The 72,089-nt window shown below is 38.6% G+C and overlaps 5 protein-coding genes and 2 pseudogenes across 5 annotated transcripts; 4 read left to right on the plus strand and 3 right to left on the minus strand.

The window, feature by feature from the left end:
* Window positions 1-2,022: 2,022 nt before the first annotated feature.
* Window positions 2,023-2,961, minus strand: LOC124225330 (olfactory receptor 51F2-like). The gene has a single exon (XM_046637946.1). It carries the CDS (start codon window positions 2,959-2,961, stop codon window positions 2,023-2,025), a length of 939 nt encoding a protein of 312 aa, XP_046493902.1.
* Window positions 2,962-12,843: 9,882 nt separating this feature from the next.
* On the minus strand, window positions 12,844-13,794 carry LOC124225359 (olfactory receptor 51F2-like). Its single transcript, XM_046637981.1, has one exon. The coding sequence runs from the start codon at window positions 13,792-13,794 to the stop codon at window positions 12,844-12,846; it is 951 nt and encodes a 316-aa protein (XP_046493937.1).
* Window positions 13,795-23,898: 10,104 nt separating this feature from the next.
* On the minus strand, window positions 23,899-24,843 carry LOC124225378 (olfactory receptor 51F2-like). Its single transcript, XM_046638018.1, has one exon. It carries the CDS (start codon window positions 24,841-24,843, stop codon window positions 23,899-23,901), a length of 945 nt encoding a protein of 314 aa, XP_046493974.1.
* A 15,373-nt stretch (window positions 24,844-40,216) lies between these two features.
* On the plus strand, window positions 40,217-47,047 carry LOC124225374 (olfactory receptor 51F2-like; annotated as a pseudogene).
* Window positions 47,048-53,867: 6,820 nt separating this feature from the next.
* On the plus strand, window positions 53,868-54,872 carry LOC124251790 (olfactory receptor 51E2). The gene has a single exon (XM_046684667.1). The coding sequence runs from the start codon at window positions 53,910-53,912 to the stop codon at window positions 54,870-54,872; it is 963 nt and encodes a 320-aa protein (XP_046540623.1). The 5' UTR covers window positions 53,868-53,909.
* An 11,778-nt stretch (window positions 54,873-66,650) lies between these two features.
* On the plus strand, window positions 66,651-67,607 carry LOC124252468 (olfactory receptor 51I2-like). Its single transcript, XM_046686005.1, has one exon. It carries the CDS (start codon window positions 66,651-66,653, stop codon window positions 67,605-67,607), a length of 957 nt encoding a protein of 318 aa, XP_046541961.1.
* Window positions 67,608-67,952: 345 nt separating this feature from the next.
* The window catches only part of LOC124225537 (olfactory receptor 51I2-like), a 12,027-nt pseudogene continuing 7,890 nt past the window's right edge, over window positions 67,953-72,089 (plus strand).

A 72,089-nucleotide genomic window follows, 5' to 3' on the forward strand; every position in this document is an offset into this window, starting at 1 on the left:
CACATTAAAAAATTTGGTTGCCCCATCTTCAAAATTCTCCACTTTCAAAATTTTTCCTGAGCATCGACAAAATTTGAATCTCCACTGTTTATTCTTTTATTCCTTAGATTTGAATATGTATTATATCTCCTCTGTTAAATAACAGGTTTCTTGAAGCCATATTTTTTCTCATCAGGCTAAGAATTTCCTAGGCTGATGATTTTCCTCTTAGTTCAGGCTCTTCCTGGGAAAAAGAGAGACTACCCTTTATGACTTATCTTAGCATCTGGTACAATGTTTTATGCACAGTCTCATTCAAAAGAAACCACTAGTTAAAATATTATTTCAGTTTAGGTATGTTTAATCTGATTGTTACTCCTTAAGAATGGAGACTGTGTCTTCACTGTTCACTGTTTCACCTCCAGTACTTCCCACAGTGTTTACCAAAATTTGAAGAAAAATCGTGAAGACACATGGGAATAACAATTGTATGGAAGATGGAGAACAAAAAGTTATTGTGTGTGAAAGATGACAAGAGTGGAGCCATACTAAAACAGAGTCAAAGCAGCCATTTCAGAGGAATTGCCTTAGATGTCTTATTTTCGTTATCTTCAAAACTGGACCAAAGTACCAACATTCCAACAAGTCAGTGAGGACAAGGCTATCCTGTTTGTAAGGACTGAGGAAACCGAACTTTGCTGATGACCAAATCGCTAACCAATCAATGAAGTACAAGTCTAGCCTTTTGCCTGATGACTGAATCTCAAGCCAATCTATGAAGCACAAGCCTAACCTTACCTCATCTAACACCAATGAACTCTCCCTTAATACAACTTACCTATCTCATCTTCCTCCTTTTTCTCCATAAAAACCCCAAGCCTGTCTCCTGTAATCAGAGCACATTTGAGATTCTACTCAAATCTGTGTCTCCCGAATGGCAATTCCTGAGACCCCAAATAAACTTTTTGCTTCTCTTGCAGTATATGCCTCTTATTTGTTGACATGTTTTTAGGCGGGTGTTAAATAGAAATCGATTATTTCATTATCTGAAAAAATTTAAAAACTCATTATTGAGCATTTTTAAACTGCAGGGAAGTACAAGGAAGCATAAGCAAAAAAATATCCAATTATCAAAAGATAATCACTTTTCACATTTGGAACATGTTTATCCATACCTTTATAATGTATATGTGTGAGTGGTCATGTGTGTGTACATGTGTGTGCATATTCACATGAAACACACACACAAACTGTGATAAGTACCCTGTATACAAATCTATCTATTCTCGTAACAATATATCATTTATATCTATATCAGTGTTTAGCTTGTTGCATGATAGTTCATATTTTATTTATTCAATATCCAAAAGTAATTATTTAAGCAGTTTCCAAATTTTCATTGCAATGCATAATGATGTGTTGAACATCACAATACATCTTTGGCCATTTACCCCATTAGACACATATTTAGAAGGTGAATCACTAGGTATTGCATAATTAAAATGTTATTACATTTACCGAAGGGACTTGAAGAGCTCTTTTTAGAAAATAGGAAAATATGCATTTAATTTGATTTTTTCTCATTTTCTGCACTTATTCATGTTCCTCAGCCATGAATAATCTATTTGGGGGAATAAAGAGCATTACCAATAAATGGTTAGAATTATGGCAACTTAGACTTTCATATTGACCTAAATTATATCAAACATCCCTTGGATAGCTTCATGCCCTAGAGTTGGTGAGACTGTTTGGACCCCAATGTATGGCTTCATTTGTCTATTTTGCAGACATTTTTTAAGTGGGGCAATATTCTGTGCAAGGTAGAGCATTTATGATAGTTAGAGGTACACAAAAGATAGTCTCTTTTCTCAAAGAATTCACACTCCAGAAATCTGTTAATAGTCAGTAAATGGATCATCAGAAAAGAATGAAAGTATGTATAAACAGGCTTCTTCAATATATAGTCATAATACACACTAGTAAATGACCAAACATGAGTCAGAGATACTATGTAAAGAAAAGACACACTGAAAATGTCCTAAATTAGCTTAGAAAGGAATATTTTGAGATTGCCTTGCGAATTTGCTTGGTCTTCACACTGTAGATAATGGGATTCATTACAGGAGGGATGAGTAGATAAACATTGGCAATGATAGTGTGTACAACAGGAGGGGCATGCTTCCCAAATCTATGCACCAGTGATAAGCTGATCATGGGAATGTAGAAGATGGCAACGGCACTTACATGTGAGACACAGGTACCAAAGGCCTTCTTACGCTCCTCGGGGGAGGCAATGCTGAGCACAGAGTGGATGATCAGAACATAGGAGAGGAGGATCAAGATAGCATCCAAGCCAGTAGTAGAGATGACAATGGTCAGTCCAAATGCACTGTTGATCTTGGTGTCTGTGCATGAAAGCTTCATCACATCAGGATGGAAACAGTATGAATGGTGCAGAATACGACTATGGCAGAAGGACAGGCGCTTAAGAAGCAGGAGTAAAGGCACAACAGCTATTGTCACCCTAATAACAATTGCAAAGACCACTTTGATGATCCTTGAATTGGTTAAGATTGTGGCATATCTCAGTGGGTTACAGATGGCAATGAAGCAGTCAAAGGCCATCACCAGAAGTACTGAGGACTCCATCAGTGTTAATCCATGGATAAAGAACATTTGGCCAATGCAGGCATCAAAGCTGATTTCTCGAGCATTGAACCAGAAAATGCCCAGCATGGTAACTAACGTGGAAAGGCACAGCCCTAGGTCCGTGAAGGATAGCATGGAGAGGAAATAGTACATGGGTTCATGGAGGCTGGACTCAGTGATGATGACAAGCAGGATCATGCCATTCCCAGAGATGGCAATGGCATAGAGACAACAGAACGGGATGGAGATCCAGGCATGGTAGATTTCCAAACCAGGGATGCCAGTAAGAAAAAAGACTGTAGGATAGAAAATGCTCTGATTGAAGAATGGCATGATGAGTAAAGGAACAGATTTCCCTGGGGGAAAGGATCATATCCTGTAAAAATAGGCAAGAAAAATGTTTTCACCCTCTTCTACATATCATACAATTTAGGATCTCTAATGAACCCTGTTCTGCTCTTCAATGGAAGTTCATACACCGTTATTCTTTTCTTCAATTTCCAGTTGATGCTGGGTAAACTAGAGAAAGAGACAGACCACTAAATTGTATGATGGCACCTGGGTTTTAGCAAGAGGCCCACTTGTTACATCGAGGCTTCAGTATATTTCCACATACATGTATAAAAGAGGAGATCAGATTAGATAATGGTGACATATTTTCTAGTTCTGTGATTCTATGTTCATGGGCGGATAGGATATTTCTGCTCACCATAGGACAACACAAAAGGCAATTCATCCTGCTTTTCTTCACTTAGTCTCCAGAGCAAAAACATTTGAGAGATCCATTAAGATTTATGAGTACTTATATATGGAATGAAAATAAGATAAAAAATAGAATATTAAATATTTTCTAGAAAAATGCTTCTGATTGAACAAATACAAAACTGCTGTTGATAAAAACTAAATACTAGTAAAGAACCAATCAATCTGTGAAAATAGACCATGGTGGGTGATAGCTGTTAAAATGTTTACATAGGTGGTAGCTGTGAACCTGACATTGTTTAAGGGAAATTCTGCCTGGAGATAGACAGCCTCAGGTAACCCCTACAAGAACAATTAAACTCATTGGACACTCTCAGATATCAACTGGAGAAGAATTACCCAAAAGTGTCTTGATATTCCATTTTTGCAAAAGGGCATTGAAAATATAATGGGGCAGGGAGTCCCCTCAGAAATCCTCACTGAGTCTGGACTCATGTCCACTCAGATGGAGGATGACGACTATGAACCATCTCCTCTGTTTGAGGATATGAGCACGCACTCACCCAGATTAAGAAATCTGTAGGATCAAAGGAGTTCCTCTATATTGGGTCTTCCTCTAAGTTTCCTGACAACCTATTTTTTTATACAGGAAGAATGCTTGGTTTTCAACATTTGCTCCTCTTTCACTCATTCATGCTTGCATTCTCTCAACAAATATGCAAATACCTACAAAGTGTTAGTGTATGCAATGTCCAGAATTAGAAGTAGACCTGGTACTCCAAGAAGGTCTGTCCATGACTCTGGGAAAGAAAATATCTGAGTGTAAATTAATTTGGTGACTTCCAGTCTCACCCCTGAATGATCAGGCAGTGGCTTCAATTTGAGTGAGAATAATTGGTTATAGGAGGTGTAGCTAAGAAGATGTTTCTCCAACTATTTGTAGAAAGGAGAAGAGGAAAATGTTCAATATAGGAAGCTTCTTGAGGACTTACTAAAATAGTCAATGGCTTGGAAATTTGAATTGAGGCAATGCAAAGCAAAATAAAATCCAGGAGTGTGGAGTGAGCACTTGGACATCAGTTGGAAGACAAGCCTCAGTTTTTCACTTGTGACATACATGCAAGAATCTCTGTGTGTCCCACTCTGATAGTAAGTCTTGAGAGTTGTCAAACTAGTGTTTGGGTTGAAGTCACAGGAATGATGAAAAACGTCTCGGAGTAATAAAATCTAAGGGAAAAGTTATCTGAGGAAAGAGCCCTAGGGAATAGCAGTTATTTAAGGAAAAGACAGAAAAAGCACCTCCGAATGAGACTGCAGAGGCATGGCCTCTAAGATGAAAATGACCTACGGGAAAATGCAAGGTCATGAGTTTTTCTCAGATCTGTGATCTCAGAGGCAGGAAAAATGCCTGGCACAACAGTATCTAAGAGGATCTGTTGAATAAATGAATTCATTGCCACTGATAATAGTGATAGACCCTAGACACTTAACATCAGGCATGTACTGTGATACCTGATATATGGCCGCCTCAAATTAGAAATAAATTTCATGTAATCATATTGACAGATTTTAAAATAGGAGGAAAACTAACAGCTTTCTTATTAATCTGGCATTCATCCTTGAGACTCGGACTTTGCTTTAATTTGGATCTGATGATAAAAACAATTTTTCAAAATAAAGTAGTAAGGAACTTAAAATCATATGCTTTTCACTGTAAAAAAAAGACCCTCAATTTAATGCTATTTCTATAATAGCAAATAAATTGAGATCCCAGTGGATTATCTAAGTGTTCAAGCCAGCTTTTCTCTCTAATAACAATAATGAAAATGTGTTAAATGACTCCTATGGACCTGAGAATTTACCTCATTATATCTCTTTGTCTGAATCCCTCTTTCCGCTACTCTGCATGCTTCTCATGGTATCTTTTTCAACTCCCATAATCAAGGGAAACATACTAGGACTATTCTAATGCAGCAAACTTTATTAGCAAAGCTAGGAGGTAGAAATAGCTTTCTTTTTCTTTCCCTTTTCATAGCATCTCATTCTCTTCCCTTTGCTCTTTCTCTGTGTTTGTTGGGGGAGGTGCTGGGGGGGGGTATCTTCTCATATTGCCTGAGAATGTTACTTAAGATTTTTTTCTGATTGGTGAATAATTTTCATGTAGAGTATTACAAAAGACAATTGAATTGAATTGAAAATTTAAATTAATAGACCAGTATCAATTTTAGATATAGGAATAATCAGAATGAAAAATGTTAAATATTACCCTATTTAACTGTTGTTGTTTTTATGATTTTTAGGACTTTATTTTTTAGAGTAGTTTTAAATTCACAGCAAAATTAAGAGGTAGGTACAGAGATTTCCTATATACTCCCTACCCCCACACGTGTGTAGCCTTCCCCATTAGCAACATCCCCCACCAGATGGTACCTTTGTTACAACCGGTGAACCTACCTTGACACATCATAAGAACTGAAAGTCCTTAGGTCACCTTAGAGTTCCCTTTTTTTAATTCTATGATTCCTTAACCACAACTGAGTTTTCTTGCACTGAAGCTAATGAGGAAATATTAAATAACTATTTTTGAAAAGATATATTTGAATGTCTCTTTCCTCCATCTATAGGAAGAATTCTTTCCTATAACCAGACTGCTAGGAACAGATAAATAGACAGATCCCACTACAAAGTTTCATATCCATTGCTATCACAACAACATGCATTGGACCTTATTAGCTTATTTTTAATATGGAAGAACTGAGGCTAAAATTAGAAAGCTGAGGCTCAGAGAACTCATGTTACTTTCTACATTCACCCAACAAACCATTGGCAGATTCAGGAATTGAACCCTTTTCCTGCTGACTCCCAATGCCATGCTTTGGCCAATCCCTGTTTTAAAATAACATTTCTTTAATTGTGAAATGAATGGACACATGCTTATGACTGACGTCTATATTTGTAATAACTATTTGGAACATTGCAGCAATTATTTTTAAACTGACATAATAAATGAATCTGTTGAATATATACTACTGAGTTCCCCAATTACCTCTGAACTGTTGGTTTTATAAACTATCTGAAGACTATATAATCCCTGATGTTTTCAGAAAAGACTTCAATGCACCAAAACACTGACCTCCTGCAAAGAAAAACTCTTGGCTCTGGAAAGTGACTCATTTGATCCTGCCCTCTGCTCTTTGAAGAGTCATCCCAGGCAGCAGTCAAGAGTCTTTTAAAGCCAGAGAGAGAGACAGAGATAGATAATCTCACAAACTTACAGGCAGAAAAGTCCTTCTGTCCTGAGGCTGGGGGAACAGTCCCTGATCAGTCTGGCACCCTTAAACCATCTACAAAGAGGTCCTCTTTTGCCAGGAAAGCTCATGGGGAGAGGTCTCTGGAATAGGATGGTTATCAGATTTGAGAAAGACAGCCTTTATTAGGAGCCCAGAAGCTTCCTGGTGAGGGCCATTTACCCTGCAGAAAAACAAATTCCTAGGAGACAACTCTATACACTTGTGTCCTGCTAACACTCTGCCCCAAATGACAGGCTCTAAGGGGCAATTTCTTTTCAGTCTAGATTCACTCTTACTTTCCCAAAGGTGAATCTTGGTTATGAATTGCAATTCCAGTTCTCATTCAAGACCTTCTTGCTCCCTTGAACAGCTGTAAGTCAAAACTTGCAACTTGCATAGGGCGAAGAAAGGGAGAAGTGGTCACCCATGATTTTGCTCACCAGTCATTTACCAGTATCACAGTTATTTTGTGATTATGAAAATGTCCTAAAAATTTTTGCGGTGATAATTGCACAACTCTGTGAATATCATAAAAACCATTAAATTTTACACATTAAATGGATGAATTGTATTGCATGTGAATTGTATCACAATGAGACACATTTTTTAAAAGGAGAATTGAAAATTATAAAGAAAGTGGAGAGATCACACATGCTCTCACCCTAGAATAAAGAGAAGATTGTTCTGGATAAAAATGAAATCAATAGTGTCACTAGAATATAAGAGTATAATTACTGACCTATGAATTTAGGAAAATTATGAAAGATAGAACAAATGATGAAATAACATTGATGGATGAAACAGCCTACATTTTGTACAGGAGAATATTGAAAGGGAAGGGCAGTGGAAGCTATTCTAAGGGATGTTCCAATCCTAAAGTGTTGGACTGGAGAATTCCATTGAAAATATGATTATTTTACTTCTGCCCTCTAACCCCAACTTGGCCCTCACTGTGCTGTATCTTAGGCCACAGAGAAATTTGCCTAAAGGTGGAAAAAATGAATATGAATGATTCTGCCACTGAGGCAGGTCTGCACTTTAACTCTAGCAACATCCAGGAGACATAGAGAACCCCTGGACCCAGATGAAGCGCTAACAGTGGATTCTTCCTCCCCATGACAGGATAACTCCTCCCTTCCTCATGGTGCAGAAGACAGTCTATGGTAAATAGAAACAATATCCAGGAAAACATGAACAGAAAATGTTAAATATATAGAAGACCACACAGTGAAGAATTCCTAAATACGTCATTTCACGTAGACAATGAATTCAGGTGGACAGGAAATAGCCCCATGTATGTACACACACACACAAACACACACACATGCACACACACTTTAGCGTTAGATTAAGTAATAAGAATTTTAAATCTAGAATATTTTTGGAAGTGTCCCCGCATCATGTTATACATGTAGCATATCTTAGAGTACCTTCTCTCATGCTACAGAACTATAAATGTGCAGGGAGGGGCAGAGGCAGAGCAAAGCTGCAGACAACTGACTTCACATGTTAGGGGATGGCCAGATCAGAGCCTGATTTCTTAACAAGCCATAGTCCTTAAGCCCATGAATACTTAGAGCTTTCATCTTCATTCAGAAAGAACGTACACAAATACGTTAATTCTTTAATAGGAAATGCATAGAAATGTCTGAGGAGCCTATTGGTATTTGAGAAAAAGCTCAGTGTCAACTAGACCACACCTAATTATGTGTGGAAAGAGATAGGGAGAGAAGCACAGTCAATGCACGTGCCTCCAGAACCCAAAGTGGCCTACTAAGCATTGTGCATCCTTCTTGTGGTGGGAAATGCAAGACACAATATTTTTCCTTTACTATGGAAGAGATGTCCTAGCATGCCCCAGACAACTGGGTCACTAAAAGTTGCCAGCCACCTTCTGGAATGCATGTGTTACTAGCTACTTGTCCATTCCACATGATTAGCATGGTTTCATCATTTCATCAACGTAGTGGTCCAGTGTGATATTCTGTGGGGTGTTCTATTGTTCCAGGTCGCTTCAGACTATACTATAACCACATAGCCCTGGGTTATCTATGAATATAAAAGTACACTGTTGTACATTTTGAGTGAATGAAAACTATTCCTATTCTTCTTTTTTTCTTACAAGTGAATGATCCGTCTTGTCTTGCTGTCATACCTCATCTCTTGACTCTGATCTCCATACCCCTCCTAACATTAAACCTAAAAAATTGCTTTCTACCCCCCACATATCTATGCTAAAATGTTTACCTGGGGCTCCTCTTGCCACTGTGCTAACAGGCAAAGAAGCATGGTTACAAAGCTGATTCCAAAAACTAAGGAGGAACTGGGTTGCTGCTATACCATGGAGACAGTGAGGACCATATCCAGAGCCTAGAGGTTTCACTAGGGCTCCTCTTATGTTCCATACCCTGCTGTAAAGGCAGATGAAACACCACAGTAACTCAATAAGCGCAAGATCACAGAGGACCCAATGCCGTCAGGAATAAAATTTGGGTCAACCCACCAGCCAGAATGATGGCTATGGTAAAGATGATGTATAGTGGAGAGTCCGATAAGAAAATGATAAATTTCTATCTCATGACCAGCTATAAAAGTGAGGACTGAACCTTCTATGTGTATTTTAATGCATATGTAATAATCAATCAATTATTTTGTATGAGGAGCGCTGGTAGTGCTTAATTTGACAGTTTATCACAAAATTCACCAGGCAGTGAAGATCCATGTCCTGAGCAGATTGGGAGAATAGTTTATCACTTGAAAGTACTGGACTCTATGCCTGATGGGCTTTCACATCTGTAATTTTTAAGGAGAGGAGGAAGTTTTGTTCATTTACATGAAAAATTGCTGTCTCCTGCTATGTTAAATCAACTATTATATGTATATATTTGACAAACAGCAGAAAAGGTGGACTGGACTTATTCTTCCTCAAATTCATTTCTTTCTATTACTCTGCTTAATATCTCAGGAGAGCTGACTCTTACAGGCTGTACCTATCAGCCAGATTCCAGCTGAGTTTGAATCAAGGGAGACACTTGTAGAAGACTGGATTTTTTCCTACAGGAAGGATCTCCTTTCGCTTCAAACCTCTTTCTGGGAATTTTGCATAGGCCAAACAACAACCTTATTTTTAGCTCATATTCTGCAAAACATTTGGGTACGACTCTTCCTTCCAAACAAGACCATTAGCCCCTGGAGGCATGAAAAGGCCAATTTTTTTTTTCCCCAGTTTTATTGAGATATAATTGACATATAGCCCTGTATAAGTTTAGGGAGTACAGCATAACGATTTGACCAAAAACTTTCATATATATCATCCAGCACTATTAACTATAGTCATCAGGTAGTACATTACATCCCTAGGACTTATTTATCTTATAAACTGTAGATTCTACAGGTTGAGCCCAAAGTAAACAGTGAATGGATTCTTTACATTTTCAGTGAATGCAAAGGTCAAATGAAGAATCCCAGGGGAGAACCAAAGCCTCCCTCCCCCTTCTCAGACTGGAGTTCTGGCTGTCTGTTCTATTTGCACCAGAAAAAAATGTACCAGGCTTCCCACAGACCAGCCAACCAAGAGGTCAGAAGTCCACTCCACCCAACTTTGGTCTCAAGCAGTGATAGGATGTAGAGGAAAATCCTGCACAGCCGCTCTATGCCTAGAAACTACCCTGGTGGGGCTTGCCCTGGAGTCTTATATGTGGCTGAGGCAAGGCTCATGGGACTAAGAACAGGAGTGAAAGGCTCAGGAAAGGCATTTTACCTTACGCCTCAGATGACAAAAAGATCAAATGGCACCTATTTTATGCATCTCATACCCAAAAAGTACTTACAAATATAGGCATTAATGCCAGTAGGATCAAGGAGTCATTTTGTTTGTCCATTGAAGATATATACACATATCAGTCAGAGACCAATAAGAAATAAAAATCACTCAGATAACTTAAATGGAGACACTTTAGTGAAAGAACTAATTACAGAACAGTGGACAGGGTTAAGGAAACAAACAAGGGATGCTGAGATACCTGGATACCACGCAGAGTGAGAAACCAGTACTGGCCCAGGAGCCAAGGTGGTAAGAGAATTCTTATCAAAGCAGGATCTCTGCTGCCACCCTTCCTTCTCCTCTCAGTGCCTTCCATTTTATAACCCAGCTGGAAGTCAGTCCACAAGGGCATCTGACAATACAGTCCATTTGAGTCAACACCCTAGATCATCAAGCAAAGAAGGGAAGGATGAACAGTAGATCTGTTTCACTGGGAAGGGCAATGAAAGTAATGAGCAAAAGTTTCCAGTCAAAAATATGGTATATGCTCAGTCTTTGGAAATGATGCATGATTAAGAGAGGCGAAAGCAACTGGGAAAGTAAGAGATGCCCTAAAAACAAAGAGCAAGTATAGTTTTGCAGAAAAGTTTATGAGCAATCAGCAAACTCCAAACCAGAAGCTGACACAGACACAGCCTGGAACTTTATTGCTAGCCGTTGAGGAGGGAACTGGGTGGTCCTGGGAGAACTAAAAATTTGATAGAAAGGAGGGGAGGTGCCACCATGAAAGACCTGAAAATTGTCATCTAGCAGCCTTCCAAACGATAGTACATAGAAATACTCGGTGAACTGTGGAAACACTTGTATAGCTTCTAGTCAGTAGTTACTGATGTTCTTACCAACAATCCATTTGGGGCACATAAGATCTCCTTGTCATGGCTATATCAAACTTAATTGTGATACATACATATTACCTCACTGTGCTGGCTATGAAGATATTGTATCCCAGCTTCAAACCACCATTCTATAAACTCTGTTGATGAGAAGACAAGGAATCGTGAACCACACTCATGGTTTGCCAGCTGGTTCCTGTCATATTCTGTTAATTGGAGGATGCTAGAAGGAGACTGGAAGCTACTGGAAGGACGAGTATCTCATGTTTGCTTGTTGATCCTGTCAATGCCACAACAGCTATAGTTCTCTGCCTAGTAGCATTGGATCCAGATTCTAGTTTTAATTGTTCCCACAATCCCAGCAACAGTCTCATCATAGTCCGTTGGAAGAAACAGAAACAGACAGGGTGTGCCCCTTTGCAGGAGTCTGACTCCCAGTTCCATGAGGGTTCCTCCTCTGTGCTCCTGAGGCATGAGCTCCAGCTACAAAGTACCCTTTCACAGAGGTTTGAGTCTTGGCTCTATCTAGTCCATCCTCTGAACTCCTGGGGTACTAGAACCAGCAGGATAGCACCCTTTCATTATAGGTCTGAGTCTCAGCTCTGGGGTGATCTTCTACCAAGCTTCTAGGTTTTCATAACCCCAAACTTTCTCTTTGTTCCCACAGACATACAGGTAGAAGTGAAATCCTGCAGTTATTAGCTCTCTATTATTTCTGTGTTCTCTGTGCCTTCTCAGCCCTCCAATAACTGTTTACCTAGCTCCTTGGATTAAATACTTCCAGTGTTAACTACTGGAATGATTTCTGTTTTCCTATCTAGAGCCTGACTAACATACCCACTTCACCATTCCTTGAGGAGAGAGTCCAAATATGGCAACATAAATCCAACCAGATTAAACTATGTCTGCATTTGGTTCCTGGTAATCTTGAGACTTCAGAGAAATTTACTGTATTTCTAAATGATAGTTGCCAAAACCAAAAACAGACTTATTGAGCCTTAAGCATGACATTTGTACTCCCAAAGGAACTATATAGATTGGAGTTGAATTAAGCAGAGTTAGTTTTCACAGAATGCTTGTGATAAAAAATCTTCCCTGAAGAGCTGGGGTAAGTAAGAATGTTTGACCAAAAAACATTAGGTTACTGATTAAGCAGTGAAACATGTATGATGATGACACTAGCAGTTGTATTTGGAACAATTCCATAACCATGCATAATGCCAATTATATGTGCTTGATTTAGACGATAATATTCAGCAAAATTGCTATTTCTAATACACTTTTTATTGCTATTTTCCTTTTTAAAACAATAATAATATCTCCACATTTGAAACTAGGTCATTTGTGTCTAGGTCACTGAAAATATTTTCTCTTAAATGAAGAAATGTTAATATTATTGTGGTTTTCTGAGAAAAATAGCAATAGAGAGTTTCAGCTCATACTTAACACTAAAGTGATCTTTCGGAATGCTTTCACTGGAAGCATGAGTCTCAACATTTTAACTTATATAAATAGCATTTTACTCATCCATGCAATGACCAGGACTAGCAAAATCTGAAAAGCCCGTCTAGTTCTTTGTTGCACCGGGATGGAGAACTTTCAGCACAGCCCTGCGTATCTGTTTGGTCTTCACGCTGTAGATGATGGGGTTCATCACAGGGGGGAGGAGCAGGTAGGCATTGGCAATCAGGGTATGTACATAAGGTGGGGCCCGTTGCCCAAATCTGTGAACAAACGACAGACTGATCAATGGAATATAGAAAATAGCAACAGCCCCAATATGGGAGATACATGTGCTGAAGGCTTTCTTCCTCTCTTCTGGGGATGCAATGCTGAGGACAGTCTTAATAATCAAACAGTAAGAAAGGAGAATGAAGATGGAGTCCACCCCAGCAGTGGTAATCAGGGCTGTCAACCCAAATGCACTATTGATCCTGGTGTCTGTGCATGACAGCTTCATCACATCGGGGTGGAAACAATAGGAGTGATGAAGCACATGGCTGTGGCAGAATGATAGACGCTTTAGAAGCACTTGTATAGGTATTTGTACTAATGTCCCTCTGGTGATGATTGCTACTCCAATCTGTGCTATTTTAAGATCAGTTAAGATAGAGGCATATCTAAGAGGGTTAGAAATGGCCACAAAACGGTCAAAGGCCATAGCCAACAGCACTGAGGATTCCATGACAATGAAAAGTTGAATGAAAAACATCTGTGACAAGCAGGCGTTAAAGCTGATCTCCCTGGCGTTGAACCAGAGTATACCCAACACGGTGACCAGAGTGGATATGGACAGGCCAAGGTCAGTGGTAGACAGCATGGAGAGGAAATAATACACGGGTTCGTGGAGGCTGGGCTGAGTGACAATGGCAAAGAGAATCAGGCTGTTTCCTGAGAGGGCAGTTATGTAGAGACAGCAGAAGAGAATGGAGATCCAGGTGTGGAAGGCTTCCAGTCCAGGAACACCAGTTAGCAGGAAAATGATGGAAGAGGATGTGGTATTCTGGAAAGTTGACATGTTGAACTCAAACTGCAGAATCTTAAGCGGGGTGTCCTTCCATGATAAAATGGCTTTATTTATTTTGAGTTCAACATGAAAATAATCATTTCACCCAGGTAAAAATTTGTAAAGTTTGATATTTATATCAATATAGATTGGTTAAAAAAATAAAACTAAGACCACCCCAAACAAAGGAGCTGAAAATAGGAAATGAACAATTACAGGAATACAAAATTAGTATACAAGCTAATGGAACAGTCAATCTATTTAACTTCACATGGCTGTTGAGTGATATGGCTGGGGTTTCAGTCCTGGTGGACTTCCTATGGTAGACAGTTAATAAATATTTATTGAAATGTGTTCAAAAAGTGGTATGAATTGTTAGACAAATAGGAAATGGTATATGTAGTGATTCTAAAACAGAAAATAAATTAAATTAGCTTCTGGAGGCCCAAAAAGCAATCATCTCTTCAAATATGAGAAATTAACAAATTACAAATGAAACTATTTGAGTATGTAGGACCTACAATGTGAGTATTATGGACAGTTTGATATTATGAATTTTTATCCTTCATGCCAAGTCAATGTTTTAGGATCAAATATTCTAAACCTTGATTGGGTTCAAGCATAGGCTAATGCATTTACCAACTAAGTTACCATATGACAACTTACTAAACTGAGTGTGCCTGGATTTTCCTAGGTCTAAAGAAATAATAATATATACACCCCATGGGATTACTATGAGGATTAATTTAGTTATTATCTGTGAAAAGCTCTGCAGAGTACCTCACTGTGGTAAAAGTTCACTAAATAATAGCTATTATCACTTCAAACAGTTAAAGTTAAATATTATACAATCATTTTTCTCCTTTCCTTTCCCACTTCTATTTGCACAGCCATCCCTACTTATCCACATGACTTGTTATCTCAGAGCTAAAAGAAAAGATGAAAATATTATCTAAATGCATCTTGGGCAATGTCCACTGGTTAATAACTTTTCATGTGGTCACTTCTTCCTCCCTCCACAGCTATAATTTTCTCAACATTTCTTCATTCTTTCCTGATTGATAAAAAGAAGAACTTTTGCATCTTTCCAAAGACAACCTCAGCCTCTCCTTCAATTTTGGATATTACTTTAGTTTAACGTTAAATTATTGAGTGCACTCTGTAATCCAGACTATAGGGATACAGAATCAAATTAGCTATGACGCAGACCTTTGAGGATATTTAGGAAAGCATAGGATAGTTAGGAAAGCAATCCTGTAAACAAACAAAAAATGCAGTGTGATGTATACAATAACGGGTTTGTTTTTAAAATACAGAGGCTGTATTTATTAGAAAGTAGAGTGGGGAAAGTGTCAAGAAAGGCCTCCATGAGAACATGAAGATGACTTGTGCAGGGGATGGTAGATAAAAATCACTAAGAAGATATTCTAGGCACGTCCAAGGCATGTCATTTCAGGTATTTTAGAAATGCCACTAAAGTGTGAGCTATGAAGTGCTAACAGTAGTGTTTAAAGGTGACAGGGATGCAACATGGAATTATCACTCCACCTTTAAAAGGATAAGGAATGTGGATGTTTTCTAAACACTGAGCAAAGAATGAATACATAGATTTCTTTCTGCTTTAAGAAATAAACCCCCAAATTTTTCCTTCTTTCTTTCTTTTTTTTAAGTTTCTATTTCCTTTCATAACTAAAGTATATAAACATTCCAACTTCCTTCTTATTAACCCTGCCTCCATTTTGTATGTGTCTCCTTCCCTTAACCAACAACTTATTGAATATTTGTCTATCCTCATTTTCCTTGTTAATGGTTCACATCCATAGTTGAAATTTGCCTTATTTTTGGACAGATACATCATCTGTTGCATTATTTGTCTATTTCTGCATAAAAACTACCACAAGTTTATTCTTTAAAACAAGACACATCCATTATTTCACATTTCAGTAAGTCAGATGTCTGAGCACAGCATAAGTAGGATGTCTGTTCAGGAGCTCACAAGTATAAAATTGAGGTTTCAGCCAGGATTGTGTTCCCATCTGGAGCTCAGGATCCTCTTCCAGACTCAGGTTGTTGGCAGAATTGAGTTCCTTGTGGTGTAGGATTGAGGTCTCCATTTTCTTGCTGGTTGTGTTGCCAGGGGTTGCTCTTAGCTCCTAGAGATTATCCTCAGTCCCAGCCATGTGGACCTCTTACAACATGAATTGTCTCTTCTAATCCAGCAGGAGAAACTCTGCTGCATCTTGTCTCTTTTAAAGACTCCCATGATTAGGTCTGGCCCGCCCCGCATAATCTCCCTTTTGATTAACTCAAAGTCAAGGAATCAGCGATCTTTGTTACATCTGCAAACTCCCTTTGCCATATAATGCAACTTAATAACAGGAGTGATATTCCTCACATTCATAGGTTCACTCACACTTGAGAGCTGGGTTTTAGAGTAGACAAGTACACAGAAGGCAGGAGTCTTGAGGGACTTTTTAGAATTCTGCCTACCACAACTCTCTAGGCCATCCAATATCCAAACTTATACAGGTTCAGCTTCTGAAATGGCCTTTGTTTGACCATCCTCATCCTCCATTTCCATTACTTCTATTTTACATAACACTCTCATTAGTTTTTAAAGGAGCTACAGCAATATTCTCATAAGTAGTTTCCCTGCCCTGTGTTTCAAGTTTTGCCGAATTATCATCATATTGATACCAGCCTGATGTCCCAAAAATACATCTCCACATCACTCTTCACACAGAGCTCTTCATTACCTTCTGCATGAAGTCAAACTCTTTTTCTCTATTACAGCCGTCAAGGATCTTCCCAATCTGACCAACATCTGCCTTTACTGCTGTCTATCCTCTTCCCTGCCCCAGGAACCTTTTCATGCCGTCAACTTGTGCTTTTCCTACTTCACCAAACCACCAAATACAACACCTTCTTTCACATCATTGTACTTTCCTTAATTCATGTACTTCCCACTCTTCTTGAATGAGCCTACATTGTTTAGACTCATCATTTCCCCCGTAATCTATTTATAAATTCAACATTAACTTATTTACTTTAGGAAACATTTTGTGACATTACCTTCTCCACATGAAGTCCAAAGAAATCATTTCTTCTTCTGGAGTCACATCTTTTTTTTACTTTAACATTAGAATAGTGATCATTTTATTGTGTAATCATAAATTATTTGAAAATATTCCTCTCTAACCAAAATAAGCTAGTGGAAGGGGGATCATTACTTTTCATCATTATATTCCAAATAACTTGCATTCTTTCTGTACAGTGTGGGACAATGATATAGACTTGATATACATTAAATCCAAGAGTTGTAAACCAAGGATTCTGGAAATATATCAGAACCTCAGTGCATTCCTGTTTTGCCTACTTAAGTCAAACTGTGTTTTCTGAAATTATACATGTGACTATTGGAATTATCTTACTGAGCTCTCCCTCATTCCCACAAACTGAGTTATGTCTGTATGTGTTTGTGCCTGTGTATGTGTGTGGTGTGCATGTTATAGTCTGGGGGTTTTTTGTTGTTGTTTTCTGAGGGCAGACTCTGTCCTTGTATTGTAGACTAAACATTATGTGCCCCCTGCCCCGTATGTTCACAATAGTTGTCTTCTTCTTATAAGATAATACTCCAACCTTACTCTAAGAGCTTGCTTCAGGTTCTGTGCAGGGCTATCTTGAGTTATCTCCTCTGATTATAGAAAGTGAGCAATATCATTGTAGGGTCAGGCAAACCTAGCTTCAAATCTTGGATCTGTCACCAACTAGCTGGTGCTCTCCGGATAATAACTTTACATCAGATATCACTTCTGTGAAATTGGAGCTCACCAATAGAATTAATTTGTACAGATTAAATGATATACCATTTGTAAAGCATCTAATATGCTGACTAGAACATGGGAAGCATTTAATAATGGTAAATGAGGAGGAGAATGAGGATGATGTTGGTGGCGGGTGATGGCAGTATGCCAGCTGATCTTGGCCAAGAGTTTTGAAATGTAGCACAACCCAAAACCTGTATCTAACCAATTGCATGGGCATACTAACAGCCTGCTCCAAGCAGCAAGACATATGGCCCATAGATCAACTGAACCCCATAAGTTATAATAAAATGTCCCTAGAGATACAGATTTCAGGAAAAATATTTTCTTTGTTTTCCTTAGGCACCCACGAGAGCACTTTGCAGTTAATAAAATCTTCCTCATTCTTGAAGGAAACTATGTGTAAAGCTGGTGTGTTCCCTGAATGTAGTAGTTTTACTTACAAAGGATAGAGATGTACTCTTTCCTGCCCTGTTTGCCAGGAAGGGACTGAAGAACTGGGGAGGTTTTCTACTCAGGCGTAGGTAGCATATATAAGGAGCCATGACTCAGGCTACCTGAAATCTCTTATCAGAAAACTCCTGGTGGACTTTTTTTGTGGCCCCCAGAGTGTGAAGCTCCCCAAGGGTTCATTCCACCTCATGGCTTCCTTCCCCTTCTACCTCATTACACTTACTTGTACGGGGACTAGTGTTATGGTTCTTTGATTTTATGTCTTGATTAAGTTTTGTTAAAGTAAATTTGTGAATATAAAATTCCAGACAAAAACATCTGCTTTATGCACGAGCTCACTCACTACCCCCACATCTAGCTGATAAATATATCTTCCTCCAACATCATTTGGATGAATTTTTTGTTTTTTTTAGAAACCTCTTGGCTTCTGTCAAAAAAAAAAACGCTTCATTAATTCTTTCATAAAACACTTTAAGACTATCACATTCCAGAGATTTGCACTGGTAATATGGAGAATAGAACAGAGTCACTTTCCTTCAAATGCTCAAAACTCAGCAAATAAATAGACGTAAAACTCAGTGATTGCAACAGGACGCATTTACGATGAGAGCATAGAAGAGCACATATTTAAGCTGCAGGAACGTCAGCACCAGGTCAGTCAGAAGACAAGGGAGCATAGAGCGTAGAAAGAACAGAGGTGACTAATGACATACTCAGCACACCTGGAGTCCTGAGTGCACTTGGGAGGGTAAGTGGCAAGTCATGAAGCCAAACAGGGAGGCGGGATCCATCTCATGGAAGTACTGTGATTCTAAGGCGTTTGAATCTAAATAACAGAATAGAAATTGCTCAGCATGGAATTTAATCTTTCTCTTTGGCTAGAAAAACACATTCTGCAGCTTCTCATGAAGCAACTGAGGAAGTTGGGCGCCTTATTCAAGGCTCCATAGTATATTGCTGTTCTCTATTCAGTGTCAATATCAACCTGAGTGGTAAAAATATCAAATTTTCCCTCTAAGCCACAATATATCAGTTCTACAGAAATATCAGTTTCAGAAACATTCTCAAACAGAATCTCAATGTGCTATAAGGTCTTGGCAGAAAACCCATTACTTACTCTTCCAAATTCTACATCTGATTAACCAGACTTGTTTTCAGCCTTGTCTGAGACAGTCTTGAACAAGCATTGTTTTTCAAGGTCTAATTAAAAAAAGCAACATTTGCGAAAATGTATAGACCTCTGTAGTATAATCCCTGACAGTTATTTTTCCTTTTCTGTAATGCAAATAACTGATGTAAGCTATGATTGCCAAGGCATCTACTTCAAAGAGACATCCAATTCAGAAGATGTAAGTTATCTCAGAAAAAAAAAACCCACATCACCAGCCAAAAGACTAGATAAAGAGCCAGGCTGCTCCCTACCTCATGTTTCCTTTATTTTAGGGATCTGGTTGATTTAGATAACTGACTATTTAGCCACTTTTTTGGTTGTTTTCTTCCTGTGCTTTAATCCCTGCTCCTATGTTTAAATTCACCAATAAAGAGTGAACCCATGAAAACCCAGGCCCCCACCCTTAACCCCAATAAAAGCGGAACCCCAGGCCTATGATTTTTCTCTACCCTTGACCTCCCTGTGTGACCCCAGGTGTGCCATGTTCTTTCCAGGACTTGTAAGTAATAAACCCTGTCTCTTTCTAAGTTCTTGATGGTTATTGCTGAAGAGCACCTTGCAGTTGTAGTAAGAACCACAAGGGCCAGTCCATCCACAATTTGGGTTATTGATAAGTTGAGACTGGCACAAAACAACCTCCATTTTGGATGGTGTAGAATTCACAGTGCAACACAGCTAGTAAAAAGCAGCAAAAAGTATAGCTTGTAAGATTAAAAAAAATTTCTTACTTATGTAATTTTCTGTGAATGGTATCAATTTACAAACAAGAAAAAAGAATAGACTTTAAAATGGATCTTATTGGTGTACATATGACTGTAGTATGCAAAATTATATGTAATTGACACTTCATGAGTCATTTCTTATTGCAGTATGTCAGAGTTGTACCTTTCATAAGAACATTCTGTAATATATTTATTTTAAAACACACCCCAAAAATATGGTTGCCCCATTCTCAAAATTCTCCTCTTTCAAAACTATTCCTGGGGTCAGTCTGGTGGCGTACTGGTTAAGTTTGCACACTCTACCTCAGTGGCATGAAGTTCGCAGGTTCAGATCCCAGGCGCAGACCTAGCACTACTCATCAAGCCATGCCATGGCAAGATCCCACATCCTTGCTCCCCAGGGATCAAATCCCATGATAGTTTTAAAGGGCTGTTGAAATTGGTTTGCTACTATTTTTTTGAGGATTGTTGCATCTATATTCATTAGAGATATCTGCCCATAGTTTTCTTTTCCTGTGGTTCTCTCTGGCTTTAGTATCAGGGTAATGCTGACCTCATAAAATGAGCTTAGAAGTAGTCGCTTCTCTTTAATCTTTTTGAAGAGTTTGAGATCGACTGGCATTAATTCTTCTTTAAATGTCTGGTAAAATTCACCAGTGCAGCCGTCTGGTCCTGAAAGTTTCTTTGTTGGAAGGTTTTTGATTACTGTTTTAATCTCCATGCTAGTTATATGTCTGTACAGGCTTCCTATTTCTTCAGATTTACTTTCAGTAGGTTGTATGTTTCTTGGAATTTATCATTTCTTTTAGGTCATGCAGTTTGTTGGCATACAATTGTTCACAGTATTCTCTTATGATGCTTTTTATTTCTGCAACATTAGTTGTGATGTCTCTTCTTCCATTTCTGATATATTAGACTTTTGTTTTTATTTGTCTCAAGGTATTTTCTAATTTCTTTTATTTCATCTTTGACCCAATGGTTGCTCAAGACTGTGTTGTTTAATTTCCACATTTTTGTGAAGTTTTCAGCTTCCCTTCTGCTATTAATTTCTAGTTTATTCCATTGTGGTCAGAAAAGATATTCAGTCTAACTTCAATATTCTCAAATTTGTTAAGACTTATTTTGAGACCTAATGTGTGATCTATCCTGTAGAAAGATATAGGTGCACTTGAAAAGAATGTGTATTTAGCTGTTGTTGGTTGGAATGCTCTGTATGTGTCTGTTAGGTCCATTTGGTCTATACTGTTGTTCAAGCTCTCTGTTGTCTTGTTGATCCTCTGGTAGTTGAATCCAGTATTGAAAGTGGAGTATTGAAGCGTCCTATTTTTATTGTATTACTATCTATTTCTCCCTTCAGTTTCTCAATGTTTGCTTTATATATTTAGGTGCTCTGATGTTGGCTACATATACATTTATAATTATTATATCTTTTTGGTGGATTGATCCTTTTATCATTTTGTAATGTCCTTCTTTGTTTCTTAGGGACATTTTTGACTTGAAGTCTGTTTTGTCTGATATAAGGATAACACCCACAGTTCTCTTTTGGTTACCGTTTGCATAGAATAACTTTTTACATCTTTTCACTTTTAGCATATGTGTGTCCTTAAGTCTAAAGTGAGTTTCTTATAGGCAGCATATAGATGGATCATATTTTTTTATCCATTCAGCCACTCTTTCCTTTTGTTTGGGAAATATAATCCATTTACAGTTAAAGTGATTATTCATACGGAAGAATTACTATTGCCATTTTGTTAGTTATTTTCTGTTCATCTTCTAATTCCTTTGCTGTCTCCTCACTGTCTTCTTTGTATTTTGTTGATTTTTGTACTGATATGCTTTGATTTCTTTCTGTTTTTCTTTGTGTAAGTTCTATAGGTATTTTTGAATAGGGCTTACATAAACCATCTTATAACAGTCTAATTTGATAATAACTTAAGTTCAATTGCATACAAAAACGTTACATTTTAAATCCTCCCCCTCCATATACTTTATGTCGTTGCCATAATTTACATCTGTACGTATTGTGTATGTTTAAGCATATTTGTGGTTATAGTTATTTTTAATGCTTTTCTCCCTTAACTTATATGTTTGAATTAAAAATGATTTACCCACTACCATTACACTAATACGGTATTCTTTATTTGTCTATATATCTGTTTGGTGTTTTTATATTTTCTATCTCTTTGTTGAAATACTCATTGTATGCATGCATTGTTCTCTTGAGCTCGATGAGCATCTGTATGACAGGCATTTTTAATTCTCTGTCGGGTAAAGCATATAGCTCCATTTCATTAAGGTCCGTTTCCAAAGACTTATCTCGCTCCTTTGTTTGGAAGATCTTTGGCTGATTTTTCTTTCTCCTTGACTGTCTGTGTGAATGTTTGCACATTAGATAAAGCAGACCCCTCTCTCAGACTTTACATACGGGCTTGTAGAGAAGACAACCTCTACCAATGAGCCCAGGGAGAGATTCTGGGGGCCTCTATCAACTCTTTCCTTCCCCAGGGAAAAGCAGGTAGCTGGAGTTTCTTTCAGGTCACTCTGTGGTGAACCAGCAGGGTGAGCTAAGGAATCTGCTAGCCCAACCTGCTGACTTCTTTCTCTTCCAAGCTAGTAGACTGTAGTGAACCCATCCAAGCTCTAAGACTGACAGGAAAGAGGTCTGTCCTCCAGGAGTCCCCCTCAGAACAGTTGGGTAATTGTAAATATAGCTTTACTCTTTCCCAACCCAGAAGGAAGCTGAGAGGTGGGCCTTTTTATCCACTAATTTTGTGTTGAGCAGGATGGGGAACTATGGTGTTTGCAAGCCCAAGCTGCTGTCTTCATTCTCTCTCAGGCTGCCAGGCTGTGGACAACACATCCAAGCTCCAAGACTGGCAAGAGAGAGAGATCAGTCCTCTTGGAGCCCTCTTGAAGAAGTTGGTGTGCTGTCTGCAAAGCTGCACAATTTCACTCCCCAGAGGGGAGATGATAGCTGAATTTTTCCATCCACTTGTTCTGTACTGAGTAGCGTACAGAGTTATGGTACCTGTGAGCTCAAACTGCAGTCTCCATTTTCCCCTAGACTGCTAGACTGTGGTGGGCCATACTCTTTTAATGTTTGTTTGCACATGTATGTATATATTCACATGAAATATATGCACAAACAATGATAAGTACCCAGTATGCTAATTAATCTGTTCTCTTAACAATGTATCACTTATATCTATATCAGTTTTAGCTTGTTGCATGATAGTTCATATTTTATTTAACCAATGTCCTAAACTAATTGTTTAAGCAGTGTCCAGATTTTCATTGCAATGTATAATGATGTTTTGAACATCGCAATACAACTTTGCAATTTTGCCCATTATCCCCCTTTAGACACATATATAGAAGATGAATCACTATATATTGCATAATTAAAATATTAATGCATTTACCAAACTGACCTGAAAGACTCATTTAGATTTAGAAAAGTACCCTTTTGATTCACATTTCTTCTTGTTTACTGTGCTCATTCATGTTCCTCAGCCATGAATAATCTATTTTGGATAATAATAATCATTATCAATAAACTGTAAGAATTACAGAAACCTACACTTTCCTACTGATCTAAATTATATCAGACATACTTTGGGCAGCTACATACTCTAGAGGTGGTGAGGCATACTCTAGACCCCAAAATATGACTTTGTTGGCCCATGCCTGTAGACGCATTTTAACCATGGTCCTGTTATGTGCCAGGCGCAGTATTTGTGGAAGCTCCAGAAGCACACAAGTCACAATTCCTGCTCTCAGAGAATAACAGTCTAGAAGTGTGTAAATTGTAAGTTACTGGATGACCAGAATAGGGTCAAAGCGTGCATAAAGATGCTTTTTCCAGGAATAGATATAACTCACACTGATGATTGATCAAATATGAGTCAGAGAAGTCTTGGTAAAGAAATGGTACCCTGAAAATTTCCTAAGTTAGCTTGGAAAGAAATACTTTGAGCATAGCCTTGCGAATTTGCTTGGTCTTCACACTGTAGATAATGGGATTCATTACAGGAGGGATGAGCAGATAAACGTTGGCAATGAGAGTGTGTACAAGGGGAGGGGCATGCTTCCCAAATCTATGCACCAGTGACAAGCTGATCATGGGAATGTAGAAGATGGCAACGGCACTTACATGTGAGACACAGGTACCAAAGGCCTTCTTACGCTCCTCGGGGGAGGCAATGCTGAGCACAGAGTGGATGATCAGAACATAGGAGAGGAGGATCAAGATAGAGTCCAAGCCAGCAGTAGAGATGACAATGGTCAGGCCAAATGCACTGTTGATCTTGGTGTCTGTGCATGAAAGCTTCATCACATCAGGATGGAAACAATATGAATGGTGCAGAACATGACTATGGCAGAAGGACAGGTGCTTAAGGAGCAGGAGTAAAGGCACAACAGCTATTGTCACCCTAATAATAATTGCAAAGCCCACTTTGATGATCCTTGAATTGGTTAATATTGTGGCATATCTCAGTGGGTTACAGATGGCAATGAAGCGGTCAAAGGCCATTGCCAGGAGTACTGAGGACTCCATGAGTGTGAATCCATGGATAAAGAACATTTGGCCAATGCAGGCATCAAAGCTGATTTCTCGAGCATTGAACCAGAAAATGCCCAGCATGGTGGCCAATGTGGAAAGGCACAGCCCTAGGTCCGTGAAGGATAGCATGGAGAGGAAATAGTACATGGGTTCATGGAGGCTGGACTCAGTGATGATGACAAGCAGGATCATGCCATTCCCAGAGATGGCAATGGCATAGAGACAACAGAACGGGATGGAGATCCAGGCATGGTAGATTTCCAAACCAGGGATGCCAGTAAGAAAGAAGACTGCAGGGTGGAAAATGCTCTGATTGAAGGATGGCATGATGAGTGAAGGGACAGATTTCCTTGGGAGACATGACAAGATTCTGTAAAAACAGGGAAGAAAAAATGTTTTCGCTCTCTTCTATATATCATACAATTTAGGATCACTCTTAAACCTTGTCCTATTCTTCAATGGAAGTATGCACCCAGTTATTCTTTTCTTTGATTTGGAGTTTACCTTTGGTGAAATAGGGAAAGAGATCACTAAATTGTGTGAGGACACCAGAGTTTTAGCAACAGTGCCACATGTTACATCTAGGCTTCAGTATATTTCCATAGAAATGTAAAAGAGGTCAGATTAGATAATGGTAACATATTTTCCAGTTCTATCATTCTATGTTCATGGGAAGACAGGATATTTCTGATTACCACAGGACAACACAAAAGGGAATTCGTCCTGCTTTTCTTCATTTCTCAGTTTCCAAGGCAAATACCCTTAAGAAGTCCAGCAAGATTTATAAGTCCTTGTGTACCCAATGAAAGGAAGCTAATAGAGATAATATTAAATACTTTGTAGTAAAATACTTTGGATTAAATAAATACACAACAGCTATTGATAAAAACTAAATGCTAGGAAAGAACCAATTCAATCTGTAAAAATATAGTGGGTGATAGTTGGTAAAGTGTTTGATTACATAGGTAGTAGTTGTGAATCTGTTATTGTTTAAGGGAAATTTTCCCTAAAGAAATATGGCCTAAAGTTAACCTTAACAAGAACAAAAGAACTCATTGCAAGCTAACAGATAATAATTGGACCAGAATTAACCTGAGTAAGATTCTTAATGTTCCATTTTGCAAAAGGGCACTGAAAATAAAGGGAAGGGTTTGGGGTTGGGAGTGTGGTCCCTCGGAAACCCTCATTGCGTCTGGTTCATCTCCACCCAGATGAAGGAGGACAGCTTTGCACCATCTCCTGTGTTTGAGGATATACCTATGTGTTGACCCAGATGAAGAAATCTGTAGGATCAAAGGAGTTACTCCATATTTATTGTTATCCTAAGTTTTCTGACATCCTATTTTTACATACAGAAAGAATGCTTGGTTTTTAAAATATGTTTTCCTCTTTAATTCACTCATGCATGCATTCTCTCAACACATATTTAAATACCAACAAAATCCCAGTGTGTGCAATGGACAGAATTAGAAGTAGACCTGGTACTCCAAGAAGGTCTGTCCATGAGGCTAGAAAATAACATATCTGAGTGTAAGTTCATTTGGTGAATTTCATTCCAACCCCTGAATGAACAGGCAGTGGCTTCAACTTGAGTGTGTATAATTGGTTACATGAAGAGTGATGATGAGGGCATTTGAGGAGAACAAAAGACAAAAATTTTCAATACAGGAAGCCTCTTGAAGGCTCACTAAAAAAATAATAATAATGGCTGGAAATTTTGAATTGAGAGGCAACATATAACAAAATAGTATACATGGGTTTTGGTTCTGCCCTTGGAAGTCAGTTGGAAGACAAACCTTACTTTTTCACTTGTGACTTATATGTAAGAATTAGAAGGTATGGGTGACCTCAGCAACATGGCAGAGTGAGCTGTTCCCTTTGTCCTTCCCTTTTGAACTACAACTAAATGGACATTCACTGACCAACAGAGGAAGCCCATACAGCACAAGAGGATGCCTGAGAGACACACGCAGCTATACATCTGAGGATGGATGGACTGGCTCCCCAGGAAGTGGTAGAGATAGGTGAGCATGCCCTGCTCTCCTCTAGTAGCCCTGTGCACGCACACAAATGCTTTCCAGCCTGGTGCAAGTGCCCTGAAAGTGGGAACATTCACCAGGGCAACTGTAGGAGGAGGCTATGGTAATCCTTAGCATACACTCATGATTGCCCTCCCGGTGAGGAAGGGAAGCTCATCATGCCCCTGTGCCACCAAGGAGTGGCCTTAGCTTGCTCCAGCACGGAAGCCTCACCCACCAAGCACAGCAGCCCTGTGGACTATAAACAGAGACTGCAGTAGATCTACAGATTGGGGCAAGCACACCTCTGGCCTGTGTGAGTACTCATAGTGCTGCCGAGCCCCCAAAGAGGGAACATGTCCTGGGCGGGTGTGAGGAGAGGTGTCAGCAGCTTTCAGCCTACTCAGTATCACCTTCCTGGTGGGACGGGGGAACCCATACTGCCCCTGCAGCGCCAAGGAATGGCTCTAGCTCAGATCCCAGCAAGGAAGACCCACCTGCCAAGCACAGAAGTCCTGCAGACCTCAAGCAGAGACCACAGCACATCTCCACACTGGGATAAACACACCCCAAGCCCACGCGTGTGAGCACTCATAGTGCTGCTGAGCCCCCAAAGAGGGAACATGTCATGGACAGCTGTGGAAAGAAGCACTGGCAGCATTTAGCCCACTGGTGATCACTTTCCTGGCAGGGAGGGGGAGCCCATAGTGCCCCTGCAGCACCAAGGAGTGCCCCTAGCTTGGTCCAGCAAGGAAGCCCTGCCAGCCAAACACAGTCCACTAAAGCACCTGAACACACCCCAGGCTGGGGCAAGCACCCATAATACCCCCACAGCTTCCAGCAGATGGGGTAGGGGCAGAAACTCTGCTCCTATTACCCCTAGTGGTCACAGGTGGAATCTATGACCTAAGAATACCAGAAATGCCCAAGGAAAGATTAGTTCATCAAACACCATGGGAAACTGCAGCAACAATTGAGGAAAAAACTTTCCTTCAGATATGATGGAGAAATAAAAGCTTTCCCAGATAAACAAAATCTGAGGGAATTCATTGCCTCTAGACCTCTCCTAGAATGAAATAATTAAAGATGCCCTCACACTGGCAACAAAAAGGCAAAGGTCTACAAAGTTCTGAGCTAGGAGATAAATAGACATAATCAGAAACCTTCAGCTCTCTACTGGAATAAGGAGGCAAAGACTCAATTACAACTTAAAAGAGAAAGGGAAAGAAAGTATCAAAAGTAATGATAAACAGTTCAACTTAGTCACAAACTCACAACTTTAAAAACAGAACAATTTATAACAGTAATTACTCAGAAGGGGCAAGGAAAGAGAAGGAACCTGCTTAGGTTAATGGAGATAAGAGGCTATGAGAAAATGAACTATCTCATCTCCAACATCTTTCACCCAATCCTCACAGTAACCACTAAACAAAATATCAGAGCAAAGCTACAGTTCGCAAAAAGAGAGAAAACTGAGGAAAAACCCCTGAGAAAGCCACCAAAATGAAATGGCAGTCAGAAATACAAAGGAAGAGAAACAATGGAAACATAGAACAACCAGAAAACAAGAGGTAAAATGGCAGTATTAAGCCCTCATATATATCAATAATCACTCTAAATGTAAATAGATTGAATTCTCCAATCAAAAGACAGAGTGGCTGGATGAGTAAAAAATAAGACACAACAGTATTCTGCCTCCAGGAAACACATCTCAGTTTTAAAGACAAACAGGCTTAGAGTGAAGGGATGGAAGACAATACTCCAAGCTAATGGCAAACAAAAGAATGAAGGTGTTGCCATACTTTTATCAGACAAAGCAGACTTCAAGTCAAAAAAGACAATGAGAGACAAAGAGGGGTAGTATTTAATGATAAAAGGGACATTCCACCAAGAGGACATAACACTTATTAATATATATGCACCTAACACAGGGGCAGCAAAGTACATAAAGCAATTATTAACAGACCTAAAGGGAGAAGTTAACAGCAACATAATAACAGTAGGTGACTTCAACACCCTGCTTATATCAATGGACAGATCATCTGGACAAAAAGTCAACAAGGAAATAATAGATTTAAATGAAACACTTGATCAGATGGACTTAACAGATACATACAGAACATTTCATCCCAAAACAGAAGAATATATTTTCTTCTCAAGTGCACATGTATCATTCTCAAAGATAGACCATATGTTGGAAAACAAGGCAAGTGTCAGTAAATTTAAGAAGATTTAAATTATCCCAACAATCTTTTCTGTCCACAATGCTATGAAGCTAGAAATCAACCACAAGAAAAAACTGGGAAATTCAGAAATATGTGGACATTAAACAACATGCTATTGAACAACCATTAGATCAATGAAGAAATCAAAGGGGAAATTAAAAAATACCTAGAGACAAATGAAAGTAAAAATACAACATACCAAATCTTATGGCATGTAGCAAAAGTGAGCATAAGAGGGAAATTCATAGCAATACAGGCCCACATCAACAAGCAAGAAAAATCTCAAATAAGTAATCTTAAAATGCACCTAATAGAGCTGGAAAAAGAAGAACAAACAAAGCCCAAAGTCAGCAGAAGGAGGGAAATAATAAAAATCAGAGCAGAAATAAATGAAATAGACACTAAAAAAACACTAGAAAGGATTAATGAAACTAAGACCTGTTTCTTTAAGATGATAAATAAAATTGACAAACCTTTAGCCAGATTCACCAAGAAAAAAAGAGAGAAGGCTCAAATAAATAAAATTAGAAATGAAAGAGGAGAAATTACAACAGATACTGCCGAAATACAAAGGATTATAAGAGAATACTATGAAAAACCTTCTGCCCACAAATTCAATAACCTAGAAGAAATTGATGAATTCTTAGACTCATACAGCCTCCCAAAACTGAATCAAGAAGAAATAGAGAATCTGAACAGACCAATCACAAGTACAGAGATTGAAACAGTAATCAAAAACCTCCCCCCAAAACAAATAAAAGTCCAGGACCAGATGACCAGATAACCAGAATTTTACCAAACTTTCAAAGATTTAATACCCATCCTTCTCAAACTATCCCACAAAATTTAAGATGATGGAATGCTCCCTAAGACTTTCTATGAGGCCAATATTACCCTGATACCAAAACCAGACAAGGACTACACAAAGAAGGAAAACTACAGGCCAATATCGCTGATAAACTTGGATGCAAAAATCCTCAATGAAATATTGGCAAACCAAATACAGCAATACATTAAAAGGATCATGCACCATGATCAAGTGGGATTTATTCCAGGGATGCAGGGATGGTTCAACATCTGCAAATCAATCAATGTGACTCACCCCAGTAAAAAAATGAGGACTAAGAATCACATGATCATCTCAACAGATGTAGAGAAAGCATTTGACAAGATCCAAATCCATTTATGATAAAAAGTCTCAATAAAATGGGTATAAAAGGAAAGTACCTTAACATAATAAAGGCCATATATGACAAAGCCAATGCCAACATCATACTTAATGGTGAAAAACTGAAAGCCATCTCTCTGAGAACAGGAACAAGACAACGGTGCCCACTCTTGCCATTCCAATTCAACATAGTACTAGAGGTATTGGCCAGAGCAATTAGGTAAGAAAAAGAAATAAAAGGAATCCAAATTGGAAAGGAAGAAGTGAAACTTTCTCTATTTCCAAATGTCATGATTCTATATGTAGAAAACCCTAAAGAATCCACCAGAAACCTATTAGAAATAATCAACAACTACAGAAAAGTTGCAGAGTGCAAAATCAATTTTAAAGATCAGTTGCATTTCTATGCACCAGCAACGAACTGACAGAAAGAGAAATCAAGAATACAATCCCACTTACAATCACAACAAAAAGAATAAAATACTTAGGAATAAACTTAACCAAAAAGGTGAAAGACTTATACACTGAAAACTGTAAGACATTATTTAAAGAAATTGAAGAAGATATAAAGAAATGGAAAGATAGTCCATGTTCATGGGACGGAAGAATAAACATAGTTAGAATGTCCATCCTACCTAAAGCAATCAACAGATTCAATGCAATTTCAATCAGAATCCCAATGACATTCTTCACAAAAATAGGACAAAGAATCCAAAAATTTATATGGAACAACAAAAGACCCCAAATAGCTAAAGCAATCCTGAGAAAAAAGAACAAAGCTGGAGGCATCACAATCCCTGACTTAAAAACATACTACAAAGCTATAGTAATCAAAACAGCATGGCACTAGCACTAAAACAGATCAATGGATCAGAGTTGAAAGTCCAGAAATAACACCACACATCTATGTACAGCTAATCTTTGAGAAAGGAGCCAAGAACATACAATGGAGAAAGGAAAGTCTCTTCAATAAATGATGTTGGGAAAACTGGACAGGCACATGCAAAAGAATGAAAGTAGATCATTATCTTACACCATACACAAAAATTAGCACTGAATGGATTAAAATTTTGAATGTAAGACCTGAAACCATAAAACTCCTAGAAGGAAATATAGGTAGCAAACTCCAACATTGGTCTTAGCAACATCTTTTTGAATATCATGTCTACTAGGGCAAGGGAAACAAAAGGAAAAGTTTCCCTTGCCTTGGGACAAATGGGACTACAACATACTAAAAAGCTTCAGCAAAATAAAAGAAACCATGAACAAAATGAAAAGACAACCCATCAACTGGGAGAAAATATTTGCAAATCATTTATCAGACAAGGGGTTGATCTCCAAAAATATATAAAGAACTCATAAAAATCAACAAAAATAAAGCAAACAACCCAATCAAAAATAATCAAAGGGAGCAGAGGATATGAACAGACATTTTTCCAAAGAAGATACACAGATGGCCAATAGATACATGAAACGATGCTCAACATCACTAATTATTAGGGAAATGCAAATCAAAACTATGATCAGATATCACCTTGCACCAATCAGAATGGTTATAATCACCAAGACAAAAATAACAAACGGTGGAGAGGATGTGGAGAAAAGGGAACGCTCATACACTGCTGGTGGGAAGGCAAACTGGCACAGGCACTATGGAAAACAGTATGGAGATTTCTCAAAAAATTAAAAATAGAAATACCATGTGATCCAGCTATCTCACTACTGGGTATTTATCCAAATAACTTGAAATCAATGATCCAAAGAGATTTATGCATCACTGTGTTCATCACAACATTATTCACAATAGCCAAGATGTGGAAGCAACCCAAGTGCCCTTCTACAGATGAATGGATAAAGAACATGTGGTATATATATACAATGGAACACTACTCAGCCATAAAAAAGACAAAATCATCCCATTTGCAACAACATTGATGGACCTTGGGGGTATGATGTTAAGCAAAATAAGCCAGACAGAGAAAGACAAATACTGCTTGATTTCACTCACACGTGGAAGATAACAAATACATGGATAAAGAGAACAGATTAGTGGTTACCAAAGGGGAAGGGGACTGAGGGTTGGGCAAAAGGGATAAAGGGGCATGTTTCTATGGTGATGGATAAAAATTAGACTACTGGGGGTGAGCACAATGAAGTGTCAGAAATTGATAAACAATAATGTACACCTGAAATTACAGTGTGTTTTAAAGCATCATGATCCCAATAAAATTACTTGGCAAAAAAAAAGAATTAGAAGGTATGTACTTACCTCTCCATACCCAACAAAATGACTCCTGCCCTGATAGCAAGTTGTCAAACTGATGTATAAGTTGAAGTTACAGGAGTGGTAAAAAAATATCTTGGAATAATAAAATCTAAGGGAAAGGAGGTCTGAGGCGAGAGCCCCAGATAACAGTAGTACTTAAAGAAAATACAGAAAAAGCAGCTACTAATGAGATTGCAGAGGTATGACCACTAAGTGAGAATGACCCCCAGGAAAAGGAAAGGACCTCATCAGTTTTCCTCAGACCTGTGATCTCAGAGAGAGGAATGCCTGGTACAATAGTATCTAAGATATCTGTTGAATAAATGAATTCATTGCATCTGATAATAGTGATAGACTCCAGGCACTTAATATCAGGCATATATTGTGATTCATATTGTATGACCCCCTCAGATTGGAAGTAAGTTTTATGTAAGCTTATTGACATATACTAATATATGAATAAACTAACGTTTTTCTTGTTAACCTGGTATTCATCCTCGATACTAGGAATTTGCTCAAATTTAGAACTGGTGATAAAAAGAAATCTTTCTAGGTGAAATTGTCAACCTTTAAATCATAGCTGAGGCTAAGATTAGAAAACCCAGGCTCAGAGGAATCATGTTACTTTCTCATGTTTATCCAACATGACAGTGGCAGATCCAAGATCTGTTCTAACTTCAAACGCTATGCTTTGCCTCTCCTTATTTAAAAAGTGCTTAACTTTTTTTAAAAATGTGGGCTGAACGAACACATGCTCATGATTTCCTGACGGTAGTCTATATTTTAATAACTATTTTGAACAACACCTCAATTGTTTTTAAATTGATATATGAATATATATTACTGAGTTCACCAATTTCCTCTGAACTCTTGGTTTTATGGACTATCTGAAGACTATTTCCTGATGTTTTCAGAAAAGACTTCAATGCACTAAAACACTGACCTCCTGCAAAGAAGAATTCTTGGGTCTGGAAAGGGAGGTCATTTGATCCTGCCCTCTGCTTCTTGAAGAGTCATCCCAGGCAGCAGTAGAGAGTCTTTGAAAGCCAGAGAGAGAGAGAGAGATTATCTCCACCTCACAAACTTGCAGGCAGAAAGGTCCTGCTGTCCTAAGGCTGGGGAAACAGTCGCAGATCAGTCCAGCCACCTTAAGCCATCTCTAAAAAGGTCCACTTTTGCCAGGAGAGCTCACGGGGAGTTCTCAAGAAAGCGTGAGCTAACAGATTTGAGAAAGGACAGCCTTTATTAGGAGCCCAGAACCTGCCTGGTGAAAGCCATTTACCCAGCAGAAAAACAAATTCCTACGAGACAACTCTATACACCTGTGTCCTGCTAACACTCTGCGCCCCGAATGACAAGCTCTGAAGGGCAATTTCTTTTCAGTCTAGATTCACTCTTACTTCTCCAAAGGTGAATCCTGGAGATGAATTACAATTCTAGTTCTCATTCAAAAGCATTTTGACCCCTGAGCAGCTGTAAGTCAAAGCTTTACACAGGACAAAAGTAAGGGAGAAGTGGTTTTAATGGATCACCCATAACTTTGTTCACCAGGCGTTTGCTAATATCACAGCAATCATAAGACATAGAGCCCAGAGGAATGATAAATAGGAATAATAGGAATAGCCAGAAGAAGCTGATACAGAGAGGTAAGGATGAGCTGCATTTCTTTAACCACTAAAGGTAGGAAAGTAGTTGCTAAGTAACTATATTCACTAAGGCTGGGGCACTAGCATCTGATTCAGAGCTCAAGACCTTTCCTGGGCACCCTGAATATCTTGCGAGTTTTTGGTAACTTGTGCACAGGGGCAGAAATGATAACTTAAAAGGAAGTGACTCAGCAAAGAAGCATGTAAAACATGCTCCACATTGTATGTCATCAGGGAAATGAAAATTAAAACAACAGTGAGATTCTAGCACACATCTATTAGAATGGCCAAAATCCAGAACACTGACAACACCAAATTCTGGAGAGGATGTGGAGCAACAGGGCTCTCATTCATTGCTAGTGGGAATGCAAAATGGTATAGCTACCTTGGAGGACAGCTTGGTGGTTTCTTACAAAACTAAACATACTCTTACTATACAATCCAGCAACTGCACTCCTTAGTATATACCCAAAGACATTGAAAAGTTATATCCACAGAAAAATTGTAAATGAGTGTTTATAGTAGCTTTATTCATAACTTTCAAAACCTGGAAGCAACCAAGATGTCCTTCAGTAGGTGAATGGATAAATAAATTATGATACAACCAGATAATGGAATATTTTTAATGGTAAAAAGAAATCAGTGACCAAGTCATGCAAAGACATGAAATAAACCTAAATGTACATTACTAAATGAAAGAAGCCTCAGAAAAGGCAACATACTGTATTTTTCCAACTATGTGACATTCTGAAAAAAAGCTGTGGAGACAGCAAAAAGATCAATGGTTGCCAAAGGCTCGTGGGGAGTGAGGAACTAATAGACTGAGCATTGTGGATTTTTAGGGCAGTGAAAATATTTTCTCTTTGATACTATAATGGTGGATATATGTCATTATACATTTGTCCATAACTATAGAATGCACAACACCACGATTTGTTCTTGTAAATTATGGACTTTAAGTGATAATGATGTGTCAATGCAGATTCATCAATTCTAACAAATAAATCACTCTGGTGTGGGATGTTGATACTGGGGGAGATTATGGATGTGTGGGGGCAGACAATATATGGGAAATCTCTGTACCTTCTATTCAATTTGCTGTGAACCTAAAACTTCTATAAAGAATAAAACTATTAAAAAGAAAAGGAAGAGACTAACGAAGACTACAAAACTGTGTGAGTCCCTTGTGTGTCCCTTGCAAGCTTGCCAAGGCACTAGGCTGCTCTCATAACTGGCCTAAAACTAACACCCGTATGTCTCCCTCTGTGGTGGAGACATTAACCATATTTGACAGACAGCTTCCATTAAAACTATGGAAACTCATAAGTGGTTTCAGCCTTTGGCCGTTAATAGAGCCTTTGACAATTAGACATGAGCTGCGAGGGTTGGTAAGTTTCAAGAACAATAACTAGTTAAACATGCTTCTTAGCATAAAAAGCTGTTACAGGGATATAAATGCAAAAATCTTGCTGGCCATGCCAGGGATTCCAGTCTGAAGAACATTGGTCCGTGAGCAGGGCTGCAGGAGCTGGGACACAGTTAGCAGCACCCAGGCTCTTTTCCAACACCCAAGGAGTTTAAACCATTCACCAGCCCAGGCCAAATAATCCGTGGATACACAAAAAAGGGCATAATGACCAGTGTTCCTTTTGACTGGTACGGTGTCTTTTTCAATTGGTCAGTCCCAGGACGTGAATATTTTGAATACTTTCCCTGCCTTCACCTACCCTTTTAGAGTTCTTTCCTGAAAGCACTGTCTTTCCACTCTCTCTGCTTCAACCATGCTGAGCTCATCCTCAATTCCTTGAACTCGGCATGCTTTTGCTCACCTCTGAGCCTTGTCTCCTTCTGTTCTCCGCGGCAGTTTAAGGTGTTTACTGAGTCCTAAATTCTGCCTCAAATATAATTCAAAATAGATTTCATTTTTTATTGCCTTGGAATTTACATTTGTATGAAAATTAAAATGGCTTTTTCCTAGATTTTCTGATTTCAAAATTGTGGATAAATTAATGGAAACTGAATATTGTGGTTTTTTGCTTTTTTATTTTGCTTTGATTTTGTTTGGGGTTTTATTTTTAGTTGCCTTGCTTTGCAGTTCCCTAATATTTTGCTTAGTCTGCCAATGGGATGAAACACCACAGCTGTCCACTGTGCCTGGAGCATTTCCTTAACCTCCTATCATTTCCCCATCCTACCCTCTGCTCTCCCACCCTCATCCCTAGCTCCTCTGGGAAAAATCCTTCTCATTTCCTCAGATCTCATTTTAGCAATTATATTTGGTTAGCCTCCCTTGACAACACAGGGCTAGGTTGTCCCAACACCTACGTGGTCTACATCAGTGCTTCTCAAACTTGAATGTCACATGAGTCCATTAGGTAGCTTGCAAAAATGCAGAGTATGATTCAGTACATCTGATATTCTGCATTTCTAACAAGCTTCCAAGTGATGCCAATGCTATTGACTCTTTAGTAGCAAAGGTCTCTCTTAATTCTTCTTTTAAAGTAATTAAAACACAGTATTATAATTTCCCACATTCTTAGTGTTATCCTCCACTAGACTCTGGAATATCTGGGCCAGTGCCTATTGCATTCACTTTTCCACCCCAGATCTAGTCCAGTAACAGATATATAGTGTGTATACAATATTTTTGTAATGATGAATGAATGAATGGAGAATGTTGATGAAAGCATGTACAAGACATGGTGGGAGCAGAGAGGAATGATAAATAGGAATAATAGGAATAGCCAGAAGAAGCTGATACAGAGAGGTAAGGATGAGCTTCATTTCCTAATTTACTAAAATTAAATGGTCAGTGTTGGCCAAATCAACAGAGTGGGAGAACTGCTAATAATTTGACATGGCGGGATCCAGGAGAAGAGGGGAATGAGACTCTCACAAGACCCTGGAGGGCCAGAAGGAATTGTAGGACCTTAACATTTTTTGTAAGTAGTGGCCTAAAAGTATTGATGCAGCAACCAGTTTTTGTTGTTATTACTGTTTGATTGGTTTTAAGTTTATTTCTACAATTTGGATACGTTAACCCTAGATTACCTGATTTACCTCTGGCCTCTTGCTCCTGTCTCAGACTTTCTGTTTCTTTCAGAATCTACACTGTTTACTGCCTTATAAGACTCTCAGCCCTGAGTCCTGCTTTCCCATTTCCTGATTCAGCATGACCATGCACATCAGCTGCTACATGCATGAATTTTAAAGGTTGTATAATATCCTACACCTGGATGTAAATACTTTATTTCTGTGTCATTGAGAATTGTGTACATTTTCGACTCTGTGAATAATGCTGAGGCAAATGTTCCCCTACGTAAAACACGATTTGCATCTCTGATATTTTTTCCTTTGGATAAATTTCTAGAAATGTAATATTATGCAAATTTTAAGGCAATAATATCCTGCAAAATTCACTTCTAGAAAGTTCATACAAGTATTGTAAAACAACGATTTTATCATAACACAGCACACAACACTATGTGTTATGTTTAAAGAAAAAATCACTGATTTGATAGGCAAGAATATTTCACTGTGTACTATAGCAAAATGTTGACACCCAAATAGTATTATTGCAAGTCTCCATGGCACAGTTTTCTTGTTTCTAATTCTGTCCTTCCTGTTCAGATTAACAAGTTTGGGAAACATTAATATAAAGTCCAATGATGCCGTAGACTATGGTACGTTTAATGGGTTCAATGGTACTGATATTGGCATACAGATAACTGCATATTTCTGTTGCTATGTGATTTTGAGGGACATTTTGCTCAGACTTTCAGAAGGCTCACTCAATTTACCAGCTACTCGTTCTGCTGGGCTGGTGTGAGAGGAGGGCAGTGAGAAGGGCCATATTTTGAAAATATGTGTATCACTGTTTTTATCACTACATTACCAGTATGCACACAAGTTCCATGTGCATGAAACAAGCTCTGGCAAGGAATGTACTTCATACTACTATAGTAACTCTATTGCTCTAAGAGAAAAGTAACTTTCTTTTGACCATGGGAAAAAGAAAAGTGATCATTCCAAAGTAGTTTCTGAGACTGATGGGGAAGCAGTCACTGCCCTACAATTTGCCCAGCCTGGAAGAGAAAATGTTTTCAAAGGTCTTAAGAAGTTTGTGGTGAGGAGATACAACAGAACAAACCTTCATATGCAAAATATAAACATACACAAGTGACACTGTGTTAACATCTTGTCTGACACTTAAGCATGTGTGCATGCTGCTGGGTTTGGAAGGACTTGAATTGGAAATAGTGGTGGATGAATGGTCATGTGAAGATTCTCTTGGGAATGAGTTTTAAACCTGAAAGTGTCTCCAATAACCCAAGCTTTGAATATGGATTGTGCCACTTTTTAGCTAAGAAACCTAAGTAAATTACTCAAACCCTATAACCCTTTGTAACAACATAAATCAAAGTAATAATGGATTCTTCTCCCAAATTTATTATCTTACAGTTGTATAAGTCAGAAGTCTGATAAGAGTCTCACTGAGCTAAAATCAAGGCATCAGCAGGGCTGCATTCCTTTCTAGAAGGTCTAGGAGAGAATCAATATCCTTGCATTTTCTCATTCTAGAGGCTGCCCACAGTCCTTGGCTCACGGTCTCCGTCTGCCATCTTCAAAGCCAGCAACAATGGATCAAATCATTCTCATGCTGTCATCTCTCTTGGTCTCCACTTTTCAGGATTTATATGGTTAGATTGGACCCACCCAGATAATCCGGGATAATCTCCCCAGCTCAAGGTATTCAACTTTAATCTGCAAAAGTCCCTTCTGCCATGTAAAGGTAACATTCACAGGTTCCAGGCATTAGGCTATAGTCGCCTTCAGGGGCCACTACTCTGCCTACCACAAACATTTGGCATAACATTTTGGACATAGAATGCATAGTAAAATATTATTGCTGCCGTTGTTATTGTTTCTGCTACATTATAAAGAATAAAATTTTTCAGACCAAGACATTTTTTTGAGGTGAAACAGATGTGGTGGTGGGCAGAGATAAGGATGGAAATAGGGAGAATTGTTAGGAAACTACTGAGATTATCCAAGTGAGGGATAATTGTGACTTGGAAAAGGGAGAATTTTTGGAGGTGATGGAGAATGATTAAATTCTGGTTATATTTTCAAAGATATTGGCAGGATTTGTAGATTTATATGCAGAGTGAACGAGACAGAAATCAAGAATGACTCCACAATTCCTGTGGTCAAGAGCTGTCCCAAAATGGTGAGAATATCTGAGGATCTAAAAGGACCATAAGTAGCCATAAGTAAAAAAGATGGACAGTCTATAGCAAGCTGTGGGTGCTATTTACTAAAGACTAAAAAGGGCAATAGTCACTTCACATCGGATGATACTACTGGCCACATCTGTCACCCATCTACTTGAACTCCTTGATACAATATAAGATCCTCAAAATTTGAACACAAGTGGGGATACCCCAAGTTATTGTGATTAGTTTTCTTCCACCTAGTGGGCTTGGATTTCAAAACTGAAAATAGATTACATTATTAAAAAGTAAATAAAACTTGGTTTTCTGCACACCTGTTATGGACCTATGATATTCTCCAAGTATTTGCTTCCTATCTTTAAGATAATCTGATCATTGGTTAGCAGTATTGGTAATTATTGGTTCACTTGTCTGTTTTCTACACTGAACTGAGAGACACTGGGCAGTAAGAACTATGTTATGTTCCCTTTTTTTAATCTCCAGCACTTAGCCATGATGTTAGGAACATAGGCACGCTTATGAAATATTTACTGCATATATATATATATATATATATAGATGAATGAATTATATTTTTTCCTAGTCGTAAGCGAGAGATTGCTAAAAAGTACAGGTAGGTTAATAAAATAGGACTGCTGTCACTAATGATACAAACTAAGGAGCTATGGGGTGGAGTGTAATTTACACCCACAAGAGGAGATGCCTTTTTTGCAATCTGGTATAATATTTTATTTTTATAAATCCTCTTCAGAGTGATGTCAATGGGTATAGGGTTTATTTCTGGAGTGATGAAAATTTTTTAAAATTAGACTGTGATCATGGTTATTGCACAGCTCTGTGAATTTACTAAAAACTATTGAATTGTACACTTCAAATGGGTGAATATCACAGTATGTGAAGTATATCTCAAAACTGCTTTTACCAAAATTTTAATAGAACACAAGGCCAAAAAAATTACAACAGCCTGTAAAGAACATAGCCACAATAGGTAATTGTTTAATGGAACAGATATAAAAAGGCTCTATGAGACAAAAGAAGTCTTCTGGGAGCCTCCAGACCCTGGAGACACAGTGAGTGACACCAGCACCAGGAACTGGCCTCTCAGCTCTGTGACTGTCTCCAACCAGACTTGGAATAAGTCTCCTCATAAACTTAGCCCTCCCCTGGAATCTAAAGCCTCCTCTGCCTTCTGAGTCAGTCTGAGAGGGATAGACAGACTGCTGTATGGTAAGTAAATTTGTTTTGTTTAATGAAAACACTTGACTCTAGATGAGCCAAGGTTTCTTATCCACAGGGAAGAATTTTCTCACATTGTGCAGAATTAGATTAGATAGTGGGGTGGTAGGCTGAAGTGGATGGTAGAATTCGTAGAATTATTTATTCTCAGGAAATGTGTAGAGAATAGGCACTTGGCTCTGCCTGGTGTGGATTGCATAACCTGTTGTTTGTTGGTCAAATGGCTTAATCAGTTGTGAATCTAGACAAACCATGGTTAGTGGTTTGGTGCTTGAGAAAACCAAAGAGACTGCCAGGGGCTGAAAACTTCACTTCTAATGCTAATGATTCTTACTAAAAATGAAAAAATACCAATTTTGAACACTTACTGCTTGCCAGGTACTGTATTAGGCACAGTGCATATGCCACCTTATAGATGAGGAAACTGGATCAAAGAAAGCTTACATTACTTATAGGCGAAACAATGGTTTTTGAGAGCATGAGCATTGGAATTAAAAAGAATTGGGTTTAGAATCCCAGGTCTGACATGCACTAGTGTGTGATCCTGAATATGTTTGATAACCTCTCTCATACTCAGTTTCTTTAACAAAAAAGTGAATTTAAAGTGCATTTAGTAATACTTCCCACATGGTGTTATATTAAGAATTAAAAATAGAATGTTTATAAAGTGTTCAACATAGTAACATTCAAGGACCAAGTTCCAATAGATGGCAGTTATTGCTATGAGTAATATTTTTTCATTATTATCGCTGTACAGGTTTTCAAAACTAGTTAGTGTTTGAGCAAGGATCTGAACCCAAATCAGTCACACACTTTAGCCATGCTGTTGGCAATGGGTTGGACAGTATTAACGGTGCCATATGGTCTATTTTGGCTGCTAAAGACATAGCCACAAGCTACAGCTTATGATATACAATGAAGAGGAGCCTCACTGTGAACTAAGTGGACAGGAATATTGTTGAGAGACTATAGCTTATTTCTCACAAGGGAAAATGAAGGTTGTATATGGATTGGAGAGGATGGACTGAACAGATTCAAGGCTGATGGCAGTATAAAACAGTAGCTTGGGGGAATTTTAGTGCCTCTCCCTAGTAATATTTGTTAGCCCTCCTTTATTCTTTGATATGAAGAGCTATGTTTTTTCAATTAAAGAAAATGAGATGAAATACAGTTTCAAGTACCCACTACCAACCAGACTGCTATTAATTAGCCTTCATATATAGACCTCCTGAGGCTCCAGTTTTTGACACTTCAGATGTAGAATCAGTGTAAATTAAAGAGTATTTGTATATAGAAGATGAGAGAAGGAGACGAGTGTGTGAATATGTGTGTGCGTGGTGGAGGTCATTCTAATTAGATGATTTGCTAGACTTTGATGTCATTTACTGATAAATGAAGCACAGCAGAGAGAGCCAGTTTCAGAATAGGGGAAGGGATGAGTTCTGTTTCGCTTATATTGAGATTGAGGTGTCTGAGAGACTATGGGTGGAGATGTCCTTCAGAGTACATAAAATAGTTTGTCACCTTTTATTCACTGACACTAAGCAGAGAACTTTGATTTCTTCTCCAAACTACTGCCAGTTATTTTTCTAAATTGCCGGTTTGATCTCCTCACTCCAGTTCCATGATTCATCACTGCCTTCAAGTTTAAGTCAGAAACCTCATCACAGCTTTAGAGATTCTGTCAAGGTTTGAAATATATAACTCAGGAGAGGCCATAATTAGATTTCAGATTTGTGAGTTGTCTGGACATAAGTGCTATTTAAAGTCATGGGAATAACGAAGACATCCCAAAGAGAGGATATGGAGCACAAGAAAATAAGGGGTGCTTCTTGGAAGAAAAACACACTCCTAAAGAACATCACAATTAGGAGACAGAGAACAAAGGCACTCTTTGATAAACAGGGGGAACAAACCCCACAGAATAACTATCGTTGGAGCTAATGAGAGTAAGTTTCAAAGAGGAGGAGGTCAACATCACACAAACGTGAGATGAGAGAGAGGAAAATAACTGAAGGTAAACTGGACTTAGTATTTAGAAAGTCACTGGTGACAACAGTTGGAGAATTTTCTGAGTCGTTAGAGAAAGAATCCAGATTGTTACTGAAGGTAAAGGAATAGTAAATAAAAGCAGACTGTTCTTCAAAGAACACTTTTTTGTTATTATAAAAGATATGGAGATATGAGAGGAAAACAAGGTTTATGTCTCATTTCCTTCACTAACTAAGCACAGTGGCCAATTATGACAAATGTTCAATATATCTTGGCTGAATGTGTTGAAAATATCCATATAAAAGTGTGGGAAGATTTCATAAATGGGTTGGGGTAAAACTTGGGTATTGTAGAATACAGAAAGGGAGCCAATGGCATTAAATAAGATACTAAAGAAGAAAAGAATTCTGTTGAAGTTAAATTAGAAGAGATGGAGAATAATTTGTTTACTTATTCATAAAAATATTTGGAAATGCCTGGCTCTTGATGCTCTGTAACTAAAATCTAAGTTTCTTATGGTTTCCATGGAATTCAAGACTTTTATGTCCTGGCTCGCACTGATTTCCCTAGCTTCACATTTAAGGCTCCAATATGTCAATTTTCTTGTAGTTGTCCAACAAACTGTCTTGTGTTATCTATTTCATTCAGCCTCAACTCATGTTATCTATGTCAAGAATAATCCTTTCATGCTTTTCATCCTTGAGAACTCACATCCACCCAACAAAACTTCATGCAGTCATAATTAATCTACTCTGTTAAGATTTCTTGGAACTAATCCCTCTTGACATGCACACAGACATATTCATCTATACACACACTCAGAATCTGTCACTGTACACTATTTATGTCTTATCTCTGAGAAACATATCATCCACTCCACAACTAGCAGTATTTCTTTGTCTCTGACTCCTCTGGTAGGCGCTGTGCCTAATACAGTGCCTGGCATGTAGTAGGTATTCAAAATTGGTAATGTTTCATTTTTCATTTTCATAAGAATGACTAAGCTCTTGTTAAAGTTAAGGTATTCAGGCTTATAAAGAGGACATTTTCAGCTCCCGACAACCTCTCTGGTTTTCTCAGGCACCAAACCAAGTTATTTTACTTGCTTCATATTCTTGGTGCTAATGCAATACACAGTGAGCTCCAAGTACGTTTGATATTGAAATGAACTAAGTGTTTATGATGGATGGTAAAGAGCTTAGGTGGAATAATAACTATGAAAGGATTAAGGAATTCTCTGTGTCTGAGCCCAGCATGGATGAGAAGAGGGTTCAGGAAGATATAGTTGTAGAGTGATGGAAAGGAAGGAATTGGAGGGAGTTCCATCCTGCCAGGCTCAGCACAGATCAGTTCAACCTATACTGCATGTTTTTCTTCTGGTGTCTCAGCAAGAAAAGGAAGGAAAAAAAAAACTTACAATAAGAATGAAAATGAGTAATGATAAATCATTTGAATTAATGTAAGGGGAGATATGAAGAAGTCAGGATGAAAGAGAAACTGTTCATATAGCAATTTATTTTTTAAAAAAAGCACACGTAAGATTTCCTAGACTCAAAGGCAAAAGTTACAACTCAGTCATTGCATCATGATAATCATTGTGAAAATCATGATAGCCAGAATTAATCAACCTATATGGAGGCCATATGAGCTCCCATAACAATTTGTATCACTTGTCATTGTACCCTAGATATTGAAGTTATTTATACTACTATTCTTTCTCCCTCACTTGATTATAAACTCTTTAGAGGGGTTTGTCTGTGCTATGACTTAGCTTCTAACACAGCACTGTACACAAAGTAGATACTCAGTAAATGTCTCTGAGAGTGTAAGACAGGAGCAAAGGAAGAGATATTACAAGTTCATTCTGGCTCAACGCTTTCACATATGCTGTCTTAAAAGCCTTGGCATACTTCATCTTGACTCACACAAAACGTAGAAATCTTTCAAGCACTGCTTTTCCTAGGAAACCTCTCCAAATACCTCAAACCTTTTGTACATAGAATTGAAGTGTTCCCCTCTTTCATAATTACACTACCTCCCCCAGTAACCCCAGGATTCTGTTAACTTAAAAAACTGAGTCCCAAATTAATCGTAAATAACCGGTCATTTACAGGTCTAAGACTTGATGTAAAATAAGAGATTCACCTACAATTTTAAATTATCGTATCATTCATTTAATAAATACATTTTTAGCTTGTCCTTCTGATGAATATATATTTTTTTAAACTAAGTATAGTACTAAAAATGTTTTTCAGAAATCAACCTATGTATGAAAAGTGTTAATAGAACTTGTTAACCTTTCATAATTTCACAATTAATTGTGACACACATGCCAGTCTTGCAAGACTGTATCCACTTCATTTCTGTATTACAACATCGGTTGAATTCATGATACTCAATAAACAGTCATTGGAAGCAGTGTCAAAAGAAATATGTTCCCTTCCTTAATGAATGTTCCATTTCTGTTAGCTCTTACATCCATTATGCGTTTGATAATACCTTTCTGAGAGTAATTTCATTGGTTTTCTAAGGACATTCTCATTACTCTAAACTTGAGAGTCTAAAGTTATAGTGTGCTTATTTGGTGAATTCACATGACTTAACACTTCTTTTTTCTCTGATTTTCCATTAAATTCAATTAAAAATTTCCCAATTTTTAAAACTAAGAGAATTATTTAGGAATTCTTGAGGTGGCATTTTATCTGAGTGAACTTGTACAGTCTAAATAAACACTTAGGCTCCCCTGAGAAACAGTAACCTTAAAATTGGCTGCTTCTCATTGATCCAGCCATCTCCAGACACAGCGCTAATCTTTCTTTTTTTCCAGACTCCCCCTTTCGACACATACAAACACATCTGCCTAGTCTGTAATTCTCTACTCAATGAAAAAAAAATAAGATGTTAGCAATAAATTTATATATTTCCCTCCAAAGCAAAACAGTAACATTCTATTAGGTATCTCCGGAGAAGTGTGTCTTAACAAAAAGGAGAGTGGAGGAAATCTGTTCTGCAGAACAACTAGTCTTCAGGCATATTGAATAAAGAAACACAATTGAACATGGCAGCACGTTATACCAAGTTGAGGCAGAGCCCTGTAGGTGATAGGTCTGTGTTCCAACTTTCCATCTCTCCCAAATGCAATGCCTGATATTGCATTGCAAGTGTCATTTTAAAGGTTAGACACTGTAGGCAAACGCATGTGATTGCACTAGTACCTAAGCCATTTATTATTGCTTCATATGTGTTATTTTGGATTATAAGTATCTCTTTCCCATTACTTTCTGGCTTCCCAAAATGTCTGTAAACTTCTCTGATTTCTATACTTATGGCCAATGTAATGCTGCTCCATAGCCCCAATCTATTTTTCTCCAATGCCTACTATACAGAAAAACTAGACTGCTACCTCCATATCACAATTTAAACATTCCAAAGAGAATGGACTATGATCGGCCAATCTTGCATAAGGTGTCTTTTCTTAGTCCACTCATCTCTGGCTTAGAGGAGTGGGAGGAAAGATCAGATAGTATAAACACAGCTGCCAGCAAAGGGCCCCAGGGAAGATAAACCGTGGGCTGAGGGAAATACAGGGAAAAAAAAAAGTATCTACTACAGCAACTGAAATCTGACAACGCTTTTATCAATTTAAATAAGCCATTCATATTTACGTAATATATAGGTATTCTTCTTTGGCTAGCTTTTGGTGGAATAAAATTATCTGTAATTGGATTAATAAAAAATATATATATAGGGTTTATTTGTTGTTCCAGAGTTTCATCTTGGCGTTCTGTATTTTCAATCCAGCATGTCCAACTTCCAGAATACCACACCCTCTTCCATCATTTTTCTGCTAACTGGTGTTCCTGGACTGGAAGCCTTCCACACCTGGATCTCCATTCCCTTCTGCTGTCTCTACATAACTGCCCTCTCAGGAAACAGCCTGATTCTCTTTGCCATTGTCACTCAGCCCAGCCTCCACGAACCCATGTATTATTTCCTCTCCATGCTGTCTACCACTGACCTTGGCCTGTCCATATCCACTCTGGTCACCGTGTTGGGTATACTCTGGTTCAACGCCAGGGAGATCAGCTTTAACGCCTGCTTGTCACAGATGTTCTTTATTAAACTTTTCACTGTCATGGAATCTTCAGTGCTATTGGCCATGGCTTTTGATCGTTTTGTGGCGATCTCTAATCCCCTCAGGTATGCCACCATTTTAACTGACTCCAGAATAGCTCAAATTGGAGTGGCAATTGTTATTAGGGGGACACTAATGCTGACACCAATGGTAGCACTCTTAAGAGACTGTCTTTCTGCCACAGCCACATACTCCACCACTCCTACTGCTTCCACCCTGATGTGATGAAACTCTCATGCACAGACACCAGGATCAACAACGCAGTTGGTTTGAATGCCATGATCTCTACTGTTGGTGTGGACTCAATCCTCATCCTCCTTTCTTATGTTTTGATCATTAAGACTGTTCTCAGCATTGCATCCCCAGAAGAGAAGAAGAAAGCCTTCAGCACATGTATCTCCCATATTGGGGCTGTTGCTATTTTTTATATTCCATTGATCAGTCTGTCCTTTGTTCACAGATTTGGGAAACAGGCCCCAGCCTATGTACATACTATGATTGCTAACACCTACCTGCTGATCCCTCCTGTAATGAACCCCATCATCTACAGTGTGAAGACAAAACAGATACGTAGAGCTGTGATAAAAATTCTCTGTTCCCAAAACACATAGAATCATAGAATTCTAGGCTATGAATCTAGAATCTATGTCAGGTCATTGTTATCAATTAAAAAACAAAGCTGAGTATGCAAAATTTAAAACTAAAGCTGGAATATATTTAGAATATCAGCTAAACTGATCCCTTTATTTTACAAAAGAGGAGACAAAGTTGTAAAAATGGGTACAAGGAACAGCCTAAAACTCTAAGGCTAGAATTTCTCTTCCCCATCACTGTTGGTTCTAAACTGTTGTTTATCCTGCCAAGAGCCTTTCTCTGCTTACTTCACAGCAGTTAGAAAGACACATTATGAAAAAGTCACTCCTTCAAGAAAAATAAGTAGCATTTTCTAACTGTAACAATAATTTTAACTAGCATTTATTATTTCCTTTAACCAGTCGTTCTAAACATTTTATATAGATATTAACAGATTTTATATCCATAATAACATTGTAAGCTAGTTACTCCTATTATCAATGAAAAAATTGAAACACAAAAATGTTAAGTACGTTGCTTAAACAGCTAGTAAGTGACAGAGCCATTTTTCACATCCATGCAAACTGACTCCAGGGTTCTCCCCATTCTTAACTTTAATGCTATACTGTTGCATATAATATTTATATATATATATACACACACACACATTTGGTGCATATACGTATTTATCAGTCCATGTGACATGAAGAAGTCAAACAAACAAAAAACACAACTCTGTCCTCTAGAAATTCTCAGCCAAATTACATTGGAAAACCCCAAAACAAAATTTTCAACCCTAACAAATGTATTTCTACCTGATGTTCTTTCCCAACTAAGTATATTCCAGAATTTTTCTCTACCCTCCATCAACTTTCTACCCAAGCGAAAACTGAAAATAGACTATGGATTGCAAGTGAATTACAATTTGTGTCATTTAATTAGAAATTTTAAATTTGTGACAAATATTTCATGTAATGGCTTAATCTAGCAAGTTAATTATTTTTTCCAACCTGGGTATATCTACTAATTCTCAGATTTTTAAAGCACATATTTCAATGACACATTGATATTACTCAGTAAAGGTGGGCCCTAAAACTGGTATCAGATCCATCAAGAAAGAAGAAGCAGTCATTCTTATCTATAGGATATTTATTTAGTGATTACAATACTGGCTATTTAAAAATAAGGATGACGTCAAAACCCTCAACATGTTTGACAATAATATTTTCAGTCTCGATTATTGTTAGTCTTCATCTCCCTGATCTTTGTATGTTAGAATGTCCCAGGACTTTGCAGACTTGTTTTTTACTTTTATATTCCCATTTTTGTCATTTCATCTAGCATCATGGCTTTAAATACCACCTATATGCTGACAAATCCCAAATTAATACTTATAGTCCAGACTCATATCCAACTGCCTATGTATCAGTATCTCCAGTTGAATGGCTAACAATCACCTTAGATTCATCAAGCCAAAAACATATCCTAATATTTGCACCAAGGAAAACACGTGCTCAACCAGTCTTCCATGACTCAGAAACTCTGCCTTTCCAAATCTGAGATAGAACCTGACTGTCTCTCCTATTCTACATCCAATCTACCAGCAAATGCTGATGACTCTTCCAGATATTTATATCTGGATCCAACTACTTTCCACCACCTCTACTGCCACCACCATGATTCAAGCCATCAACATCTTAGACTTTAAATATAATAGTCTCCTCGTGGATCTTCTTTCATTCACTTTTGCTTGACAGTCTATTTGCCCACAGTAGTTAGAGTGATTATTTTAATACACAAGACAGATCATGTCACTCCCTCTATTCAGTGTGTTCTAGTGGCTTCTTGTCTTACCCATGGAAAATTTATAGTCATAATACCTTATAAGGATCTACATGATAACTCCCCTCCATCATTTCAACTTCACCTCCTACTATTCACTCTACCATATCCACACCAGTCTCTAAATATTTCCCTAAACTCACTGAGCTTACTCCAACATCACACGTTGCACTTGCTGTTCTCCCTACTTGGAATGGTATTCCCCCAGATACCCACATTATTTACTGCCTCACTTCGTACAGGTCTCTGCTTAAGTCTCATCTTATTACAAGGCCCTTGACTTTCCTAAAAAAAACAAAAACAACATCTCTCCCTCAATTTCTGTCTATATTCACACTCTTCCTTACCTACTTTGATTTTAATTTCTAGCACTTTCACCACCCCCCAATGTACAACATATCTTTTATTTCTTTTCTAGTTTCCCCCATTACAAGAAAAAGGAGGACTCCCCCACTTGAGAAAAAGGACTGTTTCATTTTTGGTTCCCAGACCCTAAAACAAGGTCTGCCACATAGTAAAAAATAATAAAATTTCAGAATGACCTGGTTCTATTTACCCCTCAGGCCTCCTTGCTTCCACTCTATACAATGCTTCAGGCGTAACAAACGACTTGCATTTCCTTACCCCGGTGGCTGTATCTCACTTTCAAGCCTTTGACAAGCTGTTACCTCCACCTACAGCACCCTCCTCACCCTCTCCCTTTGCCTGACTTAGAAGTGACTTTCCTTCAGAGAATTTTTCCTGACTTCTCAAGTCTGTCTGGGGTCCTTTCCAGGTGCTACTGCAGCACCTTGTGCTTCTTTCTCATGACATCCCTTTTCAGACTCTACTGCAACTGTTCCCACAACAGACTGTGCCCAGTTCACAAGATTAGAGACTGTTCTTTACTCGTTGGAAACAAATGAAAAGGTTCAGATGATGTGGACCTACAGACTGGATTTTTGTTTGTTTCCACACACTACATAAGATGGGGTATGGGGGAAGGGAGGAGAGAAAAAGAGCGACTTGAGTTAGAGAAGAAGGTTGGGGTACTTAGACCAATAAAAATGTGAAAGAGAAGAAGGAACTTTCATCTCAAGAACCAAACAGCCAGGATGTTCACACTACTTCTACAGATGTTCCTCCCCCACCATTCCCCCCACACACTAACGTGAGTATAACCCTTCTGTCCAACAATCCTGGAAAATTGTAAGATTCCATCCTAGAAGTGTGTTATTTTGACACTTTGGGAATGGGAGGTTTGCCGAGTAAATGTCATCTCCGATGAAGGTGAACAAGCTCACAATGAATTTGAGACTTTCCTAAAAGCCAGAGCTTTTAGGACACATGGCCACTGTTATAGCTACTTGAACTCAGAGTCCAAGTGAAAATCCTTAAATGTGTTGAAAGTCCTCTGAGGCCCTATAGGATCCAGTTCCCATTATCTCTCTGATTCCATCTCTCTAGCACTGTCTCCTTTGTTCTCTCTGCTCAGACACACTGGCCTCCTTGTTGTTCTAAACCACCAGACACACTCCTTTCTCAGGAATTTTGTAGTTTCTGTTCATTCTTCTTGGAATGGTCTTCCTCAGACATCTCCATGGATATATTTGGCACTCTCTCAGGCTTCTCTCCAAATGTCTCCATTGTGTGAGGCATTCCCTGGCAACTTCACTTAAAATTTCAACTGCCCCCTTGATATTATCTCTTCCCTTCCTCGATTTATTTTTTCTCCTTAGGGCAACTTAACACCCTATTTAGTTTTTTCATATTAACTCCATTTATTGTCTGCTCCCTTCACTAGAATGTAGACTCTATGAGGGTGGGGATTGTTTTATTTTTGGTCTATTTTTCTTGTTATATTGTAGACCCTTGATGAATATTTGGTGAGTGTGAATGAATGAGGAGTCAGAATTCCTGGTTCTCCAACCAATATTATCACTAATTAACCATGTAACCTAAGGCAAAAAACCTTTATCTCCTCTATTCTTCACCCGTAACACAGGTGCAATAAAGAGTAGCTTCCCTACTTCAAGGTCTGTTTCATTAACTGAAAGAAAGCTGAGAAAAGCAAAGCTGAAGAAGCACATGCCCTTATTTTGAACTATGGGACTACATTTTTGTGTACCCATATTAGTTTTTAAAAAGGCTGCAAACTCCTCGAGCCCAAGGACATGACTACATACCCATGTTGGCTGCTGTGTCTAACAAAGTGGCTAATGAGGAAAACCACTAACCACTGTAGCTAACTGGGAGATTAAGTTACTTGGAAGAGTGGAGATAGGCTGCTGAGAACCCTACATGTGTAAGTGTGGAGTGATGACAGAGGCGGTGGGCCCTTTGTGATTGCCCCTCACCCCCACGGACAGAAACAGCGGGGAACTTGTGGGGGTGACACTCAAGTGGACTTGAAAATATTGTCTCCTGTCTGCCAAGCCTCTGGGGCCTCAGCCTGTGCTCCCACAGCCTGTTCCCATGGGCCCCCAGGCAGCATTATAAATAGATCTGTGCCTGAAAGGGCGAGCCAGCTCCAGCTGCTCTCTCAATAGGACTGCATTGTTTTCAATTGAGGGCACCCTCACCTGAGGTTGGGCAGCCCAAACTCCTGCCTTCCTAAGGGGCCTTGGACACCCCCACAAACTCCTCATGGCAGGGCAAGAGGAGGCAGTTGTGTCCCATTCACACTTTCATGAGCCAAGAAGAAATGTCCTGGAGCATTAGCTAACTATCCAGAAAGACAAGTAAGAACGAATGCAACAGCCACGTTCAGACCCAAAGAGAAGCTGAAATTGGGTCTAGCCATGGGTCACTTTAGGCAGAAGGCCAGACAATATGGGAGGGAGTCATGAGGTCTTCTAGGACAGGTAAGTGGGGAGACAAGAAGATGGCCCAAAGTCTTAGACTATGACCAGCAAGGCAGAAAAGATGCCCTGCAGAGAGAGGAGTCAGGAGAGTACCCTACTTTGAGGCCAACAGAGTCCCTCACATCTGTCAGTGCTGCATGCAGGAGCAGAGGCAAACGGCCTTAAGAAAGGACACTTAAATTACTCTGCTTCCCTGCTACCTCTTTATGCCTGCTCTGTTCTTCACCTGCTCCCCATTTGTCTTAGACACAGAGGTCCAATGATATGGCCTCTCTCCAAGGAAGGTTTCTTAGCATTATCTCATGCTTTTCAGCCTGATTTGTTTGGATTTATGAATCTCCCTCCCCAAGTTATCTATGACAGATACATAGATGGTTGGATGTATACAAGATATAAGCTGTCTTTTATCTCACTGAAGGATGTAATTATCTGCCTCTGAACAGGGCTTTTCATCCTCTGACATCAGCAAGTAGCCAAATCTGGGATCTGATATTTGTCAAGGAGGGCTGGTGTTATGGCTTGGCACAAGTTCTGAGGATAGAGAAGAGCAAATAGTGGTTAGAGGTGTGGATTTTGTGACCTTTGAGTCCTGGATCTGTTCTTCCTTGCTTATCTACGTTGGGGATAATCAAAGTCAAATCTTCTAGTTCCGATTTTATCAAATTATATTTTAAGACTGTTGGTCTCTAAACCCTCTCCACTGTGACCAAATGAAAGAGCATCTCTCAGTGGCAGTAAGGATCCTGGTTAGGAGTGAAGATGAATCCTGGGGAGATGGACAGGTTAACCTGAATACCGATGATGAAGACACCTGCAGAGTTTATTCCAGAGATTCAGAGGCTCTTCTTAAAGGCAAGCCCTTGGCTCTTTAGAGACAATTAGCTCTAAAGACCAGGACACCCAGAGAGCCTGGTATGGAAAGTGTTTGATCAGGTCAGAGCTCAGGTGTTTGGACGGGGGAGGGTGGGGGCAGAACAACACTGGGGTTTCAAAAAGGAAATGTCGCCCATAATATGAATGACGTTGGCAAAGGTTCCAGGAAAGACAAAGATCTAGGAGTATCACGACTCAACCCAAGTTCTCCTTGGGACAATGAGAGCGACCTTGGAGGCAGCTTTCAGGTGTGCAGGAGCCTATCAGCCAGGGGCAGAGAGAAGAGTCTTCACAAGGACCAGGACAGGCAGCTAGGATCTGTTAGAGGCCACACGCCATGCCAGCACCTTCCTCTCCAGAGAATTCATTGGAGGGAGTTACTGCCTTTCATTTGATGACTCCAGAGGAGTTTCCTTTTATTCCTTAAGATATTGACTTTTGCCTTTATTTCTTGGGGTTTTTTTTTCTTTTCATTTTTTAAAAAATTAATGTTGTGTTTCTTTTCTCTCTCGCTGACCTGAGACCTGGAGACTTGGAATCCTGAAAATTTGCAAAAAAAAGACCTCCCTATCCTCACTGGCTTGGTATATCCTTTATTCCCTTCTCTGTTTAATTGCCACTCTTGTTTCAAGACTGAACAGAAGGCTCATCTTTTTCAGGCAGGTTCTCCTGATTGTACTTCTCCCCCTCCCAAGTGTTAAATGCACACCTTATGCTAACACTTATCCCAAAATTCTAATGATTTGGTTACTTGTCTATCTTCCACCCAAGGCAGGGTGTCTAAAGGGCAAAAGATATATCTTTCATCTCTGTATCATCTAGAAAATAGCCTTGTATATAGTAGGTCATATGAGTAAATGCTTATGGAATGAATGAATAAATTGAAGAAAAGGAGAGGGGAAGAGAGGAAGGAGGATGCAGCCCTATCTGGAAAGGGTTCCCAATATCTCTTAACACCTCTCTAAGAAAAGGACCACCCAGTGTCCAGACGATAAAGGTATGGGCCCGGAGAAGAAGTCTGAGGGAACTTGGGAAGGATGCACTTTGGGATAAGCATTGTTCTCCCCAGTCTTCTTTAAAAAATGTAAATAGATCTTGAGAGTAGTAATTGATAAATGGATTTGAGCTGTCAGTTTTCCCTTTGGAAGAGGGCGTCAGAGCTTATAAGAGAGCCTAAATGGCTTTAGAGAGTGGGAAGAGAGAGCCAGGGAGGGAGAGCTTAGGTGCATTCAGTTCCCAAGTTTCCAGGGCTGGCCTCTCTGATTGTGCTCCGTGTCCTAGCAGGGTAACAGGCTGCCAGTGTGACCTCACCCTCTCCAGTGCTCCCTTCTCAGTGCCAGCTATGAACTCCTGCAACTTCACACACTCTACCTTTGTGCTTATTGGTATCCCAGGACTAGAAGAAGCCCATTTCTGGATTGCCTTTCCCTTGCTTTCAATGTATGCTGTGGCAGTATTTGGAAACTGCATCGTGGTCTTCATTGTAAGAACAGAGCGCAGCCTGCACGCTCCCATGTACCTCTTTCTCTGCATGCTGGCAGCCATTGACCTGGCCTTGTCTACATCCACCATGCCTAAGATCCTCGCTCTCTTCTGGTTTGACTCCCGGGAGATTACCTTTGATGCCTGCATTGCCCAGATGTTCTTTATTCATGCTCTCTCAGCCATTGAGTCCACCATCCTGCTGGCCATGGCCTTTGACCGTTATATAGCCATCTGCCATCCATTGCGCCATGCTGCAGTGCTCAACAATACAGTAACAGCGCAGATTGGTATGGTGGCTGTGGTCCGTGGATCCCTCTTCTTTATCCCACTGCCTCTGCTCATCAAGCGGCTGGTCTTCTGCCACTCCAATGTGCTCTCACACTCCTATTGTGTGCACCAGGATGTGATGAAGTTGGCCTATGCAGACACGTTGCCCAATGTGGTCTATGGTCTTACTGCCATTCTGCTGGTCATGGGTGTGGATGTCCTGTTCATCTCCTTGTCCTATTTTCTGATAATACGAACAGTTCTACAATTGCCTTCCAAGTCAGAGCGCGCCAAGGCCTTTGGAACCTGTGTGTCACACATCGGTGTAGTACTGGCCTTCTATGTGCCTCTCATTGGCCTCTCAGTGGTGCACCGCTTTGGAAACAGCCTTGATCCCATTGTGCATGTTCTCATGGGTGACGTCTATCTACTGCTGCCTCCTGTGATCAATCCCATCATCTATGGGGCCAAGACCAAACAGATCAGAACTCGGGTGCTAGCAATGTTCAAGATGAGCTGTGACAAGGACCTTCAGACTGTGGGAGGCAGGTGACCCTTACCTCTCCACCTTCCCTTATCTTTAATGGCTTCATATAGCGATTTCTTAATGCTAGCTTAATTCCAGTTATCTATAAGCATATCAATGCTTTCATCCGGTTTGGCCTCCAAATTCTGCCTCTGCTCAGGGTGAAATTTGAGAATCTACATGATTCCCTTCCATAGGTTAAAATTTTATTGACAACTTTATTAAATAAAAAATTTAAATTAGAAAATCCAGCAGTGCCCCAATAAGTAATAAACAAACATAAAGAAGAGTGACAAAAAATACAATTGGCTTTGAAATAAGAGAAAAATTATTTTGTCTAAATAGTAATCCAAGAAACATACATTAAAACAATAATTAAGCATCAGTTTTACCTATCAAGTTAGCAGTTTTTATTAATGAAAATTCACAATGAAAAAGGAGATTGTGTTGAAACATATATGCTTAAGTGTCACAGCTGATGGTGTAATTGGGAATATGTAGCAAGAACTTTTAAAAAGTTATATGCCTTAATGCTGTAACCTCACTTTTGAAAATTTAGCCTAACAAAATATCCCTAAATAAAGAACACAGGTTTTTCATAAAATATATTAGTTACACCATTATTTAGAGTAATCACATATTAGAAATCCTAGGGTATGAGCTATAAAAGTAAGGAATAGTAAACTCAAGTATGGTCCATTCACTGAATGGAATATTATGGGGAATAATCCATATTAAAGGAATACTATGTACACCTTCAAAGACTGCTATGAAATGAAACATGCATATAATGTTAAGAAAAGCAATAAGGACACATGATTAAAACTAACTTGAAAAACAATCTATGCCTTAAAGGAAATGTGCTCAAATCATAGTGACTTATTTTTGTTCCTAATTTCTAAATTTTTTGCTATGGAGGTCTTGTTTAGTTGACAAGTACAACTTTTAAAATGGAGAAAATGAAACTGATAATTTACATAAATCAGGGCTTGTCACAGACCTCGCTGCTGGTTTACTACACATTATCTGGGAATTTAAGCCCTAAATAATAATGCCGATGAAGCTATCCCAAGTACTTCCAATGTTTCAGGCCCTGTGATGAGTGCTTTATAGGTTTTATCTGATCTTCACAATTTTACGTGGTAGGTGCTATTTTTATCAGAAATGAAACAAGATAACTAAGTCACACTTTTGTGAGTGCTGTGCCAAGATTGCAAATTAAATTTGATAACCAAATACAGTTACTTATAGTCCATGTTATATTGCTTCTTGTTTAACATCTGCCATTTATTTCCTCAGCCTGTGTAAATCCACTGTTTTCCCTCTGCTGTGTGCCTTGTAAGATGAATGACTGCATTTGTGTTGAGAGATAACCCTGCCCTTGCTGTGGGCAACAAACCCAGATTACTCTTCATGTTATTCAGCCACCTTTCATGTTCTACAGCCTGCTTATTTCCAGATTAAGGGAGAATATTTTTGTCTATTTATCTCTTACATCTTCTCAATCACCTCTCCCTTTATTTTAGTGTAATCTGTATCTGTCAAACATTTTGAATGTCTGAGTTTTGACATAAGTTTAAGATATAATAAAATTTTATTTTAAATTTTGCGAAATGTTATGCTAATTACTTCTAAATTTACAGAATCCAAATCTCAGATTTGGAGATGTGACAGGTTCCCTAGTTTTCTTTCCCAGCAGTGCAGGAATCTGAATGCATCTTTCTCAAGGTGAGCTATTCCCATTGTGTTGTTGAATGAGTCTGATAAGAAGCTGAAATCTGACTATCCTTGGGCCTATGTGTCCCCTCAGTAGCTTCACTGAACAAATCTTGGGTGGGGGACATGAGTGAATAAACCATGGAGGAGACTCCAACTTGTGCGCTCTTTCTTAGGAAGCGGGAACCTCAGACACTTAACCTATCTCCTGGCAAAGGGCCCTCCTAGCATATGTATCCATGAGCGTCCAATCATGGTTCCCTGCTGAGAGGCAGTGAAGTGATCTCCACAGTCATGCAGCTAGTCAGTACAGATGGACCAGAGCTGAGAGAGAGCAGAATGGAAGTAAGGGGTGACTTCCCTAAAGAAACAAAAGGATGCCCATGCTCTGTAAAAGTGGAGATTCAGTTATTGGGCCTCACTCCAAACAATGAGGTTGGGGCCTCAATTTATGATGTTGAACCCCTCTATCCCCTCTATGTCTCTCTCCACAACCTCCATCCTCTTCTATCTGCCTAACCATCACTCTACCTCAAATCATGCCCTCCTGCCTGCTTCCATAAGCCTAACAGCATGGCCAGATTGACAATTTAATAAAGCCTGTGTCTTGCTCCCAGGTCCCTTACTGTATTCTACCACAGCTCAACTTATTCATATTCTATTGCTGTCTTCCCTATCTTTCTCTCTCCCCTAAGATTTTTATTTTTTAAAAGTTATCCAAAGACTTGTATACCAATATTCATAGCAGCACTATTCACAATAGCCAAAAAGGTGAAAACAACCCAAATGTTTATCAACAGATGAATGGATAAACAAAATATGGTATATACATAGAATGAAATATTATTTAGCCGTAAAAAGGAATGAAATTCTGATACCTTCTAAAACATGAACGGACCCTGAGAACATTGCGCTAAGTTAAATAAGATAAGGTACCTAAAATAGGCAAATTCATAGAGACAGAAAGAAGAATAATGGTTACCAGGGGCTAAGGGGAGGGGAGGATGAGGAGTTAGTACTCAAAGGATATAGAGTTTCAGTTTGGAATGACAAAAATGTTCTAGAAATGGATAGTGGTGAAGGTTGTACAGCATGAATGTACTTAATCCTATTGAATTGTACACTTAAAAAATTGTTAAAATGGTAAATTTTATGTTATGTATGTTTTACAACAATAAATAATCATCAAAGAAATAATGTAAAATATCTCATTATCAATTTAATATCAAGAACATGTTGAAACAATTGTATTTTGTAAAGATTGTATTTGTAAAGAAAATATATTATGAAAGTTTTTTAAAAGTAGCCCAAAGAGGATTTAATCCCCCATATCGAGAGGAGGAAAGAACCCTGGGATAGAATTTGTGAGCTCTGAGCTATAGTTCCTATTCTGCCACTAGATGGGTAACATTGTCTAATTCACATAAACTCTTTGAACTAACTCTGTAAAACATGATGATTAAGTTAGATAATCTCTAAATCCCATCACCATTCTAAATATTATGTGATCTGAATACTAAGAAGCCACAAAAAATTCCAAAAGGCCTGCAAGGCTGAAACCCTCCAGGAACTCCTTGGGAACTGCTTTCTGACTCACCTAAGAAAGCCAGCCCCCTTCCCTGAGGCCACACCTGCTATTTGGCCAAACATCGTATTTATCAACTTGATCTCCTACCCTCGATTCTGCCAATTATGGTTCTTCTAAAAATCAAAATCTAAAAATCTGTTTATTAGAGATGACAACAGTATCTACCCCTCAGTGTTTTTGCGAGAATTATGTGCAATAATCCATGTACAACATTTAGCACAGTATTTAGCACATAGTATGAACTCAATAATTGCGCATTATTTTTACCATGAAGGGTGCAGGTAATAACCCCTGCTTCACAGGGATATTGAGGGGCTAGAAATGTGGCAAGCAAGCCACACAAATTTTTTTTAAACACTCTTCTAGTCACATTAGCCTGGGAACTTAAAGTTTAAGAACTGGGCTTTTTCTCTCTCTCTCTCTTTCTCTCTTACACCTGTTCTGGACTAAGGTTGGAGGATGGGCAAAAGTAAAGGAGCGTGGTGGATGGGGGAAGTGAGATTTAAATGGGATTCAGATGGGATTGAAATGACTGATCTTATGCACTAAAGGAGAAAGACCAACAGAAAGGCCATAGTTTTCAATGTTGTCCCGGGAAAATGAGATTGCATTCTAGAAGGTAGCAAACTAAAGGAAGGTTATAGCCGTTATTTACTCCTTGATCACGTGGATAAGGGTCCTGAGAAAGCTTTTGCCTTCTGGTTCCCATTTATATGAAAGGGCTTCCAGAAGGAAGCCCTCTGGGTGCTGAGGAGCTGAGCTAACTCATAGAGGTGGTCCCAGGCAAGCCCTGTGAGAGATGCTTCTGGATCTCAGGCAAGTGCTCACTGGAGTGAGAATATCTTTCCCAGCGAAAAAGAATCTCCAGGGACTGAGGACCATAAAAAGACTGCCCTTTTCCCAGCCATGTTTATATTGGCCTGGTCAGCGAAGGGCATGAGTTTAGGTACCCAATTTCCCTTGAGAGCCAAAGAGTCTGAGGTTGCCCCGTAACTAAGACAGCACCGATCTGCCAGTAATTTCATTTAGCCCCCATCTCTGAGCAGCACAACATTTATCCCAGCCTGGATTGACAAGAATGAAGGACAGAATATAAGTTTGTTTGTTTCTTGCCATAGAGATTTCCCCAAGCTTTTTTTATTAGTGGAAGAAAAGATTTAATCTCAATACATATTTATGACCAGAGATTACCAGCATCACATATTTGGGATTCTTTCCAATGATGATCACCACGAGTTCTCCAGCTGATGCCAAAATTCATGCCTAATGTCCGTTTCTTTGATATCATTCAATGGTAAACATTCAAGAATCATTGCAGACACTGTAGAAGGTAAGGAGAATACAAAAATAAACAACAATAGATATTATAGTCGGTGTCAGATATTATCCAAAAGACAAGAGATAACAAGTCTTGGCAAAGATGTGGAGAAAAGGGAACACCTGTGCACTGTTGGTAGGCATGTAAATTGGTGTAGTCACTATGCAAAACAGTGTGGAAGTTAGTCAAGAAAGTAAAAATAGAACTACCATATGATTCAGAAATCCCACTTCTGTCTGAGTATTTATCCAAACGAAACAAAATCATTATCTCAAAGAGATATCTGTACTCCCCTATTCACTGAAGCATTATTCACAATAACTGAGATATGAAACAACTTAAGTGACTGTTGATGGATGAATGGCTAAAGAAAATGTGACATATACCTATTGTATATAATAAATGCAATATTTTCAGATTTGAAAAAGAAGGACATCCTTCCATTTGCAACAAACTGGAGGGCATTATGCTAAGTGAAATATGCCAGACAGAGGAAGACAAATACTGCGTGGTATCACTTACACGTGAATCAAGGAGGAAAAAAAAGTCAAACTATAGAACCAGAGTGTAGAATGGTGGTTGCCAGAGGCTGAGGAATGGGGAAAGAGGGAGTAGTTGGTAAAAGAAAACCAACTTCCAATTGAGTTTTGAAATAACTCAAGTTCTGAGGATCGAAGTATAAGATAGTGACTGTAGATAATAACACTGTATTGTATAATTCAAATTTGCTGCGAGTAGAACCTATATGTTCTCAGCCAAAAAAAGAAAGTAAATATGCGAGGTGATGGATGTGTTAATTAATTCAACGATGGTGGGAGTCTTTTCACAACGTAAACACAGATCATCACATTGTACACTAAATATATTATAATTTTATTTTTGTTATATTGAGGTCATATTGGCTTATAACATTGTGCAAATTTCAGGTGTATATTATTATATTTCAGTTTCTATACAGACGGCATCATGTTCACCACCAATAGTCTAGTTTTTATCCATCACCATACGTATGCACCCCTCTGTCCCTTTTGCTCTCCCCCCATCCACTTCCCCTTTGCTAACCACTAGTCTGTTCTCCTTATCCATGTGTTTGTTTATCTTCCATATATGAGTGAAATCATACAGTATTTGTCTTTCTCTGTCTGACTTATTTTGCTTAGCTTAATACCCTCAAGGTCTATCCATGTTGTTGCAAATAGCACGATTCCATCTTTTATATGGCTGAGTAGTATTCTAGTGTGTGTGTGTGTGTGTGTGTGTGTGTGTGTACCACATCTTCTTTATCCATTCATTTGCTGAAGGGTACTTGGTTTGCTTCCACCTCTTGGCTACTGTGAATAATGCTGTAACGAACATAGGGGAGCATAAATCTTTTTGAATCGTTGATTTCATGTTATTTGGATAAATATCCAGTAGGGAGATGGCTGGATCATATGGTATTTCTATTTTTGATTTTTTTGATAAATCTCCATACTGTTTTCCATAGTGGCTATGCATCAGTTTGCATTTTATTTGTTAGTTATACCTCAGTACATACAAAAATTAACCCAAAATTCACCACTGACCTAAATGCAAAAAAAAATTAACATAAGTATGAATCTATAAAACTTTTAGGAAAACATAGGAGAAAATCCTCAGGATCTAGGGCAAAATGTTCTTAGTCTTGACACCAAAAGCATGACTAATAAATCAATAAATTAGACTTCATTAAAATTAAAGCTGCTGCTGATTCAAAGACTCAGTTAAGAAGATGAAAAGACAACCTACAAACTGAGAGAATATATTTGCAATTTCTATATCCAGCAAAGGCCTGGTATCTAGAATATATTAAAAACTCTCAAAATTCAACTGGAAAAAAAAATCTAATTAGAATTAAGCAAAAGCCATAAAGAGACATTTCATGGAAAAAGATAAACAGATGGTAAACACATGAAAAGATGTTCAAAGTTATTAGCCAGTAGGAAACGAAAATTAAAACCACAGTGAGATATCACTACACATCTATCAGAATGGCTAAATTTTTTTTTAAAGGTGAAAACATCAAATGCTGGCATGGATGTGGGGAAACTGAATCACTCATACATTGCTGGTTGAAATGTAAAATAGTATAGCGAAGCCATTCTGGAAAATATTTTGGCAGTTTCTAAAAATACTAGACATGAAACTAACATATGGCCGAGCATTTGCACTCCTGGGCATTTATCCCAGATAAAAGAAGAGTTATGATCACCAAAAAGTTGCATACAAATGTTTATAGTAGCTTTATTTTTAGTAGCCAAAACCTGGAAACAGCACAGATGTTCTTCAACAGGTGAGTGGTTAAACACACTGTGGTAGAGCCAGGCCCTACAATATTGCTTAGCATTTAAAAAGGAATGAACTATTGATACACAGAATAAGCTGGATAAATCTCCAGAGAATTACGCTGAGTGGGGAAACAAAAACCCACAATCCCAAAGATACTATACAGCATAATTTCATCTATATAACATTCTTGAATTGACAAAATTATAGAGATATAGAATACGTTAGGGATTGCCAGGGATTAAAAAGGGTATGAGGAGAGAAGAGTGGGAGTGACTATAAAAGGCTTTGTAGTTCATGTCGCCCTCTTCAAGGAGTGGGAACTCCTGGAGGACTGCTCCTGGGGCCTCACCAGGAATGTTGTCCTGGAAGGAGTTCAAATGCAGATGGGGTCTTGAAGCTGATAGTCTTTGAAGATAATAAAACACAGTGGGGTTTTGCAGAATCTATGATCCTGTCTCCCTTTGCCCCTTATTCTTTAGTCCCTTCAAACACTTCCTCTGATTCCAAAGTAATCTCATCTTTTCCATTCCCCAGGGACCTGAGTGGAGTGATTCCTCTGTGGCCCAGGCTTGGCCTTCCCTGAAGATAGGCACTGCTGCCAAGGCATCCCTGTGCAGGGGGATAAAACCCAATCCCTCTTCCACAAAGACATCCTGCAGGATGCGGAATGGCAGAGCAACCTGGGACAATGGCCAGGGTGACTAACCTGGAGCCCCAACACACCCCCTTCTTCATTTCCCAGGTGGATGGCTGCCAGCACCTCAGCCTCACATGGAGATATCAGTGGGAAGGCTCTGGAAAAAAAAAATAATGCAGAAGAAGGAGAAATAATCAGTCTTGGACAATGAGAGATAGTGGCCCCATCCATTTCTTGTAAAAGAGGGCCTGAAGGATGCTGCCTTCCTGAGGTTCAGGGAGTTTACAGCTCAGAGGCAAATTGGAATCCCAGACCACACCTCCAGAAAGGTATGTTCCTCCTAGTCTTGAGAGGGAGTAGATGAGAGGATGTGTCAATGTCCATATGGCATTCAAAGGTCATCTGAGCACTAGTTCAGTATTTCATCCATCCTTGTCCTTGTCTGGACTGGCATTTCTCCACAGACATGCCTTGTCACACTCATTTGCTGGGAAGACCCCATGGAGCCATCTGATGGTGCAGAATAAACCTGATTTCCAGGACTCTGTGAACCAAGTGGGGAAAAGAGAGCCGGGCAGCCTAACCTTTCCTCAATCCCCTTGTTTTCAATATTGTTCCTCTTTCATTTCTGTCTGGCATCTCTGAGTCCAGAACCTTGCTAGTAGAAATTTTCCAGAAAGTGATCTGTCTTCTATAAGATTGGAAGTTACAAGAAAGAGAATCTTACAACTGCTCTTTATAAAATCATCCTGTCTTCAATCCCACTCCTCACTCTTGCCTTTATCTACTCTAACTCCTTAATCCTTTTCAAGTGAATCAGTAGCATAACCTCCTCTCCATAGGAACTCTATTTCTACCAGTTTCTTATCACTTTTCTTATTTTTAGCCATCACCCATAATATTGTTGATATGCCTTATATCCCATCCTATTCTTCTGTCACTATGATAAATTTTTTTTTAATTTTTTAGTATCACTTGAGATTTTGCAGAATGAAGATGTTTGTGTGCAATTCACCATGTTTAACTAGAAAACTCTTCCCATTAAATGTTGTTAATTGCTATAGAGAAAAACTATTGATTTGCTAGTATTTTATTATGGGAAAATTCAAAAATACTCAAAATTAGAGACAGGATAAAATCGATCTCTATATGACCATATCCAGCTACCTTGAACATCAGCTCATAGCCACTCTTTCAGCTTAGCTCCACACAATCCCCACCATGTGTCCCCCACTCCTTCAATTATATAGAAGTCAATCTAAGTCATTGTGTCATTCTTATTTAAAGAATATTTTCAGACAGTAAAACATAGCCATAATGTTATAATCACACCAAAATAAAACATCATCATCAAGATTTCAGCCAGTATTCATACTTCCCCAATTACTCTAGAAAAGTATTTTTGTATTGTTAGTTTGCTCACTTTTTATATTTGATTTGCTCGAAACAATATCCTAACGTGGTTCAGACATTGCATTTGGTTGATATAGTCAAATCTCTCTTAATCTATAGTTTTTCCTTCCTCCTTTTTTATTTTCTTGTAATTTATTTGTGGAAGAAGCTAGAATTTTGTCCTGTCAAGGTTTTGAGGGTTTTGTTAAATTTGGATCCTTCTCACGCACCTTTTGGTGTCCTTTAACATGTCTGCTTGGCTGTTGTCCCCTATATTCTCTCTAAATTGGTGGTTAGATATGAGTCAGGCTTATTATTTTCGTAAAATATGTAAATGTCTGTCACTTTTGTGATACTCTCAGCACTTGATTTTTTGGCATTATTTCATTGGGTTTGCAAAAAAGTGGTACTCTAATTCTATTATTTCTTAGTAGCTGGGATGCTTCTGTAGAGACAAACCTTCCTTCATCAATTTTTTTCTTTACATCAGGCAACAATTTGTAGAAAAAAAGCAGGTTATTTGCAGTTTTCAGAATACTGACTACTTAATCTTGCTGACATCATCCTTACACACACACATATTTAATATATTTCAGTCTATTGCAGTAATTATTCCCTTTGATAATCAATTGGCCCATAGTTGGCAAATGGGAGCCTCTTAAGTTGACTGCTTTGTCTTTTTTAAATGATCCTAATTTTTTTTGATTGGTTCCTTGTTTTCTAGTATTAAAAGATATCGAAGCTCGTTTGGTATATTTCCAGCCCAACGCTTGAAATCAGCCATTTGTCAAAGGCTATCTGGCTCCTTTCGGGACAATAGGGTATTTAGAGACCACATCTAAGCATTAAGTGTGTTCCTTGCTATTAAGTTGTTCTTGTTTGTAGTCACTTTCTGTGAATAAAGTTGAGAAATACATATTATTTAAAAGAGAAATATTTCTTAAGCTTATTCTGATATTCCCAACTCAACTTTATGATTACAGCATTTTGATTTACTCATTCGATTTTAGATATGTATCTTTTATTTTTTAAAATTTGAGTTCCAAAGGCATTAAAATAACTACTTAAATGATTTATCCTACAATAATAGTCCATATTACAAATAACAATTAAAACATTGACTTTGATGTATTTTTTCCTTTTCCACCCGAACAACATTCTAGATGTATTAGGAATACATGATTACATCAATTTATCCACACTCTCTGTACACATTGATCCTTTTTTTGTGGTCTACTGGTCTTAAGAGATTTCTGGGATAAAGTCTGATATTTTTCCATTTTGAGATTTGCTGCTTCTATCAGAGTGCTTATAGAATTTTTGTTTATCCTTTCAATATAACAACTATACCTAGATACATCTAGATTTGCTTATTTGTTAGTATTTATTTTCTGGTACATTACATTACAAGCACTTTTATATAAAGACTTAGTTTTTATTTCATCTTTCAGAAAAATATTTTATGATACACGTAAATATTTTTCTATTTTGCATTTTTATTTTATTCCTATTCAAGAATACCTACGTTTTGAATTCCACTATTTATCTGGCATGTCTATTGTATTATCTCTAATTACTTTTATCATTGTTTTAATTTAATTTTGTTTTATTATTTGTAATTCTATTCTCTATATCTGAGTGTTTTAAGTAGTATTCCTTTTCGTAATAGGAATATTTTCTATTTCAAAGTATCTTTTATAATTTTCCTCATGTTATTTTCTTCAGTTTACCATTTTGATTTTCATTTTCTTTTTTATTGTACTCATTTTTATACTCTAATATCAAAAATTTTAATTTGGTTCATGATTTCTTTAATTTCTTTCTTTAGGAAATTTTCATAAAGAATTTTCTTCTCTTTCCTGAATAATTCATTATCTCAAAGAGCATTTTTACATCTATTTAACTTGTTTTATACCTTTCAATTTTTACAAAACATACCTGCACAAATTCTATGTTGGAACTTCTCCGTTGCTCCTCTTTGACCGGGGTGACTTGCACCGAGACTTGATATTTGCTCAGAAACAGTGTCTGAAAGAGAAGGCATGGAGGAGGATGAAGCTGACCCTGTCAGCAACTTTCCTTCACTATGCTTTCTTTCAAAATCTACCACCAAAATATGCAAACTCCTCTGCTCTGGAGGCAAAGTGCATGTCACCCTCATTCCAAAAGAAAAGTAAAAAATAGGTCATCCTTACTTTCAGAGTGAGTTGATCCCATTGGCTCAGTATGGCATAACTGTAGGCCCCAGGATTCATGCTAAAACTCCTTTTGTCTCAAAGACCTATTTTTGCTGGGTTTTAAAATAGCTGCTAAAAGATATTTGGGTGGCAGTTTCCCTTAGGTTCTTTTATTAACCTACCTTTTGAGTGCTTTTTGTTTGCTTATTTACTTGTTTGTTTGGTTTGGGGGGATTTAAAGGTGAATCCAAGAAAGAGAAATAAGCCCATGCTGTCAGCACTTCAGGCTTATACAGAATGTTTGCAATTTATCTCCATGAGACCACTGCTTCTTGTTTAAAATAGAGATTTTTGATCACCCTCTATAGAATCATCTCAAATTTTTTGAAACAAAACATTATTTTCTTCAGTATGCCAAGAAATCAGTGTTTCACCCTATCAAATGATATTTCACAGTAAATAGGTATGAATTATAAATATTCTCCAGTTTGCTTTTAGATAGAGTATGTTTTTAGATCTCTTTCACATTTCATATTTGCTATTGTGTGCGAACTGAAGTCAACTAACATCAGAGTTGGTGTTTTTTCCAATACTTTTGTCTCATCTTCCTATTTTTCTGCCCAGATTGAAGAGGTCACATCTTTCTGGAGACCTCGTCTTTCCTCCAAGGATGCTCCCTTCTCATACCTGTATCAACACCTCTTTCTTCCAGCCATCTGCTTTCCTGATGATTGGCATTCCAGGCCTGGAGGCCGTTCATGGCTGCATCTCCATCCCCTTCTCTGCCATGTACACTGCAGCTCTCACTGGAAATGGCCTGATCCTCCTGGCAGTAAGGAGGACTCCCAGCCTGCATCAGCCCATGTACTACTTCCTGTCCATACTGGCTCTCACCGATGTGGGCCTCACCTTGTCCACACTGCCCACTACCCTGGCTGTGCTCTGGTTTGACTATCGGCTCATCGGCTTCAATGCCTGCCTGGTCCAGATGTTCTTCCTTCATTCCTTCTCTGTGGTGGAGTCCTCAGTGCTCCTGGCCATGTCATTTGATCGCTTTGTGGCCATCTCCACCCCCCTGCACTATGCAGGTGTCCTCACAAATAATGTCATTATCAGGATTGGGCTGGCTATTGTGGCTCGAGCCACTGTGTCCCTCTTCCCACTGCCCTTCTTACGAAAGCGGCTGAACTTTTGCCCTGGCAAGATCCTCTTGTCCCATTCATTCTGTTTCCATGCAGATGTCATGAAACGGGCCTGTGCTGACATTACTGTCAACATTATTTATGGGCTGTACATAGTTCTGTCCACAGTAGGTATAGACTCCTTGCTTGTTGTCCTGTCTTATACCCTTATTCTTCATACAGTGATGGGTCTGGCCTCTCCCAGGGAGCGTGTGCGGGCCCTCAATACTTGTGTTTCTCACATCTTAGCTGTTATGGTTTTCTACATCCCAGTCATAGGAGTGTCCATGATCCACCGTTTTGGGAGGCACCTGCCCCCCATTGTTCATGCTCTTGTTGCCTATGTGTACCTGATGGTGCCCCCTGTGCTCAACCCCATCATCTACAGTGTGAAATCCAAACCCATCAGGGATGCCATGCTCAGAGTGCTAATGAGGCAGGGCTGATGAAACCAAGGAACAGCCACAGAATCTGAGGGAAAACATTGCCAGTCATATTTTATGTCCGGATTGCCCTTATTCCAAGGCTTGACCTACACACATTATCAAGAGTATGACAAGTAAATGAACATCCTCAGACTGATGGGTGAAGAACTGTCTTGATTCTTCCCTGAACTCATTAACCTCTGATATTTTCTTTAGTGTTTCCTAGTGCAAGAATTTGTGCTCTGGACAAGAGATATTAAAATGAACGATATATGGTCTCCTCCATCTGTTGGAGGACAGAAGCCTGTAAACACATAATTATAATAAAGTTTAATGGAGCTGCAATAGGTACACACAAAGTGCTATATGAACCTGGAAGAGGGCTTACTGCCTTGCCAAGAGGAAATGAGAAAGGAGGCAGGTCAGGAGGCTGAAGGGTGAGTATGAGTTTGTCAGGCAGAAAAGACAGGCAAGGGGAGGGCACACCTAAGAAAGGGAAAAGAATGTAAAAAACAAAAACCCGAGGTGTGGAATAATTTGCCGTGCTTATGGAAAGGTGAGTAGTCGCATATGGCTCCGCAGAATCTGTATGTGAAAAACAGAAGATGAGCAGAAATCATGGGCAGTGATGAGATTTCTTGGGGCCCCTCAGACCTGTTGAAACATTTGACCTTCATTCTTTGTTTAAAAGCCAGTCATGGAAAGGCTATTGCATTGTAAAAGGTTGCACAGGCTTAACTGTGTATTACAGATTAGAAAGGTTGAAAGGGAGAAGAAAAACATCATAAAGAAACCACCTAAGAGATTGTCGTAACAGACAGGAAAAAGGGAATAGAAGATAAATTAAGTCAGTGTAATATGTAGTGGAAAAAAGTAGATATATTTTTTAAAAATTATACATCTAGATTTTCTTTCTCTGTTCTCTGAAAGTGCCCAGAAGCAGTGACACCAGTAGCAGTGAGCGGAGCTAGTACCCACTTACTGCTTTCTAAATACCATTCCCCACTACAAATAACCCAGGATCCTCGGAGCAATAGTAATTCCAATTATGACACAGGGAAAATATAAGTTGATCCTGGAATAGCTTATAACTGAAGCAGTAAAGACTACAGAAACAATAAGTTCGTGTAAAAAGGAAACACACGAATTCATGTGAAAGGGCTACCAGTGGCCAAAGGTTGACAATTGGAACATTAAAAACAATTTTGACAGCAATTGGTGATCATGAATTGAGTTTTTTAAAAATATGAGTCCATAGTGATATTCAAAACAAAGAGGGAAAATAGCAGGAAAAGAAGAAAACTCATCTTTATAGAAGAATGTCATATAATAAATGCTAAAGTATTATCATAGATTTAGAAAAGTACCTTTTTGCAGTTTTTAACGTAACTTAAAAATAATCAACAAATGCATAAAGGATGTTGGGAAACAAAATATCCACAGTCTCTCTGCATCACTGGAAAGTTTACTTACTAAATACAAAACAATGAATGTACCTAAACAATAAAACGATTGGCCATGACAACTTTAAACAAGTGATCAAATTTAGCCTAGCCAATAATGGAATAATCTGATCTTGCGTGCATTCTGAGATGTACAATAAGAATAAAACATCACATGTACAAATTCCTACCAAAAATGTTCAACGTGAACCTAATCATAAGGAAATGATCAGAAAAATCTCAAGTATGGGAAGGATCACATACATACACACATATAAACTAGCCTGAAATCTTTTAAAAATGCAATGTTATAAAAACTACATCAGAGGAATTAAATTAAAAGCGATTAAAGATACATAATAACCAAATACTAGCATTAACTAGTAGTTATTAGGACAACTGTGAAATTTAAATACGTATTGTATCTTGATGATATTATTAGGTTAGTATAATTTGCCTGGGTTTGAAAATGGTTTTGTGGTTATGTAAGAGAATCTGTTTTTGGGAGGTACATGCTTACTATCTATGAAGAAAGGTTGTAGTGTTTACAATTTACTTTCAAATGAGTCTTGGGAAAAAGTGTGTGTGTAGAGAGAGAGGAAGAAGGAGACAGAGAGAGAGATGGAGAGGGAGACCCTCATGCTCAGGGTCCTATGTATCAAAAGAGATGGGAGAGTGTCTCAGATAGTTGTTGAATGCTGGGAGAAGGCCTAAGAATAAGCCAAGGTAAGCTGATCCATTGGTGTCAAGAGCGCAGAATTAGAATGCAGAGGAAGAAAAATAATTGTATTTCTTCTGGACTAGAATGTGATTTCTACTAAAACTTGAATTGGGACCTTGTCTACTCCCACCCCAAGCCAAGTCAGGGGTTTCAATAGTGATCCCTGAGCACTCTGTGCTTCCTTCAATTGTAGTACATAACACACGATATTGTAAATATAAATGATGGCACATGAGACATTGAAACCTTTGAGGCTACAGATCAGGGACTATGTTTTAGTTCTCTCTGTGTCCTCAATGCTTAACTTGGGCCTGGCATGTAAAAACTCACCCTTCAATAAGTAATGTGTGAGAGAATTAAGTAATGAATGAAGACAATGGAAGAATCTAGCCTGCAGCCCGTGAGTCTGGACAGAAATGAAGATCTCTGAGTACAGGGTCTAGCAGTCCTCCCCAGTTTACCGCCGAATGTAGGCAGCAGAGGGATGAACCCATAACCGCACAGGCCTGGGGAGTGGATCTCCCAGTTTCATTACTGCTATAGTACTCCCCTACTGCTTTCTCCATCTTCACTGGAAGACTCTTGTCCTTCCAGGAGGAGATAAGTTTCTGTCCTCTGTGTGCTGTTCCCGGATCTTCTCTCTTCTGCTCCCTTTGCAGCTTGTTTACGTCTCTCTTAGAGCACTCATCACTTGCTACTGAAATCATCCTTCGTACTGATCTATTCTAGTTCCTGGAAGGCAACACTGAAACCTGATTGACATTGATGCCTTCATTACTCGGAAAAGGGATAGACCCAGAGGCAGCTTCAGGAACATTCCTTGAATAAACCTATTTATGAATCATAATTCCTGAATAAATACTATGAAGTTTATTCATTTATTTATTCAACAACTGTTTACTAGATTTACACCACATTCCAAGTAATGCAAGCTATAGATAAAGCACTTCACACCTCTGCAGCAAATGGGAATCCCTGGCTCCAAACGGACACTTTGTTCCAGAATGACCTTCCTTTGGTCCTACGCTATTGCCTGATATTATAATAGTTGAGACTCTAGACTTTAGGTACACATTCCTCTCATCTGCATCACCTCTTAAAGTTCAGTGTCCCTTGGATTGAGACACTTCCAAGATCATCCCAAAGAGACCACTGAGGCAGGCACTTTCTTCACTGGCATGCAAAATGGCAAAAACATAGGGAGTGGTTATTTGAAGCACGATTTAGAGGCCAATGTTTGGAAACAAATGCTCTCTTATGCTGCTTCTGCACATACCTTTCTGAGATTCTGATACCAAGTCTTTGGGGTATATATTCAGAAGTGGGATTGCTGGGTGATAGGTTAGTTCTATTTTTCCTTTTTTGTGGACCTCCATACTGTTTTCCATAGTGGCTGCAGCAGTTTACATTACTGCCAAGAGTGTACAAGGGTTCCAGTTTCTCCATATCCTCATCAATACTTACCTTGTTTTTTTTAATGATCACCACTCTAATAGTTGTGAGGTGATTATTTCGTTGTGGCTTTGATTTGCTTTCTGTGAGTAATTAGAAATGTTGAGCACCTTTTCATATACGTGTTGGCCATTTGTATGTCTTCTTTGGAGAAAAGTCTATTCAGTTTCTTTGCCCATTTTTCAACTCAAGTTATTTTGTTTTTTTGCTGCTGAGTTGTAGGAGTTCCTTATAATATTTTCAGTACTAATCCCTTATCAGGTATCTGGTTTGAAAATAGTTTCTCCCATTCCATAGGTTGCCTTTTCACTCTGTTGATTATTTCCCTTGCTGTACATTAACATTTTAGTTCAATGTAGTCCCAGTTGTCTAATTTTGCTTTTCTCGCTTGTGCTTTGTGTATGTCCAATAAATCATTGCTAAATCCAATGTCATGATGTTTTTCCCCTATGTTTTATTCTGAGCTTTATATTTTAAAATCTTATATTTAAATCTTTAATCCATTTTTGGTTGATTTTTGAATACAGTGTGAGATAAGCGTCCAATTTCATTCATCTGCATGGGGATATCCAGTTTTCCCAACGTCGTTAGTTAAAGAGAATTCTCTTTTCCTATTGTATATCTTGAGATATTTGTCAAAAATCGGTTGACTATATATGTGTGAGTTTATTCCTGGGCTTTCTATTCTATATGTCAGTTTTTATGCCAATTCCATAATGTTTTAAATTACTAAAACTTCGTAATATATTTTGAAATCAGGAAGTGTGATGCCTCCCACTTTGTTCTTCTATCTCAAGATTGCTTTGACTACTTAAAGTCTCTTGTGGTTACATATGGATTTTAGACTTTTTTTTTCCATTTCTATAAAAAATATCACTAAGATTTTGA

Source organism: Equus quagga, chromosome 14, assembly GCF_021613505.1.
Source record: "Equus quagga isolate Etosha38 chromosome 14, UCLA_HA_Equagga_1.0, whole genome shotgun sequence".
Taxonomy (NCBI): Eukaryota; Metazoa; Chordata; class Mammalia; order Perissodactyla; family Equidae; genus Equus; species Equus quagga.

Bases quoted from the DNA above. Each gene is read 5' to 3' on its own strand.
- LOC124225330 (XM_046637946.1), bottom strand. From the start codon at position 2,961: ATGCCATTCTTCAATCAGAGCATTTTCTATCCTACAGTCTTTTTTCTT.
- LOC124225359 (XM_046637981.1), bottom strand. From the start codon at position 13,794: ATGTCAACTTTCCAGAATACCACATCCTCTTCCATCATTTTCCTGCTA.
- LOC124225378 (XM_046638018.1), bottom strand. From the start codon at position 24,843: ATGCCATCCTTCAATCAGAGCATTTTCCACCCTGCAGTCTTCTTTCTT.
- LOC124251790 (XM_046684667.1), top strand. From the start codon at position 53,910: ATGAACTCCTGCAACTTCACACACTCTACCTTTGTGCTTATTGGTATC.
- LOC124252468 (XM_046686005.1), top strand. From the start codon at position 66,651: ATGCTCCCTTCTCATACCTGTATCAACACCTCTTTCTTCCAGCCATCT.